Source organism: Hesperophylax consimilis, chromosome 19 (genome assembly GCF_061612785.1).
Source record: "Hesperophylax consimilis isolate HC1 chromosome 19, BYU_Hcon_1.0, whole genome shotgun sequence".
Classification (NCBI taxonomy): domain Eukaryota; kingdom Metazoa; phylum Arthropoda; class Insecta; order Trichoptera; family Limnephilidae; genus Hesperophylax; species Hesperophylax consimilis.
The window spans coordinates 29,790,703-29,862,791 of NC_142854.1; the positions used below are offsets into that span (position 1 = coordinate 29,790,703).

The 72,089-nt window shown below is 35.2% G+C and overlaps 1 protein-coding gene across 1 annotated transcript; it reads left to right on the forward strand.

Moving 5' to 3' along the window:
* The first annotated feature begins 11,252 nt into the window (after positions 1 to 11,252).
* Positions 11,253 to 34,498, forward strand: LOC149415105 (uncharacterized). The gene is made up of 4 exons (XM_089643001.1): positions 11,253 to 11,323; positions 12,397 to 12,557; positions 13,011 to 13,163; positions 34,362 to 34,498. Exons 1-4 carry the CDS (start codon positions 11,313 to 11,315, stop codon positions 34,496 to 34,498), a joined length of 462 nt encoding a protein of 153 aa, XP_089499127.1. The 5' UTR covers positions 11,253 to 11,312.
* Positions 34,499 to 72,089: the final 37,591 nt, after the last annotated feature.

Consider the following 72,089-nt stretch of genomic DNA (forward strand, 5'->3'; position numbering starts at 1 on the left):
GGTCTGAATCAGTTTTAATAATCTTATCGTTTCGTTATAGATACATTCTTACTGAGCTTTATCTGCCATCTTTTCTAGATATGATAATGGTCCTGAAGACACATCCCGGAGAAAAACCTTATTCATGTCTCCATTGTAACTACTCCAGCTCATACAAATCACATTTAACAGTGCACTTACGCACCCATACTGGCGAAAAACCTTATTCATGTCTACATTGTAACCAACCCTTCGTAAGCAAATCGCATTTAACGGTTCACTTACGCACCCATACTGGCGAAAAGCCTTATTCATGTCTCCATTGTAACTACTCTAGCTCAAGCAAATCAAATTTTACAGTGCATTTACGCACCCACACTGGAAAAAAACCTTATTCATGTTCCCATTGTAACTACTCCTGCTCACAAAAATCTTTTTTAAAGAGGCACTCATTCACCCATACTGGCGAAAAACCTTATTCATGTCTAAATTGTAACTACTCCTGCTCACGCAAGTCAGATTTAACGGTACACTTACGTACCCATACTGGCGAAACACCTTTTTCATGTTCCCATTGTAACTTTTCCTACTCACGCAAATATCGTTTGAAAATGCACTTACGCACCCATACTGGTAAAAAACCTTATTCATGTTCCTTCTGCAGCTATTCATGTACCGAAAGAGGAAATTTAAAACATCATATTCGTACCCATACTGGAATAAATCCTTATTCATGTCCCCATTGTAACCAATCCTGCTTTAGCAAATCACATTTAACAGTGCACTTACGAACCCACACTGGCGATAAACCTTATTCATGTCCTATTGTAAACACTCCTGCTCACAGAAGTCATATTTAAGTGTGCACTTACGCACACATACTAGCAAAAAACCTTTTTCGTGTCTCCATTGTAACTACTCCTGCTCACAAAAATCATTATTAATTAGGCACTTACGCACCCATACTGGAGAAAAACCATATTCATGTCTCCATTGTAACTATTCCTTCTCACAAAAACCACCTTTAAAAAGACATTTACTCACTCATACTGGAGAAAAACTTTATTCATGTTCGCATTGTAACCACGCCTGCTCACAGAAGTCTGATTTAACGGTTCACTTACGCACTTGCAAAAAACCATATTCATGTCTCCATTGTAATAACTCCTGCTCACAAAGGTCACTTTTAAACAGGCACCTTCGCATCCATACTTGAGAAAAACCTTATTCATGTTTCCATTGTAACTACTCCTGCTCACAAAAATCTCATTTAAAAAGACACTTACTTACTCATACTGCAGAAAACCTTATTCATGTCTCCATTGTAACTACTCCTGCTCATACAAATCTCTTTTAAAAAGGCACTTACTCACTCAAAGTGCAGAAAAACATCTTTAATGTTTATGTTCCCAAAGGGGATCTTTAAAACATCAGATTCTTACCCATACTTGAGAAAAACCTTATTCATTTCCCCATTGTAACCTCTTCTGCTAGCAGAAGTCAAATTTAACGGTACATTTACGCACTGGTCTATTTTTTTAATTCCGTATTTGGAATTTAAAAGAAACATCATAAATAATGTTTGTTTTATAATTAAGTACCTATGTAAGTTTTCAAGTTCCTGCTTACAAATGTTAGGGCGGCTTGCACCATAAGTTAAATATGGTTTAAATTTCATTTTAAACACATTATTTGATTTAAGTCGACTTGGCGTCTTGCACCACAAAATTAAAGTCGTTAAATGCGTGTAAAGAACTGTCAAAGTTAAATACCCAAAAGGGGCTGTTTAACCTAGTTAAACGTGTTTAGCCCTACTCATAAAGCAGTCATGTTCATTTTTTTAGGTTATCCCTTCGATTTCTGATTGTGGTTAAAATCTATCTCGTTTTAATTTATATATATATATGTTATGGTTAAGGTTTTCACGGGTGTAAGATGTAGAATAATGTTCTCGGTTTACCCGCGTAAAGTAGTCCTTAAAAGGACTTTTTAATTTCTGACGTTTCGGACAGATCTCACTATCCATCTTCAGAGGCCTTATGTCCTGAATTTCGTCTCAAACTGAACGCTTTCGTGTGTCTGTTCGGTCCGGAAGTCAAGATACAAGTGGGTGATCAATTCTTATGTCTAGGACGAAGTATGCGTGTCGATAGTGATTTGACGGTAGAGGGGGTGGGGGCGGGGTTGGCAATATCAAGCAGTATGTGTGTAGCGATCTGATTGGGTTGCTTTGAACTTGTTGGAAGTGTTTCTGAGAATTTTGGAAATGTCGGTTTTGGGTTATTTTGGTCAATTATAACTTTCCAGGTGTTGGGAATTCTAATTGAGTCATTTCTGGTATTCATATTATTTTTATGTTTATGAATTTCAATTGCTTCGCGGTAAATTCTTTTTGGCTCATTGTATATGCTAGCTATTGTTGTGGTATTATTAAAGTCCATTTTATGACCTTCATTAAGGACATGTTGTACTATGGATGAAGTTAAGCGTTTATTAGTGACATCTACCTTGTGTTCTGCAATTCTACATGTTCTATTCTACTTCTTCAATTCTACACTACGACTTTAATAATACCACAACAATAGCCATTTTATGACCTTCATTAAGGACATGTTGTACTATGGATGAAGTTAAGCGTTTATTAGTGACATCTACCTTGTGTTCTGCAATTCTACATGTTCTATTCTACTTCTTCAATTCTACACTACGACTTTAATAATACCACAACAATAGCTAGCATATACAATGAGCCAAAAAGAATTTACCGCGAAGCAATTGAAATTCATAAACATAAAAATAATATGAATACCAGAAATGACTCAATCAGAATTCCCAACACCTGGAAAGTTATAATTGACCAAAATAACCCAAAACCGACATTTCCAAAATTCTCAGAAACACTTCCAACAAGTTCAAAGCAACCCAATCAGGTCGCTACACACATACTGCTTGATATTGCCAACCCCGCCCCCACCCCCTCTACCGTCAAATCACTATCAACACGCATACTTCGTCCTAGACATAAGAATTGATAAGCACCCACTTGTATCTTGACTTCCGGACCAAACAGACACGCGAAAGCGTTCAGTTTGAGACGAAATTCAGGACATAAGGCCTCTGAAGATGGACAGTGAGATCTGTCCGAAACGTCAAAAATTAAAAAGTCCTTTTAAGGACTACTTTACGCGGGTAAACCGAGAACATTATTCTACATATATATATACATATACTTACCAATATCATAATCGTATTCTATTTTTCTTATAATTAGTGTAACTCGCTCACTAATCACAAGAAACAGTTTCTTCATTGGTGAGATTGCGAACATAAATATATTTTGTAACCATGTGTCCTTATATAACATCTTGTACCCACTTATATAAATTAAATAAAAAAATATATATCTATTTAGAAGAATAAAATCATAAAAATATACAAAATGAAGAGATTTTTGTTTTTATATAATAATATATGAAGTAATATAATGAGGTGTCATCGTGATTCTAATTAGCTGAATCATTTAATGTAGTAAAGTTTTTATTTACTTTCAAATGTATTATAGTCCGGTTTTAGCCTCATCTCTGTCGTTAGTTGATTAAACCACACCACTTCAGTAATGGGTGTGCATTAATGGAGTGCTCAAGCGACCCATTGTATTTTGCCTATTGCTCTCAACACGAACCATGGCATGGTGTGACTTCTTAAAGAGATCTTTGTGGATTTGAAGCAGCGTGTTTTTTGTATATTTTAGTGGTGGGACTTGAAAGTCTTGGAGAAGTTGTGAGGTTGGGAAGTTGAATGTTTTTTTTTATTCAAATTTTTATTATTAGTCTTTGAGTGATTTCCTTCGGTAAAAGTGAAGATTTGTAAGCTCCCCCCCATGCGACGATACCATATTGTTTTATTGAATGGGCAGTGTTCCGCAAACTTTTTGTGTTCAAGTTACACCTATCAAATCAATCAATTTTAGAGGTACACCAAAGAAAAAAGCAATGTTTATTTAATATTTATTTATTACTAAAATCACTATATATCTAACATGAAAAAATGTTTAGTGAGAAATGTGAGCCTGTTTAACTGAGCACAGGAGATCAAAATTTGGAGCAATCGTTTATAAGACTGCTCTCATCTCTTCATTGATCGTCCTCAGGCGTTCTCTTTTTTTCGATTTAATAGTAGTGAGAGTTAAAAATCCCAATTCGCATAAGTAGGTTTGGCAAACGGAAATATATTTTAACAGCATGCTTTGAAAGCAGTGGATACTCATTTTTTATATGCTAGCACATGCTCTACTTTGGAAAATTTTAGTTTTAATTTCCTATCAGTTTTTAACTCTATGAATTCTTCCTGCTCGTTTATCGGTAAGTGTCCAAGGGAAATGATATCCGAGAGTGAATTTCATACCCAGTCCATAGGTTGTAGGTCAAACTTAGGAAAATAACAGTTCTTTTTTTCTGCTAATAACTCCAAGTCTTTCACTATCAAAGCCTGCACATTGTTTCTGAATAGGCAGCCATGACATTTGGAAACAATCTATTACTACCATTGACAGCGTGGCTGATCCATAATACCAACTTAGCGCGAAAGCTTTCAGTTTTGTCCGAAGACGTTAAAATATATGAATTCCTGCCTTGCATTTTTCTGTTGAGTTCATTTATATGAGCGAATATGTCCGCAAGTTTTACTACCCATTCTTTTTTTCAAACACAGAAGCAAAATCTGAAACCTGGGCCTCTAAAAACTTCTGGGACTCATATTTTAGCTCGTAAATCCGAAATAGCACTTTTCCACGAGAAAGCCTACTTCTGTATGAAACAGAAGGGACTGATATTATCTTTCATTTGCTCCCATTTGCTTTCTTATTATCTTCACAATACCTTGATTTTTTTCCGCGGCACACCAACTGATGACCACGGTACACCAGTGTGCCGCGGAATACCTACGCTTTGCGGAACACTGGGCTAGAGCACAGTAAATATTTTTAAGAATTTTTAAGTTAAGTATATTTCTTAGACTAACGGGGTATTTCACCATTGTGCTCATAAGCTGTCATAAGCACTATGCATAGGATAAAGTATTATTTCGATTTCACCAACGCTCAAAAACGCTTACCTGTAAGATAAAGTCCCTCTTCACTATAGGGTACTTGAAGCAGCTAATAGTGGTTATATGTCGGATATGTAAGCCGAGTTTTCTACCTATTGCCTTTCAGTACTATTTGACTTGACACTTGATAGTTGCAGCTGTGAAGTTTACACTTTTATTTAGAGTTCAGTGTTTATTTTACGTTAATGTGGATTTTTTTTTTATATTATTGAATTTTTTTTTATACATACATGGTTACACAAAATATTAAAAATGTATAAAAAATATTGAAATAAATGTACATAATTTTAAAAAAAATCCCAGGAAGGCGAAGCATGAGTGTGGGTATTATAAGTATTTTTATCTTGTTTCTATGGTTTAAGTGGAGATACAATATCAAATATAAATTTAAATTATTTTAAAAGAGTTACTGTTGAGATGCAATACAAGAAACTAAATCATGAAATATGTAAAAGTTTTAAAATAACACAAAAAATAAGGTAAATCCTAGGTTTTGAAGACATCTTAAAAAGTGAATTATCAGACAAAGCATTACAAACAATAAAATATATCCGCTGTTTTGTATATATGTGAAATAATAAAAGAATAATGTAAACATGGATATAAATGTTACAGATAGCTTTGCTAAAACGTATAAGAAAAAAATATCTAGTTCAGTGTTTTTTAGCCAAGATTTGATGTACTTTTTAAAAGATTGAAGGTTTACACACGTGTCCCTTTTAAAGGTTGTACATAAAGAATTTAATTGAGGATTTTGGCAGAATTGAAGATTCAGAAGCATATGACGTGTCGCGGGCGTCAGTAATGCGAATACCAAGAGTAAACAATAAATGACAATAAGCCTGTGAAAAAATTTCTGAATGATGAAAAGTCTTGAACGATGTAGATTTCATTTCGCGTCTTCGACTGATGAAACATGCTGTTATGTAATCCACAACCGAATCATCGATAAAATGTCTCTGAGAACCACCACCAGGTATGTTATTTTAATACAAATACATAACGAAATAGCTGTACTCAAATAATAACAGTGTATGTACTCAGTGACGTTACTTACTGTGTGTAATGTTATTTTGTGTGCCCACATAATGTATTATTATACCATCATTATCCTGCTACAAGCATTGTACATAGACACCATGGTATAATTGTTTTCAGGAATAATGCTGCACCAAAAAGAAGTGTTAGGAGGCTATTGTACACCTCCGTCCAGTGTACGTTCACTTCCCTTAGGACCTGGCCCCCAAAAGAGGTTTATTTATAATTTGGCTCAGTTCCTAAAGGCTATCCTGCAAACATATTGCAAATCGCAATGTCACCAAGTAAGAATCTCTGCTACTTCAATAATAAACTACAGTGGTACATACAATATTGATAAATAGTCATTCGAATCAATGAAGGCTATTAAAATGATGAAAGCACAAGCCAACATCATTCACAAGACTCTTCGGACAAGTGACAAGTACAGTGTTGTCACCTAATGGCATTGCCATTGCACTGAAATAATTATGTTGATTACTGAAATTACTTTCTCTTATTTCAGGTGAAAAAATGCTGAAGTACGCCTCAACAGAAATGGTGTGTTCTGCATAAACACGCAAGTAAGTTTTCATAAGCTTCCTTTAAAAGGCAAGCTTTATTATCACTTGTATAGTTGATTTACACACTGTAAATATTAATATTTTAATTCTTATTATAAAAATTATTTTAAAAACGCTTTGAAATGAACAATTTTGTAATGTTTTTGAAATTAATAAACAAATTGAATTGAATTGAATTGAAGTAATCCGCGATGCCAATTTAATTATTAGATACAACTGTTTCCAGGAGAGGTAGCGTGAATCCAGCTGCGAGATCATTGAATAATGTTTATTGTTTTATAATCTTATATAAGTTAAGTTCCATATTTGTAAATAATTATGTATTAAAAAAATATATTTGTTAAAAGGGAATGGAATTAAAAAAATATTTATTTATTATTGCAATTTTTAATTGTGCTTTTCAGTTTCAATTGCCTCTTATCATCTTTCTCCTATTTCCTCAATTGTGTTCAAGTATCAGGACCCTCTGGAGTCTGGGGAATTCTGTTTAACGAGTCGGTGGCTTATTTGAGACAGTGGCCGCCTCACAGCAGACACCGGCTGCGGCTGCCTGCTCGCTAAGGCGTGCCAAGCAGGGGGATGGTCCAACTATCCCACGGCATAAGGTCTGGCTTCTGGAGCGGAGACTGCGTACCCAACAAGAGCCCTGGAAGTGGACGGCTATCGAGGAATGCTTCGTCTTCATCTCCTTCTATGAAGAACACCTCGAACATTCGGGTTATCTAGAAGTATAAGAGAGAATAGTGCGTTTTCAGTTTGCATTTGATAATATACTATAAACGCTTCCGAATATTCAATTAATTCTTTGAAACAACATTTAGCGTTTGAAAAAAATTTGTCAAGGTTTGCAAATTTTCATATTAAATGAAAAAAAGTTAAGGGACAATAACTTTTATAACATCTTTGTCTAGTTAAACACATTTTTGTTTCGTGTAAAGTAGTAATTACAGTTTGCACGATAAAAAACCATGTGAACCTAAGTGACTTTAAAAGCATTATCAATGTTTGAGTTCAAAAATGTTATATTTTTAAGTGCATAAGTCGTTTTGTACTGCAGAAAACTGAAAGAGTCTTTAATACGCTTTCAAGAACAGTATTTTATTTTGAAATACATTAAAAAATAGCGAATTTATATGGAATCTGAATTCTGACAGTTCGAGATGCACGTTGCAAGGCTTTAGGGTTAACAGGAAGAACAATAATTCAAAAGATAAATACTGTCATAAAACATTATGGGATAAATTGAAAGCTAGGAATATACCTACCTCATTTATAAACATACTATCCCGATGGCACTCCCAGCAAGAAAATGTTGTACGGTGGGCAAGTACATACTCCCAGCCGATATATTTGCGGTCAGGAGTAAGGCAAGGAGGGTGTATGTCCCCCATTCTATTTAATGTATACATGGACGAGTTGTCAAGTCGCCTGGACATCAGAACGGGCTGTCGTGTTAACAGTATATGTATGAATCATATAAGCTACGCGGACGACATGATCCTCCTAGCTCCGTCGATCAAGGGATTAAGATTACTCCTAAACATTTGTGAAGAATATGGAAAACAGCATAATATGATGTACAACCCGAAGAAGACGGAATTGATTGCGTTCCACCACGGAAAAAGTCAAGATACAAGTAATATGCTCCCCGTATACCTTAACGAGGCAAAAATAAATACATGTTCGAACGTGAAATACTTGGGGCACATTATTAATGAAAACCTATCGGAAGATGGCGATATCGAACGACAAAGGAGAAGCCTTAGCATAGTTTCTAACATGATTGCCCGCAGATTTTGCAAATGCAGCAATACCGTTAAAAAAATACTGTTCAACGCATTCTGTACTGGCCTGTATACGTGTGAGACATGGTGTTACTACCGAACTTGCTCGATGGAACGACTCCGAATTCAATATAATGACGCCTGTAGAATAATATTTGGATACCGAAGATACAGCAGCGCATCGACAGTGTTCACGGAACTAGGACTGAATGGATTTGCCGGCCTGATGAGACACCGGGTCACTGGAGCCAGGATGCGGCTAATGGCCTCCGCCAACACGTTGGTGACCGCAGCCTACCAGCACCAAGCGCCACTCCTGAGTGAGCGCTGGGCCCAAGCGCACTCAAGACCACACCCTGCATAGTTTTCCTTATTTGATAATTTATTATATCTATTGTACAAAAAAAATGTATATCTATATGGGACGTGTGGGATTGCACAAACCTCCCCACATCCTGGAATAAAATATTATTATTATTATTATTATTATAAAAGAATCAGTGCGTGACATTGAGTGACTTTGAACATTCTCATTTGTAATATTATAATACCTGATGCCGAAGAATTAACGTTATCTCCTAAGGTCATCAACGCGTCGCTTATTTTATATTCAAGTAGTTTGTTTACATTGTCAATCGTCTTTAAAATTAATGCTTCGGTCTCGTTTATTCATCCTGAAAAAAAGACAAATCTTTTAATTCGACTCAAATCTCTAGTAAGATCGCATAATAATTAACGAAACCAAAAACTAATGTACTTACCAAGAATTAATTAGGCAAAAATGTCGTCTGCATAAATAAATCACGTCTGTTTACCGTTTCGATATTTGCAATTCCATAGAAACAAACGCATTTTAAAGACAGGCGTTGCAATAGACATTATAAAAGCGCTGTTGCCAGAGAGATTCGTCTAATAGCTGTGTGGGACCATAAATAAACCAATCACTAGATTGATAACTTCGGCCTTTAGTAGGGTCCACGGATGACGTCATACAAGATTTGAGTAATAAACAAACCACTAAACAAAGTAGAGGAAACAATTAAAAAAAGTGCGGCCATAGACAATATGATCTTCCCTATACTATCATATTGTGCTATTCATCAGTCTAAAATATTATTTTAAAAATAAATGTTAGAAATGTTAACAGATTCTCTCAGGACGACAAGGCTCCAACTCATAAAGTGCGGTCCTGCGAAAATGAGCTATAAGGTGTCTTTCCTTACGGCACATTTTCTCAGGACGGCGCTTTGTAAGTTGAAAATCTGTCATCCCGAGGCCGTCGTAAAAATAGCTCAAAATTACTTGAAATTTGAATTCCTTTACTTTAAAAGAAAAAACATGTTCAAACAATGATTGTGCTTTTCTACGACAACATTGAATGTTAACATCTCTCTGTTTATCAGAAAAATGAAAAACTTTGTTACATTTTGTGAAGTAATTTTTATTTAATTTCAGTAAGATAACAGAAACAGAAACAAATACATTTTTTAGCACAAAACCCATTTTAAATGTTTACGAAATCTGCGACTGAAGATTTTTCTGGTTTAAATATTCATATGAGTCGCTAATATTGTTTTAAATGATTATATATTTCAATTTGAAGATTTAGTCATGAAGTTATTCAAAAAATAATATGAATACAGAATTCGTGAGCACAAAACACATCTTAAATTGGTACCAAGTATGCGACTAAATCTTTTTCTGGTTTTAATATTCATTTGAGTTGCTAGTATTGTTTTAAATGATTAAATATTTCAATTTGAGGGTTCAGTCATGAAGTTATTAAAAAAAAAATATAAATACAGAATTCATGAGCACATAACACATCCTTAAATGTTTACAAAAAAACTATAAATATTCTTACGCAGGGGAGCATCTTGTTTCCGTGTAAAGACTAAATTACTGCCGCTGGGTCCCACAGGAACAGGTACACTGATCTCTGTAAACAAAATGATCTTAGTGGTCGAAGGAAAGGAAGAAAAGATTTGCATATTGGATAACAAGTAACATAGAACAGATATTTACCTTTGTAATCTTTCGTGATCTTTTTGGCAGAAGGAACCACATGGCTGGTACCCGGTAAGATATTATCAAGCTCTGAAATAAACATATTTATCGGGTTAACCAAAGTTCGTGAACTAAACATATCATATTATTGCAAGTAATTATGGTCTTTTATGACATCACACCGTCCTGGTGGAACACGGATGGGGTCTAGAAATAAATTCAATTCTTGGGTGAAATTAAGTTACACATTACATGGAACACTGAAAACATATTCACACCTGTATTTTCGTCATAACGGGTCCGATACTGTCTTAAATCTGGATAACTACCAATGCCGGGTAGATATAAAGTCGGCAGTGCGCATCTTCGAAGGGATCCATTGGCATTTTTGTTTCTTTTGTACTTTTGTAACTTGCGTATTTTGGGTATTATTATGTCAGCACAGCTCTTCACGCAACACAGCTTCATAATTTTAGACATTTTCACACAACAACAACTCATGAATTCACGAAAGCAAACAACATAAATAAACCACTCACGCAAACAATCTGAATCTGTCAGAAGGACGCAACCATTATGCAAAAATGGCGTCACATCGTTTCAGGGGGAAATGGAGCGTAGTCTTTCTTTCTGTTACACGGGAGAGAGTGAGAGACCAAACCACGACGGCTTTTCATTGGATAGTCTTGTCAAGACGTCATCAAAAAACTAAAAAAAGTGTCGGAGTTATACCGCCCTGGTTTGAAGGTGCTGAGGGAAATGGCTATGACGGCGCAGGTCGGCATAAGGAAGGCCACCTTCACAATGCGCGGACCCAACACCGAGGAGCGGATGTATGGTTAAAGCGTAAGGATTAGACCCCTTAAAATAGCCTTTATAAAGGATTTCAAATTTCAATTCATCTTAGATTATTTTTACAAGATCAAGATTTCACCTGACATGCGTTGTCCTAAGAAAATGAGCTAAAAAAAGAACTCTTAAAGCTCATTTTCGCAGAACAACATTTTGTCAAATGGATCTCTCTTGTTGTGAGTGAATATTTCAACAGTTGAACATTTTTATTTTAAAAATAATATTTTAGGCTATCGAATAAGGTAGGTTCCGAATGAGAATTATATTGTGTATGGTCGCGCCTTTTATCGTTTCTTCTATCCTCGTCGATGGTGTGGGACGTAGGTACTTTTGTTGCACGCATTTTGTCTAGATATTGACATATCTATGGTTAAATAGAGGACGAATTTGCTACGTACAAAAGCTCGAAGATATCGATTTAGTGAGTGGTTTATTAATGATTGCTTCCCTTTCATCAGTAACAGTCTTTCTAATGTAATACCGTATGAACTACATAACAATTATGTAAAATATATACCGTTTGAGATTATTTCAACAACTAACACATTTTTAAAGCAATGATTTGAAGTGCTTCTAATTCCTTGTGACGTTTCTTCAACGCCTTGAAATTGATCACCGCGCTTTGCCGTGCATGTAAGTAGGTTCTAATTATGTCAACAAAGTAACACATAAACTCGTAAATTTGTATTTGTTTATTGTAAGAATATATCGCTAAGCACTTGATTGATTAGTTTTGACAGCGTTATAACATACTGAGCTACCCAACACACGTGACAGATGAGATTAAATGGGTTTTTTCAAGGTTGTTTTACGGCCGCTGTCACACATTAAAACCAAGCGACTAGTAAGTTCATCTAATTACCCCGAGTGAACATCATATACATTTTGAAAAACAGAAAATTTATTTTGTGGTAGGTACTATTATTTTTTAGTAATCTCTGAAGAAATGCGAATTGCTTACGAATCATATTGGCTTTTTCAAAAACAAAAGCTATTAAAACTATGTGATGAATATTTTTTATGATATAGATAAGTTTTTCTAAAGACCTTACTTATTTTCACATTAGAGCCATGGATCTTCCCATCCCAGAGAATTTTACCATCAAGACTGAACCATGGTCGCAGGAAGAAAGCTCAGGCGAAAAACAGGCATTTACGGATATAGAAATCCACCTGCCTGGTGTGAAAAGGGAATGTTTGCCGTATGCCGAGAGTGTTCAGCAAACCAGTAAGTGGCATTATCGATTGCATATCACAGAGGTGTTTCAGATGGGTGCAGTCGGAACTTCTATTTATGTTTTACTCTGACAACAAGCTAATATATTTACTAACAAATTTTTAATCTTTGTGCAACAAACTACATCAGCATTATAACATTACTTTACCAAGCTAGTTTAATATAATCAATTATATTTGTTATAATTACTGGCGATTTACAAGGATTTCCCAGGCATCGTTATTAACTGCTCATGCAGCAACGGCAATTATAGATGATTATTTTTCATCTTGAACTGCATGTTTGACGTCTATTTCTGTACAGAAAAAAAACTCCTTTATTGTATTTCAGATCTATTTCGATATGATAAACCTCATCGGATTACGGATTTTTATACAATGGGATTTTGTACCCGCTTAGCAACCGCAAGTAGCTTATCAATTTGTTATTGTTTTATTATTCCAGGTAGCATTAATGTTGAGACTGTACCCATCAAAGCAAAATCAGAATCCCGAGAAGAAGATGGAGGGGCAATCACTTATGCGGAAATAAACATAGACCTGCCAGATATAAAAAAGGAATGTTTAAAGCAGTCTGAAAGTATTCTCGAGACTGCAGGTAAAATTTATTTTCGGTTTTCTGAATTAATTTTAATAATTATCTAGTTATTATAGACACGTACTTATTATTATCTGCCATCTTTTTCAGAGATGATAACGGACCTGAAGACGCATCCGGGAGAAAAAACTCATTCATGTACACACTGTAACTACTCATGCTCACGCAAATTACATTTAACAGTTCACTTACGCACCCATACTGGAGAAAAACCGTATCCATGTGTCCGTTGTAACTACTCCTTCTCACGCAAATCAAATTTAACGATGCACATTCGCAGCCATACTGGAGAAAAACCTTATTCATGTTCCCATTGTAGCTACTCGTACTCACGAAAGTCACATTTGACAGAGCACTTATACACCCATACTGGAGAAAAACCTTATTCGTGTTCCCATTGTAACTACTTATGCTCACGCAAGTCAGAGTTAACAGTGCACTTACGAACCCATACTGGAGAAAAACCATATTCATGTTCGCATTGTGACTACACCTGCTCACATAAGTCAGCGTTAACAGTTCACTTACGCACCCATACTGGAATTAAACCTTATACATGTTCCTACTGCAGCTACTCATGTTTTTATCAGGGGAATTTGAAACGACACGCTCTTACCCATACTGTAGTAAAACGACATAAATGCTCCCATTGTAACTTCTCCTGCAGAGGAAAATCACATTTTAAAGTCCACTTACTCACCCATACTCAAGTTAAACTTTAATGTTCTCACTGCAGCTATTCATGTTCTGTAATAGGAAATTTGAATAAAAATTAGGCATAAACTTTAAAAAGTCTCATTTGTAACCATACTGGAGAAAAACAATGTATTTGTTCCCTTTGTACGTACTCCTGCTCACCCAAATCAGTGTCAAATGGGCACTTACATACCCATACAGAAGAAAAACACTTTACAAGTAACCGTTTAAACCTTCTTTCTAACTTAAGTCAGCGTTATCATTGTGTGTGTACCCACAAAGCCTGCACTTATAACCCATACTGGAAATAAACCTTATCCATGTTCCGACTGCAGTTTTTCATGTTCACAAGTAGGAAATTTTAAAAGTAGGATTTCGACCCGGTCATGAGGAAAACTATTTATGTTCCGACTGCAATATCCACGTTTTCAGAAATAATAATTAATGCATCATACACTTACCCACACGGCATGAAAACTTTATCCATTTTTCTAAGATAAGTTTTCCAAACTGACATTTCTGGCATCATTTATTTTAACATTCTTGGTTTGCCATTGTAACTATAAATTTTGGTTATATGGTTGAGTTTTATAGAGATAATTTTGAAAATATTCTGAATAATCCTTATAATAAGTTTCAAGAGTTGGTGAAAGACGAGGTGAAACATTTGTTACGTAGCGGTTTAAATCTAAGTAAATAATAATAATAGAAGAATAATTGATGGACACAAGTAGCTGCTGCTATCCTGACAGTCACTTAATTCTCGCCATCAGCGTTTCGCGTGGCCAGAAACGGCAAACGGCAAACTACAGAAAAGCAATCCGAATACAAGGGAATATCCAGACTATTGTCCGGATAATCACACTAAAATCCTTTTAACTAGGCGACACAGCATAAACTCCTGGCTAAACTTCTCAATGAAACTAACTCGAATGCACATGTTTTAACGTGTACGTTGCACGTGGACAATGGCCGCCTACACTTCGCTCACCGATTGAAGAACTATGTTAGCTTCACCATCCTATCCACTCTCCATGTGTTTTCATAAAATCAGTTCCGATTTCGTAATTTAAATTCAGAGTGAAAGATTGAACTTAGTTAGGATTATATTTTGTACCCGTAATGCTTTGCATGCCCCATGAGTATAAGATGTGTTCTACGTGATAATCCTTTCTTCTTTTTTAATGTTGCCCTTCGCTATAATATAACGTTGAAATCTTCTTGACTTTTCGTTGAGTCCCTTGTCTTTACTGAACCCTTTGTCCTGTTCTGAATGATGGTTGCAGAAACTGATAGCTGACTCCACGCCTCGAGAGAGAATCGTCACGCCTTAATAAGAGCTAGCCGGAGGTAATGCTCAGGGATAGAACACCTTATCCCATCTATGTCGATCGACTTATATTCAATGTTGGGATTTAACTTGGTCACCGTTCTTTCATTCTAAAGTCTAAGTATATTACACATTGCAAAGTTGATATATTAAATTTGTAAACATGAAAAATAACAACAACAAAAAAATTCAGTTCTAAACCCACAGATACGAAGACTTCAGTCTATTATGAATACATAAACCTAATATGTCAGTAGTCCCTAGTTGTAGACATATCAAATAAAGCTTTTCAAATGTTGGACTTTATTTTAAGTTTATTTATTGACTTTCATAATATAAACTTTCATAATATTAAAACTTTGTACGTCACTAGTAAGTAGTCATATCTAGTATTATTCCACAGTTTGATTATCAAATTATGAAATTATTTACATTAACACACACTTGAAAGAATGCTAAATAATTTATTTTGATGTTTTAGAGTTGGAATTTTAAGAAAACATCTCTAGTACTTCTACCTAGCTTACTTATTTAATCAATTAAAATTATCTGATCGAATAATTACTTCAGTTGTAAAATTGCATATTAATTCGTAGTTAAATACAAAAATGGTTGATAATACAACAATACTCTTTTGACAGTGTTAATATGTTTTGATCTACTCCCGTCAAAATTAAACATTTAACCTATTTAAAATGAATCATTACAAATAAGTATCACCGAGTATTAACAAGAAACACATATTTTTAACGTTATAGTGTTTTCCATTGAAAGTGTTCGTGTTCTGTGTCAACAAAGGCAAAAACAAATCGACAACTCCGAACATTGTAATAATAAATACTTACCTCTATACCCATCGGTGCAATCCAGAGGTGACCAACCTTTCTCAATATGCTTTGCTACAAACGCCAACTGACTATTAGCGATGGCGTCACATGTCACTCCTGCAGTAAGCAGTTCCACTACGAATGCGGAGGGACAACTGAAACCACATTTCGCAAAACAAATAATGAGAAAAGACGAACCTGGCGCTGCCCAAACTGCAAAACTTCACCCCAATCAACTGCTACTCCAAACAACTCCATAGAAGACGTAATGATTGGAATTAAAAAAATATCCTCTGAACTTACCTCTCTCAAAACTCTCAACAGCCAAGTGAAGGAAGATATGTCAGATTTAAAAAAATCTGTCGACTATAACAATACAAAATTAAACGAATTTACAAAAAGATTCGAATTATTGGAACAGGCGATGAGCAAAATCGATCGACTGGAAGAAGATGTATCCTCCCTGCAATCAACAATCAAATCAATTCAAGATGATTCCAAATTCAAACTAAATGAAGAATTAGAAAAAAGAATAACAGAAATAGAAAAAGACCAAGAAAGAAGAAATAAAGAATCCAATAAAACATGTTTAGAATTCCGAGGAATTCCGGAATTTAAAGAGGAAACAACACAATCCTTGAAGGACATCATCTTCAACATCAGCAAATTAGTGAAATGCGACCTCAAAACCAACAACATAGAGAATATATTTATACAGAGTCACTCCGCGAAATAAAAATATACCTCCAACAGTGAAACCCAGAACAGTGATAATTCGTTGTAACTCAACGGCTTTAAAAGAACAACTACATAACGATATCAAAACATATAACAGATCTTGTAAACAAAACAGCGATAAACTAAATAATGTTATAATTGGATTATCGGGTCCCCGCTCGCCAATCTATGTTTCTGAACTCCTTACCTTACGCGCTAAACGATTATGGTACCTAGCGCGACAGTTCACAGCAGAATGTAAGTTCAAATACATTTGGTCTAAAGCCGGTCAAATATTCATTAAGAAGGATGACAATTCACGACCGTTCCTAATAGATTCCGAATTGGCTCTATCAAAAATATGACTATCTGTAAATTTTATTACTCTTTCGTACGATATTACCACTTTCAACCGAACTAAACAGCTGTCACATCTTGAACATCAACTAAACGAAATACGAACAGATAAAATATCTTATAAACAACAATTTTATTTCTTAGGTTCTTCTTATATTATAATTATTTATATTGTTATACTTTTATTATGTGTAATAACTATAATTCAACAACAGATTAATATCGGATATTTGAGAATAATTATTGAATATTGGAAATGTAAATCCCTGAACCGTACGTTCCCCCCTGAATGTACAAACCACTCGAATTCTAACCAAAAAAAAAAAACTAAAAAATCTTCAAACCATTTATCTATCAAATACTACATCGAACAAATTTAAAGATTTGAACTTTGATGAATTAATCATTATTATTATTATTAAAATCAATAACTTAATATTTCAACCAGACCGCATAATATCAACAGAGACATTCACAAATGATGAGTCAAAAGCTTATCAGCTTCCTAACTATACATACATTCCGACAAAAATAAATATAAATAAAAATATTGGAATTTCAGTATTCGTCCACAGGAAATTCAGTATTGTAACGATTTTAGAACACTAAGGACGGGTTGTTTCGGAGAATTTGAACAATTCATCAAATTTCAACGCTCATTTTCGGGTTCTGTGAAAGTCCTATTCAAGTTCTGTTATTATATCATTGTAGGCTAGTTACTTGAAAAAACTGAAATAAAAACAGAACTTGAAAAAATCTTTCACAGCACTTGAAAATGAACGTTGAAATTTGATGAATTGTTCAAATTCTCCGAAACAACCCGTCCCTAATATTACACACTAACTGTATCCAAACCGAAATAAAACTCGATAAATATATTTATCACATTATTGCCATTTACAGAACACACGAATCAATTATTGCACTATTTAACATTGGGCAATATGAACCAAACACAAGCATTATCTCCATCTACTTCCACCAAACAACATAAATTACCATTAATTATTGTTTAATCTTCCTCTTTGCAACTGTAACTATATGCCTAGTACTCAATGATCTTAAGATACATAATAAATATCAAATAAAATGGTTTTAAACGCAAATACTAAAACGCATAAACTAAACGCATAACGCATATACTAAATGGTTGATTGGCTTAGGTAGGGAGGAGTCTGAAAAACTATTATATAATGTCACTTAAAACTATACATGTTTACCTATTAATGTCACATTTAGTAAAAACTTAATATAAGACTGAAAAACTATTATATAATGTCACTTAAAACTATACATGTTTAACTATTAATGTCACTTTTAGTAAAAACTTAATATAAGACTTTAAAACTATTATATAATGTCATTTAAAACTATACATGTTTACCTATTAATATCACATTTAGTAAAAACTTAATATAAGACTGATAAACTATTATATAAAGTCACTTAAAACTATACATGTTTACCTATTAATGTCACATTTAGTAAAAACTTAATATAAGACTGAAAAAATATTATATAATGTCACTTAAAACTATACATGTTTACCTATTAATGTTAAATTTACTAAAAACTTAATATAACTATACTTAATTTTTAAAAAAGAGTAAAAATTAAATTACATTTGGCATTTCACAAACATTTGGTTCCTTAGAACAGGCAATCTGCCTAGCTAGGAACTAAATTCGACCTAACACTTGTACCTACTCATTTTAAATATATGATCTTATAATGCTATGTTATTACTGTTATGTCTGCTTTAAATGTATCTAATGTAAAAATAAATAAAAATAAACTTGAACGAGATGTTACTAAAGTTATTTTAGTTTTATCAAAATACTACTAATGCCATATATGTGTGTACGTTACTTATTAAATAAACGCCAGTTCACTCTGTCTCCTTGTATAAAAAGACCGTGTTTTTTAAATAGGTTATGGACCCCGCTAATTCTAGGCGTTTTAATAATCAGTCACGAAAATAGACAAATTGTGTATGTGTTAAAAACTATTTTTTTATTGTCTCGGATATATTTTTCGTGTTGGGAATAGGGTTAAGGAGTTGTTGCGGACTCATTAAGTGTTGGATATTTTTAACAGAAATGGTGTCTAATTCATAGCTCGCAAGTATAGCCAGGCTGAAAGGATCAGAAAACTACGATGAGTGGACGTTCGCTGTGGAAAATTTACTTATATTAGAAGATATTATGTAACAGTGCATAAAGTCCGAGAAAACTGTGGATATATCAGTAGCAGACGGTGCGAAAACAAAATCCATGTTAAACCTCACAATAGATCCATGTCTGTACGTTCATATCAAGCAAGATAAATCAACTACAGATTTATAGAATAGGCTGAAACTGAAAAAAGGCTTTCTAGACGCATTTCCTTATTAGGGAGTTTAGTATTAATTCGCCTTGAAACTTGTAACACAATGCAGGGCTACGTCACGCAAATTGTTGAAACCGGACAGAAGTTGTATGAATCGGATTAATGTAAAAGACAAATGGATTGGCTGTTTATTACTTGCAGGTTCACCAGAATTATTATATTCAATGATATTGGCTATCGAGCATAGTGGGTAAGAATCAGTGCAGATGTAATAAAAATGAAATTAATCGACATGGCAGAAAATGACGCCGAATCGGTTGGTGCATTCTCCGCCATGTTATCGTTGTAAACAAGCACATTTTAAAAATCAGTGTCTTGTTAGTGAATCAGAGGAAAACAAGAAGAAGTCTAATGCAAGTCTAATGTTCAGCGGAAAGTTTAATAAAATTGACTGGTATATATAATGGGGTGCTTGTGTTCACATGACACCGAATAAAAACATAGTTTGTAATGCGTCGAATAAAACGAGTATTAAAGAGATAATAGCAGCTAATAAGATGGCTATGCCAGTTTTATGCTCAGGAGAAGTTAATTTGTGACGTTAACCCAGAAATGTAAGTACGAAGTAATATTAAAATATGTTTTGTGCGTACCTAACCTTAACACAAACTTAATCTCTGTCAGTCAGTTTATTTAAAATGGCAATAAAGTGGACTTCAAAGGAAAATGCTGCTTTATTTATAATAAACAGAAATAATTAGTTGCTATAGCAGATGTGAAAGGTAGTGTTTATAAACTAAGGATGGAATACAAGTTAAAAGTTCCTGAAAGTATAATGTCGAATTTAGCGCTATCAGGCAATACTTGGCACCGCAGATTGGGTCATGTTAATAGTAATTACTTGAATAAAATGACCAGTGCTGTAAAAGGAATGAATCTTCGAGAAAAACTTGATATTGGCAAGAAATCATGTAGGTACAGTTTGCTGTGAGGGAGTATCGTCTTCCATTCACAAATGCTGGTACAAGAAGCATAGAATTACTTAATTTAGTCCACACTGACATTTGTGGACCTATGGAGCATGGATCGCTTGCATGATTGTAATGTAGCAAATACACTTAGAGGCTAAATTAAATATTAACAAAGAAAATAAAAATTGTGAAAGTCAAATACCATATCAGCAGCTCATTGGTGGACTTATGTATTTGGCGGTGTTAACAAAACCTGATATGGCGTTTGCAATAAGTTTTCTGAGTCAATTTAACAATTTCTATAACCAGGAAACTTAGTTATATGCTAAACGAATTTAAAGATGTCTTAAGAAAACTAAACATTTTGGATTGAATATATATACTAGATGTGGTAATTCAAAATAAGGAGGATTTGTGGATGCAGGTTGGGGTAGCCATATCAATGATCGTAGGTCTTATAAAGGTCTATGTTTTAGTTTAGCTGGATGTGTTGTTTCTTGGGAAGCAAAGAAGCAAAAAAACAGTTGCTCTTTCGAGCACCGAAGCTGAGTACATCGGTGTAGCTGAAGCTTGTAGAGAAGTTATATATTATTTAAGTAATTTGTTTAAAAAAATAACTAATGAGTCAAACACCATATCTTTATTTAATGATAATCAGGGTGCACTTAAGCTGTCTTCAAATAAAAGCTTTAACCCATTGGCCTCCGAATTGTTTAGCTAAAAAATTGTCCTTCACATCCGAATTAATTTTGTACCAAAGTTTTAAATCTGCAGTGGTGTACTAAATCTTACATAACTTTCAAACTAAACATGCAAACGAAACAATTTTTTTACTTTTGTATTGAATTAAGGCATGTAAAAAATATATCCAGTTTTTTAAATAATAATATGATTAAACGAGGATATAAAAATATATATTTTTATAAAAACCAATTTTTTTTCTTTCTTTTATAATTGGATTAAGAAAAGTTTTACATTAATCATATTTATTACAATAAAATATTTTTTTCAATTTGGGCTGATGTTAGCCGACCACCACGCTTTTTACGAACAAGCTTGTCAATTCCCGAATCACACGCCATTTTGAAAAAATTCAATGACGCTGAAATATAACAAAATTTCAATCGTAAATATCAGGAAAAAACTGTACCAACGGAGTCCTGCCAATTACTACGAAATGAATGCTTAATTATCTACAGAGCGATTGGCATTTACAATTTTAAACACAGGTGTCAATAATGCATCCCTTTTTCGTTTTTAAGCCGACAGACATCAGACCCTCCGGGACGGCGTAGTTTGATTTTAAGACACATCGCCGTACACACGCCGGGACGGCGTCGTTTGAGCCCAATGGGTTAATAAAAGAACTAAACACATTGACATAAGATACCACTTTTGTAAAGAATGTGTGAATGATAAAATTGTAGAACTGAAGTACTCGTATTTGGAAATAGCTGAAATGCAATAGTCATTTCTTAATCCTAGAAGCCTAATCTATTTTATAGGTACATAAAGCCTAAACATACGTCTCAGAGGCGTACACATTTAAATGACAGCCTGTAGGTCAAAATATACCTACTTGTGCCCTTTTCATTGATTGAAATTCAAGGTTGGTATATAAACTAATTAAAAAACACAGTTTTATCACTGAAAATTACTATCACAGGTATTTAACACAACGAATCAAATCATTATGCTTATATTCAAACAAAAAAATCATCTTCTTAAAAATCAACTTGAACATATGTTTTTTTTAAATAAACTTATATTTTTTTAAAATTAATTTCTTATTCATAGGGCAAACATTAAAAGTAATCATGTTTTTAATTACTTGCTTTAATTTTAGAGCAATCTACACAGACATCAACTTTGTGCTCAGAAAATACTGACTTTTTGCACTTAGGACATCACACTAATTTCGACATTCTATTTTTTTAGCAGCAAAAAGCTCAGTATTTATGTTTGTTTTGGCTCTGGTTCTCGTGTCTGAAGTTTATTACCTGAATCAGTAGGTTTTGCGAGAATTTGGCTTATATTTTTAAGTCGGAGCTTCAAATCTGAATCCAAGGCTTGACCGAATGTGTGCTGAGTTGTTTAGTGAATTCTCTTTTGTTTAAGGGTTTATTTGATCATGTTGTGGCCATAAATTACAGCATAATTGACAAAAGCCATGTTAAAGATGCCATAGAATACAGCCATTGACCATCTATTAGTTTTGCAACTGCACCACATTGAGGAGCAAATTTGATCAAATGTATCTACTCCTCCTTTTGTTTGGTTCTAGAAATGAATCATGTCTGGTTTGCCACTTGAATTATTAATTATTGCATTTTCATCACAAGATAAAAGGTAAACCATATTTGCAGGTTTTGGTTTGTACGATAGAAGTGTCAGAGGGCCATCAAAACAAAACGTAGAATTGCCAACAGGTCGAGATCTCGAGTTCTTCAATTTTTCGTGAATTTCCCGCTTATTTGATCGAATAGTGCCCACTAGATTTAATTTGAAATTTGAGCTGGTCCTCGAAAGGTGCGGACTTTATTCATAGCTGAAATTCTGTGAGATGATTGACCCCTATTTTTTGACCAAATATCCCCCGTCCATTCTTACATTTCCAGGAATACGATAATTTCGCCCTGAGTTGGCAGATTGCAAAGCATGAGCAGTATCAAATGCTAGGTCAGCTTTTGAAATTTTGAGTCGGCTTCTTCAGTGGGAGCATATTCTTGTAAATGGAAAGCCTCTTCAGTTACATAGTTATTCTCATCTTCGCTTTGAATGTCGTCCAAACTGGCTGTCCTCGTCTTCAGGAGCTGATTCTCCCAGAGAAAGACTATCTTCTTAGTCTAAGATTTTCAAAATATCGTAACTGTTTAATATATTAGACCATGACATATTGGTATCTGAAACAATTCCAAAATAAACATAAAATGGATGAAAAATTAACGAAAGTAAAAACATATAATCTTAGTTAAAAGTTACACAAAGCCTAAACATACGTCTCGCAGGCGTACTATACCTCAAAAACTCAAAAATGGCTGAACTTACCTTAGTGATGCAGGTACCATCGGTAAGCTCCCGTCGGCCACTAGGTTGGTTAAAGAGCACGAGGCGCTAACTTAAGCCTTTAGAAAGAGAAATAGAATTTAAGATTGTGTGTACGCCTCGCAGGCGTAGATAAGGCTTCTAGGGTTAATTTTTCGATAAATAGTGTAAAGGCCCGTTTATAATAGGAATAAGCGGTAAGAATAAGCCGTAAAGCTCTAGGCCGTAGAAGTTGGAAGATAGGAAACCTGTGTATCCGTTTATAATAGATGGCAATAATCTCTTATTTTTTTCCATAACCGAAAAGATGGTCCAACTTTATCTTTTGCGGTTACGGATTACAGAAAGCTGAGATATATACCGAGATTTATGAATTTTCAATCGATACTCTATGGAATCCATTATTTGACAAGAGTGGTTTATTTATGTATTTGACAATCGAACAATAATATTTGTGTTGTAGAAGTCCTAACAATTCATAGAAATTGGTCTGCGACATTCTTGCATATTTCTTAAGTTGATCGTTGTCTACTGTTGCCATGTCTTAAAACAAATTATGGAAATGTCCTGTTTTCTTCCTTTTATGATTAATGAGACGCACACTCCAACGTCGTTTTTTCCTTATTTTTTTCGTCAACTGTGTGTCTTCTATTGCAGCGTATGCTAGCCCCAGAATTGACAAAAACATTCCACATGCAACAATATCTGATGAATCCATCGTTTCAATATTAATTATTCATAAATCTGGGGATACGCATAAATTAGACAATTACAGACCAATATCCCTTGTTTCAAACCTATCAAAAATATTCAAAAAATGCATCAAATTTAGAGTCATTGAACACTTAGAAAAATATAAAATTCTATCGAAAAACCAATACGGCTTTCGTAAAGATCTAAGCACTGAGGATGCCATATATGAATTGACAAAAAATATTTATACATCTATCGATAAAAAAAAGAAATGTCTTGCCATATTCCTAGATTTAAGAAAAGCTTTCGACACCGTTAATCATAATTTACTCATTAAAAAAATAACTCAACTGGGCTTCAAAAAACACACACTAAAATTACTATCAAACTATCTTAAAGACAGAGCACAAAAAACAAAAATTGGGAATAATTATAGTTCAGAAACACAGATAAAAAACGGAGTTCCGCAGGGAACTGTTCTTGGCCCGATTTTATTCTTAATTTATATTAATGATTTATGTAATTTTGTAATCCCTGGTAAAATTGTTTCTTACGCCGATGACACGGCAATAATAGTGGATGGTAATAATTGGACAGAAACTTTTTCGAATGCAACTGTATGTATTTCACTTGTTTCAAAATGGTTAAAATACAACAAACTTGTCTTAAACTACAGCAAAACATTTTTCTTACCTTTTTATAAAAACATCAAAAACAAACCAAAAGACAACCTTAAAATTAGAATCCATAATACATCTTGCAATAAAGAAATGTGCTTCCTGTGCAACGAACTCGCTAATGTCAAAAATATAAAATATTTAGGAGTATCAATAGATATTAATCTTAATTGGAAATCTCATATTAATCAAACCACTTCTAAACTAAGATATCTAACCTACATATTTTATAGACTCAAGGAAATTTTAAACGCTGAAAAATTGAAAATGATCTACTTCTCCCTGGTGCAATCTGCAATCACTTATGGCATAATAGGATGGGGTGGTGCACCTGATACATTTATTAAGCCTCTACAAATAATTCAAAAGCACATAATTAAAGTCATATATAACAAAAATAAAACATTTTCGACCGACCTATTATACAAGGAATCTAAATTATTTAACATTCGTAAATTATTTATATTACAAACTATGAAATATCTATTTAAAAACAAAAACAATTTCAAAATAAATGAAAACAGAACGAGTAAAAGAACAAATAATATATTTTACACCCCCCAAACCAATACTAAATTAATGCAGACGCATAGCAGTTTCATTGGTCCTCGTACATTTAACCTTTTACCACTACAAACTCAAATGATAAATAAAAAGATAGAATATATTAAAGAGGTAAAATTATAGCTGATTGACGCAGATATTGAAACGCTTTTAGTATAAATTTATTTATCCTTTCTACAACTCACTTGCTGAAACTTTATAAACTATTGTACATAATGTATTCTTTTTACTTTTTATAATAACTATAAACAAAAAAAAACTTTTTCTACTAATGTATATTATACTTTAGGTACTTGAAATATAGTAATCGTTTTATATTACTCACACTCAGGCAGTCAGTGCCTTAGTGGGTTTTCATTTCTTTTGTAAACTATTTGGTATTATATATTATGTTATTTTATACTATCTATTAATATGTATAATATGTGTAAAGAAATGAAAATAAATAAAGTAAAAAAAGTTTTTACTTTTATAAGATGGAAGAAGAATATACTCTCGATTGACAGTTGACATAGACAAGTGACAGCGGCATAGTCACTTATATGGACGTATTCTATTCTATTCCTATTTCAATTATAAACGACGATCTAAAATATTACGGATTACGGATTACGGCACCGGCCTATTCTTACCGCTTATTCCTATTATAAACGGACCTTTTGAATGAACCAATTCCACAGAAATAATATCAACGGTTCCAGTGACATAAATGTAGCCGGGAGCTGGGCAAGCAATATCGACCATCTCTACAAACTGAAACGTCAGCATAAATGAACCACTCACAACGTCAGTGTCAGACCAGTCAGACTAATGTGTGACACAGTCTCCTTTGCTTCCTTCTCGTATGTAATTATTGTTTCGTCTCTCTAAAGTAATATTATACGAACTACACAAAAATTGAAATTTAACTGCTTCTGCTTTTTTATGACGTTTTTTCAACGTCTTGGAATTGACCATCGTCCTTCGCCTTGTATGTAAGTAGGTTTTATTATATTAACTAAGTAACACTTAAACTCGTAAATTTCTGCTTGTTTTATTTTTATTTTATTTTATTTTATTTGTTAATTGTAAGATTATATCGCTCAACACCTTATTGACCAGTTTAAACAGTATTCGCGATATAACACGAGAGACAGACGAGAGTACATGAGTTTGTTCATTGTTCATTTACGGACGCTGTCAAACATTAAAACCAAGCGATAATTAAGTTTATCTTACCTTTACCCTGTCACATCAAATAATTTTTTTCCTTACCTCAAAAACGGCAAACCTTTTTTGTGGGACCATTAGTTATTAGTAAACCCTGAATTGATGAGCATTGCTTACGAAACGTGTTGGTTTTGTTAATAATAAAAGTGTTGATTATTTTTAATAATATTAACGGTTCAAAGAGAAAGGTTTTGTTACAGATTTTACTTGTTTTTAGCTGAGAATAATTACCATCACACGACAGTACGCTATCAATTTCAGTGCCATGAATCCCAACCCAAAGAGTGTATCCATTAAAACTGAACCATGGTCACGGGAAGAAGGCTCAGGTCAATTGGCCTATAAGGATATTGAAATCCACCTCCCGGATGTGAAGAAGGAATGTTTGCAGTATGCTGAGAGTGTTCAGCCAACTAGTAAGTTGCATTGCATATCAATGAAGTCCTTAATTCACATAATTAGAACAGCTGCTTGTTATTTACTTTCCCTCTTGGCGTCCATTATTTTAATAATAATAACACAACATTTATATAGCGCAGGTTTGTGTTATTTCAAGTGAGCTGCCCCTTTGATTTAACCTTCAAAACATTGCTTTACTCGCAACTGATAAAATTTAAAAAAAAAAATACTTAAATAATTCACCCAAACGGGTTCGTAAGAACCTACTTATATAATTACAATAATTTTCCATGAAGTTATTTTAATTTCCATTTTCAAAATTTGAATGATAATGTCCCGTGATTTTTCACAATATTTCACGTCTAAGCTTGTTTAATGTGACCATTCATATAAGTTTGAGAAATATTAACATTTCAACAACGTTACGACGTATCCATATTTCAGATGCATATCCATATGTCGATTTCGACATAATAAACCTATCCGATTATTGATTTTCATATGATTGGAATTTGTAGAATCTTTCAGCAGGATCTTGATTAAACTATACGAAACAATCTAAGAATAAATACAAATAATCATACACATAGCTCTCATATCTTTATATAATATTAACATTAGTTGTTGTTATATTTCAGGTAGCATTGATGTGGAGACTGTACCTATTAAGGAAAAACCAGGATCAGGAGAAGAAGATGGAGGAAGAATCCCTTATACGGAAATAGACATAGACCTGCCAGATGTTAAAAAGGAATGCTTAGAGCACTCTGAAAGTATTACCGAGACTGCAGGTAAAATGGATTTTTGTTTGTCTGAATCAGTTTTAATAATCAAAATATTACCGGCTTATTGAGCTTTATCCGCCATCTTTTCCAGATGTGATAATGGTCCTGAAGACACATCCCGGAGAAAAACCTCATTCATGTCTCCATTGTAACTACTCTAGCTCACACAAATCACATTTAACAGTGCACTTACTCACCCATACTGGCGAAAAACCTCATTTATGTCTCCATTGTAACTACTCCTGCTCACGCACGTCAGATTTAACGGTACACTTACGCACCCATACTGGAGAAAAACCGTATTCGTGTTCCCATTGTAACTGCTCGTGCTCACGCACGTCAGATTTAACGGTACACTTACGCACACATACTGGCGAAAAACCTTATTCATGTCTCCATTGTAACTACTCCTGCTCAAGCAATACAAATTTAACAGTGCACTTACGCACCCATACTGGCGAAAAACCTTATTCATGTCTCCATTGTAACTACTCCTGCTCAAGCAAATCACATTTAACTTTGCACTTACGCACCCATACTGGAGAAAAACCTTATTCATGTTCTCATTGTAACTACTCCTGCACACACAAATCACATTTAACAGTGCACTTACGCACCCATACTGGAGAAAAACCGTATTCATGTCCATATTGTAACTACACCTGTTCACACAAGACAAGTTTAACGGTACACTTACGCACCCATACTGGAGAAAAACCTTATTCATGTTCCAATTGTAACTATTCCTGCTCAAAAAAGTCACGATTAACGTTACACTTACGCAACCATACTGGAATATAACCTTGTTTTTGTTCCCACTTTAATTTCTCCTGCTCACTCAAGTCATATTTACCGAAACACTTACGCACCCATACTGCAGAAAAACCTGATTCATGTTCCCATTGTAACTACTCTTGCTCACGCAAGTCAGATTAAACGTTACACTTATGCAGTCATACTGGAATAAAACGGTATTCGTCTTCTACTTACGCTTTTTACGTTCTCGAAAAGGAAACACGAAAAAAGTCACATTCTTACCCATACTTGACATAAATACCTTATCCATGTTCCAACTGTTACTATTCCTACTAACTAAAGTAAGCCTTAATATTGTGTGTGTACCTAGAAACGGTGCATTCTTAAAACTAGTACATGGAATAAATCTTGTTCATGTACTGGCTGCAGTTATTCAAGTTTTCGAAAGGAAAATCAAAACACGTTTTTACCCATACTAGAAGAAAACCTTATCCATTTTTTGAAAAATTGTCTTTCCAACTCTCTCTCTCTCAATCTGCCTTTGTAACACATTTTACATACTTCACAATTTTTAATTTTTTTTAAATATTTTTATGTTTGCATTACAAATTTTTAGTTTATTTAAAAGTGTTATTACCATGGATAAATGTGACGACATAACTAAGACCGTGAATCTTTTACAACTAGATTATTTTGAACTTATTCACAATAACCCTATTCATAGGCAAGTGTCAAAAGCTGGTGAAAGAAGCAGTGAAAATTTGTTTTAGTGACTTATTTGAAAATTAACAAAAAAATGATTTTAAGTAACCCACAGGTAGGTACCCCAATATTATAGTTTATTAAAGTGAATAAACAGAATAAATTTACTAGGCCACTAGTTTTACCGAGACTGCAGATTAAATGGATTTTTGTTTGTCTGAATCGGTGTCAATAAACTAATCATTTCATTACAGATACCGACTTATTGAGCTTTATTCGCCATTTTTCCAGATGTAATAACTGTGCTGAAGTCACACCCCGGGAAAAAAGCAATTTTAGACAAGTATGGCGAATTTTCAAAAATTATAATCATAGAGTATTTCTTAATTTCTTAATGAATTTTAATTAAAATGTTTTTTTTTAAACCTTAGAGATTATCACAACATTGTAAATGTACATTTTTGATATTTAAGATCTATTTGTATTACTTTTGTGTTATCTTTATTCTACTTTACTATTTAAAAAATACCCTCTGACGTCCAATGTTAAGCCAAATTTAAAAAAAAAAAAACCAAAGACCAACAAAATTTCAAATAATTTTCTAAGTAATATTTCTAACTATATTTTTAATATGTGGAATCAATAATCCTGGTTTGAAAGGGTTAAGAATGCGTTAGAATTAATCAATAACTTAAGGAATTCGGAAATCCCTAACCACGCTAAGTTTGTGTCCAAAGATGTAAATAATTTATTTCCTTGTATCCCAATAGAATAAAGTAAATCAATTTCTAATTATTTGTTAATTTCTTCATTTTCGCCGAAAGTGCTGATGTCTAATCTGAACTTATTTTTCGATGTAATTTTTAAACAGAACCAAATGCAATTGAGAAAAACTGGAATTTAAATGCATCCTTACAATTTCCCCGAAAATAAATAGTCCTTTTTTGAGGAAAATCATGCAGCGGAATTCGACACCTTAATGCACGTCAAAAACTTTATTACTTTATGTATGACGAAAGCTTTCCAGATATTTACAAAAGCACAGGTCTGATGGAAGCCTTCGAGGTATTTACAAAAGCCCAAGACTTAATGTCTGATGGAAGCCTGCGAGGTATTTACAAATGCACTAGTTAAACAAACATTAATTTAAAAAACTAAATTCTAAATACCATTTAGATATCTGACACTGGAAGTTTCATTTTTAAGTCTCCACTCTTTATTAATTTTATTAACTGCTGCCAACCGTCTGGAGCCAGTGAGACTATGGCATCCCATGATGAAGGTGTAGAAGTACCTACCTGACTATTCAGATCCAGTCGCCAAACACAGCCAAAGCAATTTCAAGCAACTTTCAATACTGAATGGTTGTCTTACACCACAGGAAAATCGATCCATATCTAGTGGATATGTCAAAAAATCAATTTCAATGTTCGGTAATACTTTTTTTCTTCATTTTAAATATATTTATTAAATAATTAATCAATTTACAGAGTATAATCAATAATGTTACCAAAAAGATAATTCAAACAATTAGTTTTCGCTGCTTTTACTGCAATATATATTATGAACTACACAATAACAGTGAATTTCGCTTTACACCAGTGTTTCCCGACATAGCGCCTCAGTTGTGGGGAACCACTCTTCAGAGATGAGACACGTAGGCATTCCACACATAAAGGGGAATACTCATCGATCATACAAAAAATGCCTGAGATGTACAAAATTGAAATATACGCCAAATTGTGCTTAAAATAAAATGAAACCCGCTACAATTTTAATAATTATCTAAAATTACAGAAACTATGCAGGATATAGCTGTAGTTGTAGTTGTTGTATTGCTTAGTTATTTTATACCTATAAAATATATAAGTATAGTGAGGAGATCTATAATTGGTTTCTCAGTTAAGTAGGTTGCACATGTATAAACCAACCAAGTAACTGTTAATTTTCCTAAAATAAAATATATTATTACGATTAGAACATGATACAGGATTTTTCCTAAGCATGAGTGCGAATTTGTAACATTAAGCTGGAAATTAGTGAACACAAATGATCACAGTAAGAACATGAGAATGGATTTTGCTTAGTATGAGTGCGAATGTGTCTTTTTAACTTGACTTTTGTGAATATGAATAGTTACACTAATAAAATGAGAATGGTTTATCCTAAATGTGAGTGATAATGTGGATCATCAAATTTGACTTCCATAAACATGAATAATTACAGTAAGAATTGTTTTTTTTATAATGAGTGCTATTGTTAATAATTAAACGTGACTTCTGTGATCATGAATTATCGCAGTAAGAAAATGAAAACGGTTTATCCTTTGTGTGAATGCAAATGTGAGTCACTAAGCTGGACTTTTGCGAACATGGATAGTAACAGAAATAACTCGAGAAAAGATACGGATTTTCCTTAGTATGAGTGTGAATGTGACTTATTATGCTTGACCATGAATAATCACAGTAAGAAAATAAGAAAAAAGTTTCCTTTGAATGAGTGAGAACGTGTTGCAATAACTGTGACTTCTGTGAAAATAAATAATAACAGAAGAAAATTAGAATACTTTATTTTGAATCCTCTTATGAGTGACCACGTATGCCATTTTATTTGGCTTGTGTGAACATGAAGAAATACAGTAATAACATGATAACGGTTTTTTGCTTAGTTTTAGTGTGAATGTGAAATTAAGGCTTAAAGAAGAAACTTACACTAAGAATTTGCAAAGAAACTAACATAAAATATCCTAACTTTACTTTGCATGCGAGAAAATTATTATTAACCTTTCCCTCAACTTATTTGGTGGAATGTGGTTTTAGCGCAATAAGCGATATACTCATTAAAAAACTAAATCGTTTGGAAAAAAACTAATAGAGGGGACCTAAGACCGAAATTAACTAAGTTAGATCCGAACATAAAATTTCTTTGTAGCAAGCGTAACTGAATTTAATTTCAGTTGTAATAAATGTATTAGAAAAGGTTTTATTCAATTTCATAAGGGGTTCATATATTTACAAAAATATTAGATTATGATTTTAAAATTTACCTGTTGTTTCGTAAAAAAAATGCCGGTGGGGCATCTGACTTTTGAAAAGACTACGGTGGGGCATGGCATAAAGAAGGCTGGGAAACACTGGTATAGAGCTTTCGTGGAAGTCCGCAATATAGAGATGGATAAGATCCGCAACATACAACCCATATGTATAATAAATGTCCAACAGCCACCACGGAGAAAAATACGATGAACTCCCTTACGGATGAAGTGGGGGAAAATCCGCATCAATAAAATAATCTGTGCGGCTGCGAGAAGAAAATAAATAAAGGATTTACGGTCCCAGAGTTCTAACGGGGGACCTCTTGTACAGGGAACCGGTAAGGTGAAGCCGGGAACCTCTGGAGTCAGTTGGCGATTATTTTAACGACAGATTGATTGTTTATATTGGAACAAGATTTCACCTGACATGCGTTGTCCTAAGAAAATGAGCTGTAAAAAAGGACACTTTAAGCTTATTTTCGCAGAACAAAATTTTTTCAGATGGATTGTTAAGCGGGTTTGACCCAGGGTACAAATAATAAACAAAGGAATATATTTACCAACCTACCTTTCTATTCGACGTACAGATACTATTTTTATAAACTTTGTTCGATAGAACGCGCCAATCTAGGTTATAATCAATCATCAAGAATGTTTATAAACAATAATCTCAGGTGTGAAGGTTCGCAACCAAAGTCGCGTGTCAGAATCTTGTTTGTTCATAGGGATGGTCTCTCATAGTACATAAAATAAAAAGCGGTGCGTGGTTTGTTATTGTATGTATTGAGAAACATTATATTTAACTATTGAACCCTACCGCTCGAACTTATTTCGCTAGTCGCGTGGTTTGCCCGTACACAACTTCTTCCAAAGAAATCTCCATTACCCACATCGGGAATAGTTGTTTTACTGGTTGCGGAAACAAATCCCGTCGTGCCCGAAGCAAACTCGCACTCGACGGTACAAAAAGGGAATGGAATCCATCCATACAAATAATCACTCCAAAATGGAAATCACCGCGACTATCAGATGTTCAGTCCTTAATCCCACACGTTGCTGCTAGGCTATAAGTGGTTCCTTTTTTTCGGCCAGGCCCAGATGTCGCTCTCGGCCCGCCGATGTCTCGGCCTGTCGATGATGCAGAACAAATTAATTAATAAAATAAAAATAAAACAAAAGAATCTAGCCCTGCATCATAACAGGATCTTTCTTGTTGTGAGGGAATATTTCGAAATTTAGACATTTTTATTTTTAAAATAATATTTTAGGTTAACGAATAAGTTAGGTTCCGAATGAGAATTATAATGTCTATGGTCGCGCATTTTATTGTTTCTTATATCCTCATCGATGGTGTGCAACGTACATTTGTTGCATGCATAAAATTTGTCTAAATATTGTCATATCTATGGTTACATAGAGGACCAATTTGGATCGATTTAGTGAGTACCTAGTTTATTTATGATTGCTTCCCTCTCATCAGTAACAGTTGCACCGTCTTTCTTAAGTAATACCATATAAACTACATAACAGTTATGTAAAATTTATACCACTTGAGATTATTTCAACCACCAATATAATTTTAAAGCAAAGATTTAAAAATTGAAGTGCTTCTAAGTCTTTGTGACGTTTCTTCAACCCCTTGAAATTGACTACTGCGCTTTGCCTTGCATGTAAGTAGGTTCTAATTATATTAACAAAGTAACACTCAAACTCGTAAATTGGTGCTCGTTTATTGTAAGAATATATCGCCAATCACTTGATTGATTAGTTTTGACAGCGTTATACCATACTTAGCTAACCAACACTTACCGTGTAAACACGTGACAGATGAAATTAAATGAGTTTGTTCATTGTTGATTTACGGCCGCTGTCACACATTAAAACCAAGTGACTAGTAAGTTCATCTAATTACCCCGAGTGAACATAATTTACATTTTCAAAAACACCAAACTTATTTTGTAAAACGATTAGCTTTTAGTAAACTCTGATGAAATCCGAATTGCTTAAGAATCATATTAGGTTTTTCAACAACAAAAGCGATTCAAACGCTCTGATGAATGTTTTTTATGATGTAGATTAGTTTTGATATAGACGTTACTTATTTTCAGCTGAGAATAATTACTATCACATAAAAGGACCTATCACAGTAGAACCATGGATCTTCCCATCCCAGATAATGTTACCGTCACAACTGAACCATGGTCGCAGGAAGAAGGCTCTGAAAAACATGCGTTTACGGATATAGAAATCTACCTCCCTTATGTGAAAAAGGAATCTTTGCCGTATGCCGAAAGTGTTCAACAAACCAGTAAGTGGCATTATCCATCTGTTTGTGTTTCAGATGGGCGCAGTCACAACCCCTACTTGTGTTTGACTCTCCTTTTTACCGCCTATAATACAGCGCGGTACTTTTTTATTTTATATTTAAATTTTTCCAAGTGGCAATCTAAGAAAACGTTTAACGTATTATACCCACAAACAATTTCTAATTCCTGAAGCTATAAGCTGTAACACACGTTCTCTACTCCTTAAATTCTTTTGGATTATAAGTGAATGCATGTTATAAGTAAATAACCATTTTCTCAATTCAATACCCAAAATTTGGCTACCCGGGAAGAGATAGAAATCTCTTATCTACAACCGCTGTTAAGTCACACAATTCAAAATACTCACAAACAGTTTTTACAAAAAAAATTTTAATCTTTGTGCAACAAACTACATCAACATTATAAAATAACTTTACTAAGCTAGTTTAATACAATCAATTATATTTGTTATATTTACTGACTACGTATATCAGGGATATTTGAAATTTTGTAGGTTACTTTGTTTTTACGGACATTCCCGCGTATCTCCATGCATAACCTTACTAGGATTCTTCAGGCATCGTCAAGCTGCGTTTACGTCTGGAAAACTCATTTTCAAAATACATTGCCCATGGTATTTTAATGGAAATATCTCACTGTTGATAACAAGAAAATTGTAGGCCATTAGAAAATAACAATTATTATCTCTAATTGCAACGGCAATTATAGTTGTATTTTATCTTGTAGCTGCATGTTTGACATCTATTTCTTTATAGAAAAAATATATATATACATACTGGAGAAAAATCTTATTCATGTTCCCATTGTAGCTACTCGTACTCACGCAAGTTACATTTAACGGTGCACTTTCGCACTCATACTGGAGAAAAACCCCATTCATGTTCTCATTGTGACTACTGCCGCTAACGCATGTCAGCATTAACAGTTCACTTACGCACCGATTCTGAAATTAAACCTTATTCATGTTTCTACTGCAGCTTTTCATGTTTTTATCAGTGGAATTTGAAACTTCTTATTCTTACCCTTACTGCAGTAAAACGACATAAATGCTCCCATTGTTGCTTCTCCTGAAAAGGAAAGTCACATTTAAAAGTGCACTTACTCACACATACTGGACTTAAATCTTAATGTTCCTACTGCAGCTATTCAGGTTCTGTAATGGGAAATTTGTAAATTCCATTTGGAAAAAACCTTATTTATGAGTTCCCATTATAATTTAACCTGCTCATACAAGTCAGCGTTAACAGTGCACTTACGGGATAAAAACCTTATTAATAATCCTACTGCAAATATTAATGTTCTCAAAAGGATTAAAAAGTAGGCGTAAAGGCACGTTTTTAACCATACTGGAGAAAAACTATATCCATGATCCCATTGTAAATTTATATAGTCAAGTTCTTACCCATACTTGACATAAAAATCTTATTCATGTTCCAACTGTATCCTCTCCTGCTCTCTAAAGTCACACATATCATTGTGTGTGTGTACGTATATAGCGTGCACCCATACTGGAAAATAATCTTATCCATGTTCTGACTGCAGTTATTCAGGTTCACGAGGAGTCAGATTTTGACCCGCTCGAGAAAAATCATTCATGTTCCGACTTTAATATATTTTTTTTCAGAAAGATTAATTAAAGCACCATATACCCACCCAAAAAGCATGAAAACCTTATTCATTTTTCGAAGAAAAGTTCTCTTAACTGTTTATCGCTTTGTGATGTAATTTTTATATGTTTCTTTGATTTACCTTTGTAACAATTTAGTTTGGTTGTATGTTTGAGTTTTATTTGACAGTGTTATTATAATGGATAAAAGTGACTACATAAATAAGACTATGGGATTTTTAGAAGGGGATAATTTTGAAAATAATCAGAAACACCCTATCAATAAGTTTCAAGAGCTGGTAAAAGAAGCGGTTAAACATTTGTAACACAGCGGTTTATATCGTATTAAATAATAATAATAGTTGAATATGCTACATGCTAGCTCTTCGCTCTTCGATCGCCGCAAGTAGCAGCACCTGCCGGTCACTAAATTCTCGCCATCAGTGTTCCGCGCGGTAAGAAACGGTACTAATCGCCCTCGCCGTCAGCCCTCGCTCGCCGGCCTCGTCCTCTTTCGGAATCCTGACCTCAGCATGTCAACACGCTGCTTCGGGTTGTGGTCCCGCGCCCCAGAAGTAATCTGGATTCAAGGGAATATCCAGACTTACGTCTTGAATATTACACTAAAATCCTTGCCTTTTAACAAAACGACTCCTGGCCGAACTTCTCAGTGAAACTAACTCGCACGCACATGTTTCAACGTTTACGTTGCACATGGACAAAGACAGCCTAAACTTTGCTTAAGAACTGACTTAAGAACCATGTAAGCTTGACCATCTTATCACCTTTCCATGTGCTTTAATAAATTCAGTTCCGATTTTGTAACTTAAATTTAGATTGAGAGATTGAACTTAGTTAGGATTATATTTTGTACCCGTAATATTTTCCGTGCCGTTGTAACGTTACCCTTTGCTATAATATAACGCGGAAACATGACTCCCATGTATTTACTGAACCCCTTGTATGGTTTGGAATGATAGTAGCAAAAAATGATAGCTGACTCCACCCCTCGAGAGATAATCGATATGCCTTTATAAGAGTTAGCCTTAGGTTATGCTCAGGGATAGAACCCCTGAGCCATCTATGTCGATTGACTTATATTCAAAGTTCGTATTTAACTTGGTCACCGGTCTTACATTCTTAATTTTAAGTATATTACACATTGTAAAGATGATATATTAAATTTGTTAAAATAATTAAAAATAACAAAAAACCAAAACTTTTTGACTTTTATGAATAAGTAAATCAAATCTAATATGTTAGTAGTTTCTAGTTGTAGACATATGACATAGTATTTTAATGACTTTCATAATATCAAAACTATCAGTATAACTCCATAGTTTACTCATTGAATTACGAAGTTCTTTCGCACGATTGAAATAATGCTAAATAAATTCTCAAGATATTTTAGAGTTGGTATTTATAGATAATGTCTAAATAACGGCTTCCTACTTTGCTCATTAAATTGATTAAAATTATCGAAACCACGACTTTTTTCCGATTTAATATATTTGTTTAAAATTATTAATTTAAATTATTATTAATAATAATTAATTTATTATTGTATGCTACTTAGTAAGGAGTCATATCAATAATTGCACAGTTTAAAAAGCTTAGAAAATTTTCACTTCGTCTACCTACTGTTCTAATTTTATTAATCAAAAAAGATTGGATCGTATAATTATTTCCGATTTAAAATTACAAATTAATTCGAAGTTGAATACATAAGCAAGTTTCAAGAGACTAGTGACTTATTAATTTTCGATAAATAGTGCAAGAATGAACCAGTTCCATAAAAAAATATCAACGGTTCCAGTGACATAAATGTAGCCGGGAGCTGATACAGGAATATCGATCATCTCTACGAACGGAAACGTCAGGATGTCAAGACAAGTCAGACGTCAGTGGTTCATTTATAGCAGGGGGGGTCGACTCCGACCTAAATTTTGGTCCTAGAATGGTGGCGGTTTGGTGACGTCATAGCAATATTTAAAATGCCAATATCCAATAGGAACACTTTGAACGCCATAGAAGAACTGAGTTGTATAAAATGGGATATCTGTGGTAACAAAAGTCAAAAGTCAAAACACCACATGTTTATGGTTATATTCATGGTTCTTCGCCGACGTAAATATTTGTGAAAAGTGAAAGTAGATTTGTTAAAATGCCTCGCTAATTTCGCTGTAGTGTCGAAAGCTGTGAGGATGTTGTTTCAGTGCGACACGACAATAACGAGAGTCTGTTTCGGGAATGTGCGTGGAGAATTGGCAGAATAGATTATATTTATTACCCGATTTTGGCAAATTATGCACATGTTTGTAGTTCGCATTTTGCAAAAGAATTAAAAACGACGTGGCTCGTTGAAAAAAGATGCTTTGCCGACCCTTAATCTTCCAGATATCGGAATATATCGGGATTTACCTGGTGCACAAGGGACCCGGGATGTTAACCAAAATGCAGGTGCGAATCTCCCTCTGTTTGTTTAATGTTTCTAATGTAACTTATCATTAACTTTATTTATTATTAGAGAGATAGAATGAAAGAATAGACGTTGATTTGGGTCGTTATTATGATAAAGATATTCATTCAATAGAATTATTATTTCTTCAAAGCCAGCAACTGAATTACAGATATAATATTCTATGTTTTGTTTGAGTAATGTGATGTTTATTTATTTCAGATTTCTTCCCTGAACCCAGCAGCGGGCTCATTGCTGCCAAAATGGACGTAGAAGCGTATACCTTCATACGCTTCTATATACAACTGTTTTATTTTTCTCTAAATGAAATAATATTCTAATATTCTGTTTTGGTGTGTTAACATTTTAATCTCATTTAAAATGTGTTTTGTGTTTACACAAGCTTGTATGTCCCTTTTTTGTGTTATCTGTGTTTGAGTAATAAAATAATTCATGCAATTACGAGTTTTTCATTTTTAAATAATATTTTAGGCTAATAAATTGGGACCGTATTTATATTGTCTATGGTAGTACCGTTTTTTTTTTTTTACTTTCCTCTATCTTTGGTCGATGGTTTGTGACGTCGTGACAACTATTCCCTTCTCATGCCCTTCTCGCCCTTCTCTTTCTTTTTCTCTTAGTTCCAAAAAAATCCGTCGGACGAAATATGTTCAGTACTAAAAGCACGAAGATGACGATCTAGGTGTAGGTTCATTTATGATTTATAGTCAGACTAATGTGTCACAGAGTCTCCTTTGCTTCCTTCGCGTTTGTAATTATTTTTCCGTCTCTCTAAAGTAATATTGTACGAACTACAAAATAATTGAAATTGAATTGCTTTACGTTTGTTCAACGTCTTGACAGTCATGCTTTACCCTGTATGTAAAGAGGTTCTATTTAAACTAACCAAGTAACACTTAAACTCTGAAATTGGTGCAGGTTAATTGTAAGAATATATCGCTTGACACCTGTTAGATCAGTTTAAACAGCATTCTCGATATAACACGAGAGTATTTGAGAGAGGTTCTGTTACATTCCTTTCTTATTTTTAGCTGAGAATAATTATTATCATACGACAGGACGCTATCACAGCAGTGCCATGGATTTCAACCCAAAGAGTGTTTCCATCAAAACTGAACCATTGTCACAGGAAGAAGGGTCAGGTGAAATGGCCTACAAGGATATTGAAATCCACCTCCCGGATGTGAAGAAGGAATGTTTGCAGTATGCCGAGAGTGTTCAGCCAACTAGTAAGTTGCATTGCATATCACAGAAGTGTTTCCGATGCAAATAATCAGAACAGCTGCTTGTTCTTTACTTCCCCTCTTGTCGTCCATAATTTTAATATTTGTAAAAATATTTAAATTTACAACATGAAATATTATGTTGTTTATATTCAAATATTGTATAAACTTACTTAATAAATAATAAAAAAATCTTTAAGCACACGGTAAAGAATCAACCTATATAAATAAAATAAATTAACGTGAATTTATTCTATTTTCCATTTTTGAATATTTGAATTATAATGTCCCTTCTTTTTCACGGTATTTCATGTTAAAGCTAGTTCAATATACCGTTGATATAAGACATAGATAAATCAAAATTTCAACAACTTTACGGCGTATATATGTATGCGTGCATGAATACTAACTCAATTTTGACTGTCCTAAAACGGGAATTCCTCCTAGTTGGGCAGTCAAAGTATTTTTTATGTATATGTACATGTGTCATTGTATCATCACCTGTACTAAATAATTAAAAAAAAAATTAAAAAATTAAAAAATAAAATAAAAATAAAATAAACATCTACATTATGAACCCATCCGATTATTAATTTTTGAATGATGGGAATTCCGATGAGCAAACTACAAGTAGCTTATCAGCAAGATCTTGATTAAACTATATAAAACAATCTAACAATAATTACAAATAATCATACACATAGCGCTCATGTCTCTACATACATTGAAATAGAATTATTTGCTGATGATGCTATGCTATACAAGCCAATAAAAGTCTAAACGATTGTGTCAATTTACATTATGATTTAAACAATATATCCACATAATGCCAACAAAATCAACTGTATCTAAATGTTTCAAAATGTCATAACATTGTCTTTTCGAGAAATGAAAATAAAATATTATTTAATTATTCCTTAAACAACAACAACATTGCAACAGTCTCAAATATTCGTGATCTCGGAATAACCCTTGATAGTAAACTACAATGTAACCTTCATAAACATCGAATCACAAATTAAGCTGCTAAATTGTTAGGCTTCACCATAAGAAACACAAAACTTTTTAATAGCATCGATATTATTAATCAACTCTACTTTGCCTAAGTACGAAGTCATTTGGAGTTTGCATCAGTTGATTGGTCTCCATTTTACAAAATCCACATAAACAAAATCGAAGCAATTCAAAACAAATTCCTAAAATAACTTTGTTACAAGTCATTTGTAAGATTTAATAATAATGCTGAGGCAGCTTCATACTTTAAAATTGATTCACTGATTGTACGGAGGCATCATAAGGATGCAATATTCCTGTGTTAAGTAGGTAACATTAATAATTAATGCCCAGAGTTGCTAAACGAGATTCCATTCAATGTACCTGCGCGTTCAAAATGCTCTTGTGTCTTGTTCAAGGTTGATCGAAGCAAAACGAACTCTTAGCAGAATTCTTGCCTGAACAGACTATGCAATAATTACAATAGCGTATTATCCAAGGTTGATATTTTCAGTTGCGAACTTACCAAATACAAGAGGAACATAAAAGAATATTTCTCTGATGGTTTGTGAATAATGTTTTTGTAGCTATTGTTTATATCTCTATTATAATTTGATTTATATATACACCCTTTCTCCATGGCTATCAATTTATGTAAATTTTTCGTTTTATATAATCTTTTGTTTTTTACAAATTTTTTTAATCATTTTCCTTTGTCACAAATTTAATTTACTTATTCAATGTGATATTGTCTCAGTAGAGGTAAATTCACAAGGAGGAAATCCATAATTGGTTTTATTTTACTATATAATACTTATGTACAAACTGATTAAATGTAAACTGTCGATTTCCCGAAAATGAATAAATATTAACATTTTGTTGATGTTCTGTTTCAGGTAGCATTAATGTGGAGACTGTACCCAAGGAAAAACCAGGACCCCGTGAAGAAGATGGTGGGGGAATCCCTTATACGGAAATAGACATAGACCTGCCAGATATTAAAAAGGAATGCTCAGAGCAATTTGAAAGTATTACCGAGAGTGCAGGTACAGTGGATTTTTTTTTCGTCTGAATCGTCTGTTTTAATAATCTTATCCTTTCATTAGAGATACCTACTTATTGAGCTTTATCTGTCATCTTTTCCAGATGTGATAGTGGTCCCGAAGACACACGCCGATGTAAAACCTCTTTCATGTCTCCATTGTAACTACTCCAGTTCAAGCAAATCACATTTAACAGTGCACTTACGCACCCACACTGGCGAAAAACCTTATCCATGTCCCCATTGTAACCACTCGTGCTCAAAGAAGTCGGATTTAACGTTGCACTTACGCACACATACTGGCGAAAAACCATATTCATGTCACCAGTGTAACTACTCTTGCTCACGCAAGTTTGATTTAACGGTACACTTACGAACCCATACTGGAGAAAAACTTTATTCATGTCCCCATTGTTACCAATCCTGCGTAAGCAAATCACATTTAACGGTTCACTTACGCACTCATACTGGCGAAAAACCTTATTCATGTCCCCATTGTGACTACTCCTGCGTAAGCAATGCAAGGTTAACAGTTCACTTACGCACCCATACTGGTGAAAAACCTTATTCATGTGCCCATTGTAACTACTCATGCTCACAAAAATCTCATTTAACGAAGCACTCATTCACTCATACTGGAGTAAAACCATATTCATGTGCCCATTGTAACACCTCCTGCTCACTGAAGTCAGATTTAACGGTGCACTTACGCACACATACTGGCGAAAAACCTTATTCATGTCTCCATTGTAACCACTCTTACTCACGGAAGTCAAATTTAGCGGTACACTTACGCACACATACTAGAATAAATTAAATTTTTTTATTTTTTTTTTAAATTTCTTAATTAATAATGTATGTTTTATAATTAAGCACCTCTGTAAGCATTAAAGTTCTTACTTACAAAATCTGAATTTTTTTTTTGATTAATCAAATTAGCGAAAATTAGAAACGTGCTTTTTTATATACTCGGCTCTTTTATGGCTCGTATTAAGTCTACCGTTGAGAATATTCTTGCTTTTGTCAATTTATGCGAAAAATCGTGGAGATGTGCAAAAGGGTATTTGTCTGGGATCGTAGTCGCGTTCCAACGCCTGTAATACCCAAAGGGCGTCATTCTTTGTTGTGTTTCTTAACCATGTGCAATGGGCTCACCCAACTACTCTTTGACGACCGAAACATTCCATGCTCCATAAGGTATTTAAATTATTTTTTAGCCGCTTCCAAAAGATCCGGTGCCAGCTTGCGGGCTTGATCTGTTACAGGCGATCCCCTTGTTTCAATAACATGTGTAAAAATATCTTTACGAACATCTGGAGTCTTCATGTCGGGTCGTGTCAATGCAGGGTATTTATTTTTAAATGTCTCGGTATTTCTGATTAGCAGATAAAGTCGAGATGCCGGATGAGGGTTCTTGTGAATTCATTCCTCCAATCTGTAGTGGAATGGTCCGTTAATGTTGAGTTCTTAAGGTTGACGCTTAGGTTAAAGTGATGTCGAAAGTCTGCTCCTAAGATTGGTCTTGATACGTCGGCGACGATAAATTTCCACTTCATTTCATGCCGAAGTCCAAATTGAAGTACGGTACCGTATGTTTTGATAGTATTACCATTACACTGTATAGCGGGTGACTTTGACTTTGGGAGTACGGATACGTCAGCACCGGTTTCGATCAAAAATTTTTGTTGCTTCATGAGTTCATGGATGAAGAGAGGACATGTATGTTGAGGTCAATCGCATGTCCCTACTGCGTTTTCCGTTATCTTTTCCCGACTTTTTGCTATTAAAAATACATGGTTTAATGCAATAGTACGATTTGTCAGCGAATTTTACATGATATTTGCAGTAGCCGTTTGAGGTATTGTTGTTGTATATTGGCCTACCGCCTGACCTGGAACGAGGTCGTCGCGCGGAATTCCGGTACGATGTCGATGGATGACGCCATTCTCTTCGAGTCGTTTTGAGTTGTTTGACTTCGAGAGTGAGTGACGAAATTTGCTCTTGCAAACTTTGGAGTACAGCACATACGTTTAAATCTACGTTCCGAATGTTTTAATTACGCTGTTTCTCGTCTATTGCTCCACATTGTGTTTTTGGTATCCTTCCAAAATTTTATCTGCTGCAGACGCAAGTTGTAACAGGTTGTCATCGGGTAGTGCGGCCAATATGGCCTGGACCTGTTGAGGTTGCCTTTGCAGCCGAAGTGTGAGCAGCGAGTTCATGCATGAGTCGGAGTAGTCCATACGGTTTCGTGTCATCGAGATGTAGTCCGGTTAGAAGAGGAGTGAGTAGGTTTTCTCCAGAATCTTGTAATCTCTCGATGAGTGCTGATTTGAGAACCGTAAATGGTGTTCAGGAGATATGGGAGATTGATACGAGTGACTGCAAGGTTGATGTTTTGATTTATTCGTGAGGACGATTTTTACAATTACGTAGAGCTCGGAAACGGTGGCAGTAAGATAGTAAGACTGGCAGTTTCGAACGCTAAAACTGGTATGAAGATTCGCCTTGTCATGTTCGCTTGCGTTGAGTAGCGGATTTCTTCGCGCCAGTATTGCCATATGTGGGGAGAAATAAAGTAGTCCCACACCATGTTAACCCAACATAATGACAGATCAAAGTTAGTGTAAGTCAGTGTAAGTCATGTGAGTCCTGCTGCTGGTAAAACATCAACCTTACAACAAAATCGTATTTTGTGTTTACTATTTTTACTTTTTCGACATATGTAACTGTCACACTAAACCTTGTTAAATATACCTATATGTTATAAAATTTTATTTTTATGTTTTTCTATACGTACATAACAGTGACCAACAAATTATTTATATTTGAACACAATTTATATATATACATATATTTAAAACTGTTGTTAACATGGTGTTTGTTTTATTTTTTTTTTTTATATATTTACTCCACACAGGAGGCCCTGAAGAAAATAATTTCCCTCAGGGCCTATGTCATCTTTGGGGATGCTGTGTGGAGGGTCTTTTTGTGGAGAGGAAGGAGTGAACATGGGTCTTGAAGAGTCCCATGTTGTAGGAGGGAGGAAACACAGAGGCCGGCAGTTCGTTCCACAGCCGAGCTGTTGAACTTAATAACGAATCGTAGAAGCGACCCGTTCTCATGTGACAAGTGTCAACCGTGAACAAATGTTGGGCGCGCGTTTGGCGTGTATCCCGACTACGCACCGGTGCCGAAGGGATCAATGAAGCTAGTTCCTCAGAGCATCTTCCATTGTAATACCGATAGAACAAGGACAGCATACCTACCTGACGCCTGTGCTCTAAAGATTGCAGTCCGTTTGTTAAGATTGGGGAATCTATCAAACGGACCGCCCGTTTCTGCACAGAGTCAAGGGTTTTTTTCAGGTATTTTGGGGCTCCAGACCAGAGATGGCTGCCAAATTCGACAGTAGGGCGCACTTGCGATTTATACAGGGTGAGCAGTTGTGTACTATTAAAGTATCTGCGGGCCCTGTACAGTACGCCCAGCTTCTGAGAGGCCAACTTTACTCTGGCTTCGATGGAGCCCCCGTACCTGAGCTGGTCACTTATAGTTACACCAAGCATATCAATGGAAGGCCTGTTCGGAAGATTGCTTCCGTTGAAGGAGACTAGATTATCATTTGGATCCCTTTTAGACGTAATCAGACAGGATTGGGTCTTTGAAACATTAAATTCGACGAGATTATTTTTACCCCAGGAGGAAATACTCTCGAGATAACCGTCCATTCTCTGCTTCAAAGCCCTCCGAGCCGTTGGAGTTTGTGTGCCCTTTGGGGGCTTGTCAAACAAAAAGCTATCATGAACTGTACTGTCATCCGCGTAACAATGAATCGGTGCACATGTCAAAAGGTCATTGATGTGCAACAAAAACAAAGTCGGAGACAGAACCGATCCCTGTGGGACGCCAGCATTTATGGAGTGCGAGGAAGAGGTGAAACCGTCAGCAACCGCCTGAATCGACCTATCCCTTAAAAAGTCAGCAATCCACGTACACAGTGATGCGGGAAGTCCGTAAGAATGCAATTTGTTGACAAGTCCTCGGTGCCAGACCCGGTCAAAGGCCTTGGATATGTCTAGTGCGACCGTTTGGGTCTCACCGTGACGTTCCAGGCACCGCCCCCAAGCATGCGTCACATACGCGAGAAGATCACCGCACGAGCGGTTCCGCCGGAATCCGTATTGACGGTCGTTGATAATTTTGTTCTTCTCGAGGTATGTGAGCAGTTTGTCGTTGATCACACGTTCCATCACTTTGGACAGAACTGATGTGATCGCTATGGGGCGGTAGTTGGCCGGGTTGGAGCGGTCACCTTTCTTGGGAATAGGGTGAATTACCGCTTTTTTCCAACCAGAGGGCACAGTGCCACACTTCAGGGACATTTTGAAGAGCTTTGTCAAAACTGGAACTATTTCCGCAGCACACCTCTGCAATACCAGGGCAGGTATTCCATCAGGACCACTAGCTTTGTTAACATCGAGCCCCCGTATGACGTGGAGTACATCCCGATGCCGGATCCTCAGCTTTTTCATATAGAAGCCGCGGTGAGGAACCGACGGCGGAACAGCACCTCCGTCGTCGAGGGTCGAGTTTTCCGCAAACATTTTCCCTTAAAGGTTTGCCTTTTCGGTGGCGGTGTTTGCTAGTGAGCCGTCAGGTCTGGTAAGAGGTGGCAAACTGGGTTTGCAAAAATTTCGACCTATTGAGCCCGCAAGCGACCAGAATGCTCTGCTGCCATGCGGGCAGGCAGCCAGCTTTTTGCTGATCTGCAGGTCGTGTTCGAATTTTGACCTATTGATGATTCTCTTGCATTCCTTTGCCGATTTGTTGTATGCTGATCTGCTTTCGGGCGTTCGAGATGTGTTGTAGGCTCGGTAAGCCGCGTTTTTTCGTTGAACTGCTTCGGAGCATTGTCGACTGAACCACGGCTTTGAGCCCACACCAGTTTCTTTAGTAGTCGATTGTATGAAGCCATCCATCGCCGAATTGATGACTTCACCAATCTCCTGGGCACATCTTGAAGGGTCCGAAGTCCGAAAACATACAGCTGACCACGGAAAAGCATTGAAATGGGCCCGCATACCGAACCAATCTGCCGACCTATAGTGCCACACTTTTCTCCTTAGCCTCTCATTGGTTGGTCTGAGGCTAACGGGGATTGATGTCGTCACTAGGCAGTGGTCAGATGATCCCAGAGGCGCTGTGACGTCAATCTTATAACCGTGTGGCACAGTTGTTAAGAATAGGTCTAACAGATTGGAGCGGTGAGTCTGGACATCAGGAACCCTTGTAGGCTCCTGAACCAATTGCTCTAATCCGTAGCAAATGGCAAAGGATTCCGCCTGTCGGCCAGCCGAGTCCGTTGGGCCTGAGAACCTCAACCATGGTTCGTTATGAACGTTGAAGTCCCCCAGAACAACAAACTCGGCCGAAGGGTAGCGGGGCAAGAGATCATCAATAGTATCGCTCAAATATTTGAAGAGCTCGGAAGTGTCTGATTCGCTATGGTTCGGTGAGCGGTATAGACATGCGTAGAATCTTGCCGTACTGGCAAGATTGACGCGCACCCACATTACGTCGAATCTGGAGTTTTCCAGACTCAATAGTCGCACACAGTTGACGTCAGCTCGACTATAGAGGCAGACTCCTCCTTTCAGTCGGAATTTGCTTGCGAGGGTAAAGCCCGGGCAGTCCAGATAGGAGGAGTCTGGCGGCTCGGCTATCTGAGTTTCGGATAGGAAAAGGAATGGTTATGCTGGGTGTAAGGTAGGTTTAAGTAGGTGGCTAATGTTATATGTTTCGTGAACACCTCACTGGGAGAACCTGTGCTGAGGTGTTAACGTGGTTATGATTAAGTGGTACAAGTTTTTTATGTGTATTGGTTTAATTTAACTTTTTTTTCCTTTTTTTATAGTTTTTGTACATTGATGTTTAAAAACAAGGAATGTATGTGTATATGTATATAAATAAACACATGGATATATACACTTACACATTTATCCATAAACACATACAGATACGCTCATATTCACCTACGCACACACATTATATATATATATATTTTATTTGTTCGCTGTTATATATATATATATATATATATATATATTTATATCGCCACTGGTTGGGCAGGGTTGCGGGGCGGATTAAGGAAGAGGTTGAACGAAGTTTTTTATTAATGCGGGTCTTGAAGAGATAAATATACTTAAAATTTGAAGAGTTTGTGTAATAAAATTATGCAACAATAATTAAACAATTTTTTATTAAGTAAATATTTAGGTTGGTCCAAATATATAAGGTAGGTTATCTATACATACCAACATATTAGGAATAACATTCCAATAACATCACAGTAATGTTTTACAATACAGAATTAGAATCATTCGCTCTGGGTGTAGGAGAATGCAAACATTTTGTTAACAGTTAAATAATGGACGGAATGTAGCGAAGCCGTGTTTAAACTAAATAAACTAAAAATCTCCACTCTTGGAAATTTGTTGGATGAAATACTTACTCAAATTTAATTTAAAATTAACCAAATGCTACGCAAAGACAAATTATAAACATAAAAATGAAATCAAAGCAGAGGTGAAGTAAATCGCAAAAATAAAATTTTATTTGGAAAGGAATCAACTATGGTATCAATGTATCGATCAAAAGTTTGTCTTATTGGAGATTTACATAATTATTCTGGATAATTGTGATCCCTAAAAAAATATCTAAGGACTCTCATGGTCTTTTTTTAAGCCTTATAAATGAACTAACTCGAAAAATGAACAATTCCAAAACCTGCATTGATCATTTGGAATAAAACACAAGCAATCTGTAATGCGTGAACTGACAATAACTGACCACTTTATAACAATCCTAGTAATAAACATATAAAAAACAAGCAATCTGTAATGCGTGAATTGACCACTTTATAACAATCTTAGTAATAAACTTTACCCTTGGAACCTTTTTAGAACAAATACGTCCCAAATTTCGTTAAATTTTACGTGCGTCGTTTCGGTACGCAAAACATTTGAAGCTGTTTAAAAAAAAAACACGTACAAAACCTGATAATATAGGTACATATAAACACGCGCGTATTCGAATGCAACTTTGCGTCAAAATTTCAAAGCAATCAGCGGCGCTTCAGTCAGTCTTTACAGCTTGAGCTTGACATGGTATATTTTACACCAAGTTTGTTCATTTCATTTTTAATATTTTTCAACTGAATGTGAACGATTTGAATATGTTTAATTTGACAGAAGTAGAAGAGGATATAATAATGGACACCGCTTACCATCGCAATGGAACCGTTTGGATGAGCACCAGCAACGGCATATACAAGTATATTCAAGGCGATGAATACATCACCTTTTATTCTATTAACGACAACGTTTCGGTAAGACTAAATCATTTATTTATTTGTTAACTTAAAAACTATGTACCTATGTACGAGTATGAAGAATGAGTTAATGGTAAATGTAAGTAAGTCTAAAGTTATGGTGTTTACGAAAATAGTGTGCAATATAGTTGTGAATGAGGAATACTTGAAGCAGGTGGATGAGTTTGTGTATTTGGGAAATATGTTTACGAGAGATGGGAAGGCTGACAGAGATATTGACAGAAGAGTAAATGCAGGTAACTCCTGGAGGATAGAATGTGGATGGCGGAAACAACAATTTGTCCGAATAAGCGAATCTAAGCTGTCCACAATGGAGTGCTGATACCTACCCTAATGTAGGAAACTGAATGCTGTGGAAATGGAATCCCTGAGAAGTATGTGTGGTAAAACCATGCATGATCGTCTGAGAAATGCGAAGATTCGCAAAGAACGCTAGGCTGATGTGAGTGTAATGAGAATGATTAAGAAAGGGAAACCTTCTCTCAGGATTTTCAGATCTCTTGTGGTCTTGCCGGCTGAAGTGAGTTACCTAAGAACTTATCCCGAAGCTTCTTCAGGAATATCTTCTCCAAGGATATTATCCCACCATGTCACTTCCCGTCGAGTCGTTCATAATGCCTGGAACCCGTTTATAACCGTTGTTTCTTATAATTTGATAAGTTAGCAAGGCATCTTTCTCCGTGTGGTCAGTTGATCTGGTGTGTTTTCTTCTTCCAGTCGAGAGTCATCAAACAGCTGACCGTTTTGAATGATACCCTCCACATAGTCATGGAGAATGACAAAGTCAAACCTGTCATCGACGGGATGTTTTTGATAGACTGTCCTCTGAAGTTTCTAACTGGTTACCACATTGCTGTGGACGCCAACTGCCGCGTGTACTATGTGAAGACCTACTATCATTTGAAGAACATCCATTCGTACAGTACTAACGGGGAATTGGTAAGTTACAATAATTATTAACGGGAAAAATGTAGAAAAAATCTATCAGAATATTTAAATGCATCAAAACTTGTCAAAAAAAAGTTTTTTCTTAATTAAATTTAAAAAAAATACATATTTTTACTATATTTTTTAATGTTTCAAAGATTTTCATGTAAGGAAAAATAATGTCTGTGTTATGAAATTCCAAGTTTTTTCGAAATAAGTAAAAGGTGAGAGTCGATCAAAAACTTTAGGAGATTATTTATGTTTTTGAAGAACCCGAAAATAACATTTTTATTTAAATAGATTTTCAAGGTTTTCCAAGATATAAATAAGCAAAAACGAAATTAAATACCTATGCATTAAAAGTAGACCAATGCCTGAAATGGTTTACACACATAAACATACTCAAAGACAGTGTGAGGAAACTAATACAAATCTTTAGATGTCTAAGACATATGTATACTATATAAATATTTACTCAGAATGACATACTTTGTTTTCTGCCCATCAATACTATTGTATAGTTTGCATTTATATTTTTTATTGAGTAACTTATTTTTTTATTCGTATTCTACTCAAGCGATACGATAGGAAAACCTTCAATTTATCTAAAACATATTTTTTTGTATTCATAATGTACACCAATTCGTTATAAAGTTTAATCAAAATAGTGATTTAGCATTAAGCTTCGCCTTAAATAGTACAAACGATAATATTAAAACAATTCTAATTAGACCACAAACATATTCATCAGAAGTTCTGTTTAAAGAATTTAATGTCAAAAAACTAAATGCAATATACTTCTTGCATGCAACATTACAAACTTACAACGATAATATTTTACATAAACTGTACCATAAAAAAATAACAGAAAACTCGGACAAACATCAATTCACCCAATTCCAAAATGTAAAAAAAAATCATTGGGGCAATTGAACTATAAATATCTGGGAGTAATGTTTTCAATACATTCCCAAAAAGTATAAGAAATATTAATAATAGTAAAGATTTTAAATTATATCTCAACATAATAACACAACCCCCTCTACACACAAGCCTAGCTTTATTATGGTAGTACATCTTATATATAATATCATGTGAAATTATTTATTTATTTATATAGAGGGGAGACGGTTTACATGTAGTTCCCGTGAGCACTTGGGCCATAGGTCCATTATGCTATCTCCCATTTTACCTCATTCCTTACAGTAATCCAGTCCCTTTAATAAAGGGTTGTCATTGGATATGTGGCTATGTCTTCTGGTTCCACAATGTGTCATTCCAGGTATCGGAGCCTTGTTCCCAATAGAGCGAGCTAGTGCCAGGATTTGATCTTCCTTTCAATATGTATTTCTTTCCGGAGAAAAGATGAAAGTAGACTAAATGTTGTAGAAATGAGATCCCCGAGGAGTATGTGTGGTAAAACCATGTATGATCGTGCGAGAATGTGGAGATCCGCAAATAGTGCAAGGCTGATAAAAGCGTAATGAGTAAGATTGAGAAAGTGACGCATAGATGGTTTGGGCATGTAGAGCGAATGGACGAAGAAAGGAATGTAAGGAGAATATATGATACGAATGCGAATGGTAGCAGTAGTCAGGGACGCCCGAGGAAGACGTGACACGATCAAGTGAATCAGATACTCGAGTCGGCCATGTCGAAATAATAGAAAGTATGTATGATACGATTTATGAATGTGAATGAGGCAAGAGGTGTATGCCAAGACAGAGTTGTTTGGCAGTGGCGTTTTTAGCATAAGCGTTTTCTTGTTTGCATTAATCATGTAGACAATGCATGTTTTCCGAAAGAAATACAAATTCATATTTTATTTTCTACAGTCTCTAGTTATTTTTATTTTTTATTTATGTATTACACGCCCTAGTGGGCTTTTCTTTAAAAAAATACAACATTTTGTATCAGAGTAAACACTTAAAAATTAATACAATAAAGAAGAATGTAAACATAATGGCAAAAATGAATCCTCACTCATATAATTGAATTTAAAAGATTCAACAAAACAGTACAAAATAGTAGAAGCGGAGAAGTTATATGGGTACATAGGTCTATTTGTGTCTAGAAGAATAAAAGTGATAGAATAGAATTTATACTGATTAGTTTTCAAATGAAATATATCACCCAGAACAGATTATTTGTTTCCGAGATTGTGAAGTCTCGGAATCGGAGAATTTTGGTAAGCTAGTGTCCTGGTGTTATTGAAGTAAAAAGGTAAGAAATGTCGGCATGATTTTTTGGAAACATGGATATTGATACATTGAAGTATTCGGGACAGTCAATTTTAAATGTAGTATTCTTTGTAACAGTATTAAATCTGTGCTTATTCATCTTTCTGAAAGTTTCAATAGAGACATTTTATCCAAGAGGTAATTGTAATTTATGTTTCGTATAGAAATATGCAATTTATAATTTATAAACCTTAGAAACTTCCGTTGAATCTTTTCAATATTTTCTGAATGAATATTGAAAAATGGAGACCATAACGTAGACTTATACTCAAGTTGGCATCTGACAAGGGTTTTATAAAACATAATAAATGTTCCTAAATTATTGAAATCTTTTGCAGCTCTCAAAACAAAGCCAAGAGTCTTTAGGGCCTTGTTGATAATATTATTAATATGACATACAAAGGTGAGTTTATTGTCGAACATAATGCCTAGATCAATAATTGTACTAACAAAAATTAAATTTTCATCATTTAATGAATATTGAAAAAAAAATTATAATAGTGTTTACACGCGAACGTTTTTATCCGTACTAGATATAAAGTCAGCGTATTCAACCGCCCTCAGATTCCTACAAGGAGCTTATCAAACGAATACATCTTATCGAACTATGTTTTATTATGACGTATTTCTAGTTTAGGAAACCTGGCTGAATCAAGATGTTTTATTTATTTATTTATTATAAGAACTTTTTGAACATTTATACATATTTTTGATAATTCATCCGCCATGCTAGGGATGTCCCTGTGTTATGGCGGGTGATATTTACAGATTGGATTTATAAAATAAGTTAATTATAAGTTATAAAGTTATGCAATTTAGATTAAAATATAAGTTAATTAGATTATACAATTAGATTATACAATTAAATAATAAGTAAGTAATAAAACTATACAAATTAAATTAAATTAAAAGTTATTAAATTATACAAATTTAATTGCATTACAAATATTAAAATCATGGTTTCTAAATGTATTTATAGTAATAAAAATAGTATTAAATATTAATAATAATTGATAATTAGTTGATAAAATTATAATATAATTTAATTTATGTACCAATTTCTATATATTGTGGTCTCCAAGTGAACTTATCCATTTTGATATTAGTTTTTTCAATTTATGGGGTTGTGTTTCGGTTTTTAAGTTTTCAGGGAGAAGGTTAAATATTTTGGGAGCTAGGTACATGAAATGTCTTTGAGCTGACGTGGTATGTAGTGTAGGTACGTTGTAGTGTCGGTTGGTTATTGTTCTGGTGGTGTAATTGTGGTGTACGAGGGTTTTTTTCTTATATTTGTACAAAAAATGCATTAGAGTAAATTTTATGTGGAGTTGCCGTATGTTTAAGACATTGTATTCAGTGAAGAGTCGAGTGGAGGAGTATCTTGTCGGTCGCTTGTTGATAGTACGTATTATCGTTTTTTGGGCTTTTTGTAATGGATCAATAAGATAATGTGCACAACCGCCCCAAATTATGATGCCATATGCTAATTGGGATTGGCAGAGAGCATAGTAGACTGTTTTCATTATTGTAGGAGTAAGGATATTTCTTAATGTTCGAAAAACATAGCAGAGCTTGCGAATTCGGGGAGTTAGGCTGGCTAAGTGCTGATCCCAACGAAGATGATGATCAATTAGGACCCCTAGGTATTTTATATGGGATACTTTTTCTAAGTTTGGGCAAGTACAGGAAGAATAAGGTCTTGGACAAGAGTGAATTGTTATTTTCTGATTGTTAGTAGGTTGGGTTGCAACAGATAGACTGAAGGTTAGGAATTTTGTTTTACCAGCGTTGAGTGTCAGGAGATTGTCATCTAACCAATTCTTTACAAGGCCTATGTCGTGTTGAGCTATGTCAAATGCTCCTTTCCAGTTTTTATGACGAGCTATGAGCACAGTGTCATCTGCAAAGGATATTAGTTTTCCGGTTATGGGTAGGTTACAGAGTTTGTTGATGTAAATGAGGAACAAAATAGGGCCTAGGACACTCCCTTGTGGGACTCCGAATTGAATTGGTAGAGGGTTACTTTCAGCTGTGTTGTTAATTTTTACAGTTTGTGATCTACCAGTTAGGTATGAGGAGAACCAGTTAAGAGTTGAGTCCCGGATGCCTATTTGAGATAGCCTTTCTAGGAGTATGGGATGGGAAACCGTGTCGAATGCTTTGGCTAAGTCTAAGAATATGGCTAGACAGGAATCGCCTTCATCCAGGCTATTAGAGATGTTCTCAGTCAAATCTAAGATTGCAGATTCTGTTCTAATTTTTTTTTGGAAGCCAAACTGATTGGGCGAGAGAATCTTCTGTGTTTCCAAATGGGAGATAAGTCTACTTTTGACAATTTTTTCGATGATTTTTGATAGGACACTTAGCAAAGAAATGGGTCTGTAGTTTTCGATATTTGTTTTGTCGCCACTCTTATAGATTGGGATAATCTTAGCATGTTTTAGTTGGTTGGGGAAGGTGCCACTTTTGAAACTTAGATTAACAATGTGTTTTAACGGTGTGGTAATGAAGTGAGCTATGTGTTTTAGTATGTAAGGTGAAATTTTGTCATTACCTGCAGCACTATTTGTTTTTATAGAGAGTATAGTGTCAACAATTTCTTTGGAGGATGTGGGGGCTAGGATAAGTGTGGGATGTAGAAAGTTCTGTTGTCTTACCCTTGAAGCTAGAAAATTTTGTGTTTTATTTGTGGCTTTCAGAATTTTGTTGGCTAAGTTTGTGCCGATATTACTAAAATAATGGTTGGCGTGATCAGCTAAGGTTTCTGGGTCTTCGTGAACTTGGATATTTTTCCCATTTATAACTAGTGATTGAATGTTGAGTGAGGTTTTTATTATTTTCTGATATGTCGTTGACTACGTTCCAAATTACTTTGCTGTCATATCCTGATTCTTCAATTTTTTTCTTATAATATTTTTGTTTGGTTATTATTATCAGGTTATTGCAAATGTTACGATACTTTTTATAGAATCGTGAGAATTGGGGGTCAGGGTTATTTAGTGCTTGTTTATGGAGTCTGTCTCTTTTACGTATGCTGAAGATAAGGCCGTTCGTAATCCAAGGTTTCAACTTCTTGTTTTTGTTGGAGGCTGTTTTGGTGGGGAAAGACGCGTAGTTAATGTGGGCAGTTAGTGATGCAGAAAACGTTTCAAGAGCTGTGTTGACATTTTCAGAAAGCAGGGTAGACTCCCATTTTTCTAGTTCTACTGCCTTTATCAGATGATCCATATTTACAATTTTATGAGTAGGATTACTGGGCTTAGGGGGAGGAGATTTTGAATTATGTAATTCTAGGATGGTTGAGTAGTGGTCTGTTACAGTAGATTCGAACACAATTGATTTAGCAGATCGCTTTGTTCTAACGTTTCTTTGTTTATGTAGGATCCACACTTACACAGTTACAACAGTATCAAACCAAAGGAGGCGGTATAATTATAGTCATTTCAAAACAGTTTTCTTCATCTAAATCACTAGTTCAACACAATGCTGTGGAAAGATTATTTATCATGTTCAAAGTGCATTAAGCAAAATTAATAATTGGTTGTGTTTACATACCAACTACCTATATCAGAACTGTGGATTTATACCATAAAACCATATCGATGATAATCTTCCAAATGTTACAAATGAAGATAACACTGTAGTAGAAGTTATAATGGGATATGAAATCTACGTGAAATCTCGTAAAATCTTGGATATGTAAGCATTCCTTGGATTGCCTTATTCAACAAAATTCACAACAAAAATCTAAGGACATATGTAAGATAAACCTAGTATTCTCAACTAGCACTACGGCCAAACATCGCCTACCAATTGATATAAGTAAGCTGGAATGCTAGTGGTTTGTTGATAGTTTTTGGCACCAAACTAAATTTATAAATGTGCTGGAACAAATCCTCAGGTTCGTGCGGGCGCATGGAACTTATCCGAGGTTCCCACCGTGAATTTTTCCTTTGGGGGGTCTTAACGGAACCAAATGGGAATGGAAAGGAGAGATGAGACCTGGTAAGAGATATTTTGGAACTAGAAAACATACATATCCAACCCTGGTGAACTTTATTAAAGGGACAGGATTACTGTTAAAGGAATTAGATAAAATGGGAGATAGCACAATGGGCCTATGGCCTAAGTGCGCACGGGAACTATATGCCGCTCTATAAATAAATAAATATCCTAGGTTCAAGCACCAAATAGAATTACTAACTAACCATCACGCCGTTTCGGTAGACAGAGAGGACGAACCGCTAAACAACTCGGTCACACCACAAACTTCTTGCCTCATTCACATTCATGCATCGTCTCATACATACTCTTCTATTATTTTGGCTCTTGACATGACCCAACCCGAGTATCTGATTCACTCGATCGTGCCATGTCTTCCTCGGGCGTCCCCGACTTCTGCTACCATTCGCATTTGCATCACATATTCTCCTTACACTCCTATCTTCGCTCATTCGCTCTACTTGCCCAAACCATCTAGCGTCCCTTTCTTGATCTTACACATTACGCTTACATCAGCCTTGCACTCTTTGCGGATCTCCACATTCCTCACACGATCAAACATGGTTTTACCACAAATACGCCTCAGGGATCTCATTTCAACAGCATTCAATCTACTTTCATCCTTTCTTTTCCAGTTCCATGCCTCACTTCCATACATCAAGGTAGGTACCAGCACTCCGTTGTAAACTGCTAAATTCGCTTCTTTGGAAAATTTTTTGTTAGCGCCAACTGCGTTCAGTCCTCCATTAACGGAATTATCTGCATTTACCCTTCTTTCAGTATCAATATCTAAAACTTACTTGAGGTAACAAATAGAATTAGCCTGGAAACCAGACGCTGTGCAAATCTTGCAAAACTTAGTTTTAATGTAATTCATAACTCTATTTAGAGCCCATTTCTCTTGAAATGCTATGGCTTATACGTTAGGGTGGAACACTTTTATATGAATTTTTTTTTTCGAAATTCGAATTGGAATACCAGGTAAAAGTTGCTTTATGAAATTGTAAATAAAAAATCTCAATTTGGAAGTTCTAGCTCTACAGCTTTGAGGTCCCGCCATATACTTGAAATTTTATTTTTTAAGATTTTATACCTATACGTTTTGTATTAAACACCCTATGAACAAAATAATAAGTAAATATAATATATTATGCATTAAATGATAAAATAAAAGTAGATTTTAATGAATAAAAACATTTTTTTCAAAACTAAACACAGGTTCAGAAAGTTATGTTGGTATGAATAAAATCATTTTTTATAGCAAAAATCCTTTTTCGGCTCAAACTTTGGCATCAGTTTTCGAGATGCTAATTTAGATTTTATGAATCCCTCTCATCTTGTTTTGTCAAATATACTTAGAGCTGCTTCTGTCACAACTTTTACAGATCTTTCCACAGCCTGGGTGTGGCAAGGCAGTCTCATAAACTCCAACACTCTATCTTCTCCATTTTCAATTAGATCTTGTAACTGCTCATCGGAAATATTCATCGGAAATCTATTATCATACTCAACAAGTTTTCTAGATGAGCAAAGTAACTGTTTCAAATTATAACAGGGTCCACTATCACTAACAACTCGTTGGACAAATATCTAGCGCTGTTAATGAGCTTCCATAAATGATTTGAACCATCTTTGCAGGATGAATGTGTTTTGATAGTAAACCAGACAGGAGCGTATGATTATACGACAAACGTTGCTAAAGTCACAACATTTTGTTTTGGATTTTCTGTAGAAATATACAAATGTAGTATGCGATTAGCTCTTGTCAACCAGCGGGCATGGGGTAGTTTACCTGGGCTTCTCTTTAATAAATCAGGAGACCAGGATCCATTTATGACAGCAGTAGTAATTTCCTGTAAATATTTCTGGTCTGTACTGAGATCTGTGGATATTTATGGAGGTAGTTCACCGTCTATCTTCTCAAAGTTGGCCAACGGCAGTGTCTCGCATATCTCTAATGCTTTACCAATTCGACCTGCAAATGATTTAGGTCCTGCAGTAGAGCCATCCAAATAGGTAAACAAATCCCTCAATGGTAACTCATTGGCATGTAAGAGAAAAATTATCCATTGCAATGGTCGAGATAGTCTGTTTTCCAAAAGACGAATCATGCCTCACACATTCCCTGTATTTGTGTTTGTTCCATCACAGCCAACAGCCATTAAACCATCTAGTGATATCTTTTCAGTCGTTAAAAAGATGTGGATAGCTCTTTCAATCTTTCTTGCATCTCTTTGCCGTTCTCATTCTGTCTTTTTCTTCTTAGTTTCATCCTATCTATTATGCCTCATTTTTTTTTTGAGAGTACGTAATCTTCTATTCAGCAATTTTTTACTCTGGATAAGATCCGTTCTTCCTAAAGCCATTAGTGAGTTAGTGCGTTGTTCTTCTAAAAACATTTGTTCCTCTTTTTGCACTTTTTTTTCTCTCAAACAAGTACAGCTTACAAATTCTTGATATTTACTTGCAGCTATGTCAAAAATGTTTCTAATTTGTACTCTGAACTCTTCTAACATTTCTTCCTTGAGTTGCTTCAAATACTTTTTCAAATTATAACACTTCGAGTGATAACTTTTTAATAACTGTAAGATTCTTTTGTGTGTGAGAATTGGAATAGAAAATTGTATCTACAATTCTTCAATTTTCGTTCAAACTATTTCGGCAATTTCCAAAAACGTAGGTTCTGTTTTTGTGTTCTTCCTTAATTTAAGTTTTGTTGAAACCATTCGTAGAATTTCATCACTTTTTCATACGTAGGTAGGATATTCTCTTTCAACTCTGCACTTACACCAAATATCGGTCATTTTAAATTTTGTCTTCTAGAAGTCATGTTAATTCACTTAAAAAACGTTTATCAATAAGAACTCGTGAATATAATTGACGCGCGATCTTTCACCTTGAGACAATTATCGACACTAGTTTAAACAAAACATTGCTTTTCGTAGATTGTCTGGTGCCGCCCCCCGCTTCGTCCCGCACTTTGCTCCTCTGTCACAGCGCCAAAGTATTTTAAAATAAAGACATATTTGATTGCAACAGCTAGTTAACTATATTTGAATATGTTATTAAATAAAATAAACCTATTTTAATTAATTCTGTACTATTTTGTAGGCCGCGCAAATAGCCCCTAAACTGTCGTTTTTGTAAATATTTATTTCAGAGCGTAACATCTCAACCAGCAGCGTACGCGTTGCTGCACAAGGGATGCTAGTAGAAAATGAAGGCACATATCTGTTTTATATTACTTAAAAGGGAATAGTTTTGTTCCTCTAATATGTCAATCTTTTCTTCAATTTCTTAAAGAACTATGATATATTTTTTTCCAGAAATAAGTGCAGGACCCAGTCATGTCTTCTCTGCAACCAGCAGCGTTGCTCTTGCTGCACAAGGGATGGCAGAACATAGATGTAAAATATCTTGTATAGGTGACCCATATGATCCTATAAATTCATGAATCTTAGCAAGCGAGTACCGTCCCACAGAGAGTTTTTGCTTAAATTATCCCACTAAGAAATTTGCTATCAACGCTCTTGAAATTCATTATGTCGCCGAGTATGTACTAAATCATCATTGCGAAAATTTATATCTTGTGCCCGTTATTAAAGAAACCATTGCCAAATTTATATGTTTTGATTGGCTTAATTGTAACAAACATAAAAAAAATTGATTCAATTCATTATAAAAATTACTGTACCATTTATAATCAATGCATGGTGTACCGATTTCAAAAGAAAATTAATTGGCAAGGATACACGACCATACAATGGACCTGACTCCATAAAGAAAATGATAGTACTGCGACATTTAAAATATGCTTAATATAGGAAGAAGTGGTTGTCATAACTAATTTATTTTAATAAGTTAAAACCAATTAGGACCACAATTTTTCCCAATAAGCATCTTTTAAATATCGTAGTACTGCCATGTTCCTCATCAAATCAGGTCCATTGTATGGTTGTGGTGTATCTTTGCGGAATTCATTTTCTATTGACATCTCTATACGAGTAGTAGAATAATAACGAAAAAATATATATTTAAGTCAAATATTGTTATCGTTTGTAATGTTAAGCCAAATATTCTCTGATGCGGCGTTTACATTATTCAGTTTGGCCGTATTAGTCTGCAGCCCATTTTCAGTCACCGACTAGTGTTAATAAAAAATAGTCAAATTAGTTTATTTTAAATGTCTAGTTTATATATAGTTCTACTTTTTTATTACAAACTTGACATTATAATGAATATTCTCAACAAATTCTTTAAATTTATTTTGTGCGTATATACTCTTGTATTTTGTGTTTTTATTTGTTATTATTATACCCTATTTATTTATCAGGTGCCAATATGTATTGTTAAAACAATTACCTATTGTTAAATTTATTTTACTGTTTACACTGTTACATTCTTTATGTTGTGTACTGTTCCTAAGTAAAAAATATCTAAAAGGCATAGTTTTTAAAACTAAAAAGTATCACAAAAGTATATACTTACTATTAATATTAGCGATTATTAAATTATTATTACTTAATATTAGCGATTTTTTAAACGAAAATCTGAAACAGAAAAATCAGAAAAGGATACGGTCACATCTAGGACTTAGATGTGACCGTATCCTTTTCTAAAGTATACGGAGTAAAAAATATCTAAAAGGCATAGTTTTTAAAACTAAAAAGTATCACAAAAGTATATACTTACAGCAATAAGACAATATTAGCGATTTTTTAAAAGAAAATCTGAAACAGAAAAATCAGAAAAGGATACGGTCACATCTAGGACTTAGATGTTACCGTATCCTTTTCTGATTTTTCTGTTTCAGATTTTCGTTTAAAAAATCGCTAATATTGTCTTCAATAATTAAATATTACAATTTGAGATATTACTCAGTAAATTTATTCCAAAAATTAACTTACTTTTTATATATGAAAGGTATAAATATTTAAGTAATAAGATAAGTAGGGGGAAACAAAAATAATACCGGTCGGTGGCCGAGTTGACATCGCGTTTGGGTCCCACCCAGGCGTAGTGTGTTCAATTCCTCGGCTGGCTAAGTCCTCCATCACAACACAAGCAACATTTTCAGCTTACTGTGGTGGCAGTAGGAGATTTTCAAATATTGTTAGGTCATTCGTAACCCGGGAATGTTTGTCTTTTTTTTTTTTTAAATAAAATTAAAATTTAATAATAGTGTAGTGAGACGCTAAAGCAGTAGGTTGATATGATGACTGCCTTATTGACAATATTTTTTTCAGTAGCGTTGGATGCTGAAAGAAAATAACTATCATTTCCAACAGCTAGTTATATATTGATACAGTAATTTCTTCTAAATTCACCTATTTCTTTCTTAGGACAGGGTTTTGTCAGATGGGACCTTGTGGTCTTAGGTGACATTTTACTTATATTTTAGGCTAATGAATTGGTTTTTCGGTAGGTTCCGAATCAGAAAGATATTGTCTATGGTTGCACCTTTTTTTTAAGTTTCCTCTATCCTTTGTCGATGGTGTGGTGTGACGTCACCGATGCGTGGTGTCTACAAATTTTCCAGATCTAAGGTTAAAACTTGACCAAACCAAACGTATGGAAAGAGGGCGGAATTATCAATCTATAGATTTATGAGTCAGACTAATGTGTGCCACAGTCGCCTTTGTTTCCTTCTCGCATGTGATTGTTGTTTCGTCTTTCTAAAGAAATATTATACGAACTACACAAAAATTGAAATTTAGTTGCTTCTGCTTTTTTACGACGTTTTTTCAACGTCTTGGAATTGACCTTCGTCCTTCGCCTTTTATGTAAGTAGGTTTTATCATATTAACTAATTGTGGTGATATGCAGGTACTGCAAAAGCAGTGGCAGTGAACGCAACCGTTCTGCGATGTAAAAGACAATTGACATTCAATTAGAACGCCAGTTAGAATACAAGCTATTTCGGCAAGATGTCAAATATTAAACTCGGAGATTTATTAAAGTGTTTTAATGGCGAGAGCGACGTTATTCAGTGGATAACAAAAGTCGAGTTGGTTTTAAAAATAAAAGAAGTAAAGGATGTGTGCGCGATCATCCCGATGTTTCTGGAGGGACCTGCATTTGCTGTCTACAATGAGCTGAGTGCAGAGGATAAGGGCAATGGTGACGCCATCAAAAATGCGTTGATTTGTGCGTTCGCAACAAACCCGTTTCTGGCCTATGAGGAGTTCGTGAGGCGCACATGGCGTGATGAGCCGGTCGACGTCTATATGACGGACCTGAGGAGGTTGGCAAGGCTAGCGGGTGTGACGTCAGATGCTCTCCTCATGAAAGCGTTCATAGTGGGTCTGCCTTCAGTGGTATCACGTGAATTGCGCGCGCAGCCAAAAGTAGAGACAATGCCGCTGTCAACAATCATGGAGCGTGCTAGAGCTCTTATGGCAGAGCTCGTGAATCAGCCTGTCGTGGCGGTGGCTCAGGGCCAACAGAAATTTGTCGCAATATCTCCAAATGCAAGACGGCGTTGTTTTAAATGTGGTGGGCCACACATGGTCAAATTCTGTTGTGAGCAGCTGAAAAGTGTCTGTTGGAACTGCGGAAAAGATGGTCACTTGGCCAGGCACTGTGGGAAGGGAAACGGAAGCAGGAGAACTGGTGCGCCGGCAGCTCTTCTGAATCAAGAATAAAGGCGCTACCAATAATCCAAGTTGCAGTCAATGGAAAGCAGGTGCGTGCACTCGTTGACTCAGGGTGTTCTCGTACAGTAGTGATGAGTGGGCTGTGTAGTGTACAAGGTCCTGGTTGTGATGTGATTGCTGTTGATGGCAGTCGTGTATTTTGTGAGGGGCGAGGTGTCGCCAAGATAGTAGTGCATGGTGTGTCGCTACTGGTAGACTGTGTGGTGGTGAAAAAACTATTAAGTGCAGTCGATGTTATACTGGGCATGGACGTTATCGAAGAACTGGGTGGTGTTACGATAATGCGCGATAGGGTAGAGTTCGTAAGAAGCAGACTAGACGAGTACAGTGCGAATTGTGTCGAGTCTGGTGAAACCTCGGCAGACAGAATATCTGTTGAGAACAAGGATTTTAAAGCTACATTCAACGGAAGAAACTGGTGCGTGAGTTGGGTGTGGAGAGGTTCTCCTGCTGAATTAGAAAACACTGTAGAGTGCTATAGAAGCACTAAGTTACCAGAAGCGGAGGCAGCTTTTGAAGAAGAGATTCAAAGGTGGATCTCCGAGGGCTGGCTCAGGCCATGGAAGGGAAGCTCCGGTGGTATCCTTCCTTTAATGGCTGTGATCCAAAAGAACAAAGGAAAAGTACGTCCTGTCTTGGATTATCGTGAACTCAACGAGAGTGTTCAGTGCCATACTGGTGAGGATGTAGCAGTGTGTGATGAGACACTTCGGAAGTGGAGGAAGCTACGTGAACCTCTAAAGTTGCTTGATCTCCAATCAGCATATTTACAAGTGCACATTGACGAAAAACTTTGGAAGTACCAACTCATTAAGTATAAAGGCAAAACATACTGTTTGACAAGATTAGGTTTTGGGTTAAAGTGTGGTCCCAAAATCATGACACGGATTGTAAACGAGGTGCTCTCGCTTGACGAAAGGGTGCGACGGGGCACAGATAGCTACATCGATGACATTATAGTGAATGAAAACATAATATCAGCTGAAGAGGTTGCGGCACACTTGCATACTTACGGTCTCGTAACTAAGCCTCCCGAGAAGCTGGAGGGCGCAAGAGTACTCGGATTGCGTATTGAACGTGATAAGGTCGGACGTCTTATATTTAGAAGAGGCAATGACATTCCCATAATGCAAGAAGGATCGCACCTGAGTAGAAGGGAATTATTTTCTATCTGTGGCAAGCTGACTGGGCACTATCCTGTGTGTGGATGGTTAAGGACAGCCTGCAGCTTCATGAAGAGAGAGTGTCAAGGCCAGGCATGGGATGATTACGTTGGCGACAGGGCCCAACAAATGGCTGAAGAGCTTCTTGTGAGAGTGAGAATTGACGATCCTGTAAAAGGGGAGTGGCTAGTGCCTGAATCATTAGGTGATGCCAGAGTTTATTGTGATGCAAGTAATCTGGCCCTTGGAGTTACCTTGGAAATTGAGGGAAGAACTGTTGAAGACGCCGCATGGCTGCGTAAGACAACCGATGTAGCGCATATTAACATAGCGGAGCTAGATGCTGTCCTGAAGGGATTAAACCTAGCTCTCAAGTGGAATCTTCAAGTTGTGGAAATAATTACAGATTCGGCAACGGTTTTGTGCTGGGTGAAATCTACACTTACCGGGAGTAGTCGTGTAAAAGTTTCTGGCATGTCAGAGATGCTCGTCAAGCGGCGTCTGGGATTGGTGAAGGAGATTGTAGAAGAATTTGATCTCACATTGTCGATCACCCTTGTAGAGTCTTGTAAAAATAAAGCCGATGTACTTACTAGGGTCTGCAAGGCCTGGGTAAAGAGTAGCCATGACAGGAAACGTCATGAAAGAGACTTACAATCTTCAGAGTATGAAGAGAGGTTGGAGATACTTGAAAAAGAAACTGGAGAGCAAATATGTGCTTTAAGCGTAGAAGCTTTACATGCTCAGCATCATTTTGGAGTAGAGCGAACGCTTCATCTTGCCCGGCTGGTTGATCCCGAGGTGAGAAGAGAGGACGTCGATAGATGCGTACGTAACTGCATACAATGCAGGACAATTGACCCACCGCCGTCAACCCATGAAGCGGGTAACCTCAATGTTGCAACAAATTGGAGTCGCTTGGCAGTTGATGTCACTCATTTCGGTAGGAAATGTTTCTTCACACTCATCGATTGCGGGCCAAGTAGATTTGCCGTGTGGCGGGAAATCGAATCAGAGAACGCAGTTTCGATTGTCAAAAATCTGGAAGAAGTGTTTCGGGAAAGAGGCCCGCCCAGTGAAGTTCTCATGGACAATAGTACTGCGTTTCGTTCCTATAGTGTTGCAGATATGTGTAAGAGATGGAATGTACGTCAAAGATTTCGCGCGGCATACCGTCCAGCAGGAAATGGTATAGTTGAACGACATCATCGAACAATAAAGAGAACTGCAGCCAGAAGTGGAAGCGATCCTCTGCAGGCAGTATTTTGGTATAATTTGGCTGCGAAGAGTCAGAAGGATGAGGGTGTTGCGCCTTCTAGCTCGGTTCACACTTATTCATGGAGGCACCCTTCTGCGCAAGTGAATATAGAAGAGGAAGTATCGACTGAGTTTGAAGTGGGCGATGTCGTTGCGGTCAAACCAGTAGACAAAAGATGCACATCACGCTGGAGGCAAGGAAGGGTGACAGGACTTAATTCAGTCAACAATATCATAGTTGATGGTGTACCAAGACATGTGCTTGACCTGCGGAAGATGCCTGACAGAGAACGAACTGAGTCTGAAGAGAGATGCGAGGAATTGGCCGCAAGTCCCACCGTAAATCTTCTCGATGTGTTTGAAGAGGACAGTGAAGAAGAAGGAGAGACCAGTACAGAAGGACGACCCACTAGGGTGCGAAGGCCTCCGGGCTGGTTAAGTCAATTTGTACAGTGATGACGACATCAGGAGGGCGTGTGGTGATATGCAGGTACTGCAAAAGCAGTGGCAGTGAACGCAACCGTTCTGCGATGTAAAAGACAATTGACATTCAATTAGAACGCCAGTTAGAATACACTTAAACTCGTAAATTTCTGCTTGTTAATTGTAAGATTATATCGCTCAACACCTTATTTACCAGTTTAAACAGTATTCGCGATATAACACGAGAGACAGACGAGAGTACATAGGTTTGTTCATTGTTCATTTACTGACGCTGTCAAACATTAAAACCAAGCGATAATTAAGTTCATCTTACCTTTACCCTGTCACACCAAGTCATTTTTTTCCTTACCTCAAAAACGGCCAGCCTTTTTTGTGGGACCATTTTAGTTATTAGTAAACCCTGAATTTAAGAGCATTACTTACGAAACATGTTGGTTTTGTTAATAATAAAAGTGTTGATTATTTTTAATAATATGAACGGTTCAAAGAGAAAGGTTTTGTTACAGATTTTACTTGTTTTTAGCTGAGAATAATTACCATCACACGACAGTACGCTATCAAAGCAGTGCCATGAATCCCAACCCAAATAGTGTATTCATTAAAACTGAACCATGGTCACGGGAAGAAGGCTCAGGTCAATTGGCCTGCAAGGATATTGAAATCCACCTCCCGGATGTGAAGAAGGAATGTTTGCAGTATGCCAAGAGTGTTCAGCCAACTAGTAAGTTGCATTGCATATCAATGAAGTCTTTAATTCACATAGTTAGAACAGCTGCTTGTTCTTTAATTTCCCTCTTGGCGTCCATTAGGTATTTTAATAATAATAACACAACATTTATATAGCGCAGGTTTGTGTTATTTCACCTCAGCTCCTATTTTGATTTAACCTTCAAAATATTGCTTTACTCGCAACTCATGAAATGAAAAAACAATTGCTTAAATAATTCACCCAAACGGGTTCTTAAGAACCTACTTATATATTTAAAATAATTTTTCATTTTATAGATAAGTTATTAAGTTATTTTATTTTCCATTTTCAAAATTTGAATTATAATGTCGCGTGATTTTTCACAATATTTCTCGTCTAAGCTTGTTTAATGTGACCATTGATATAAGTTTGAGAAATATTAACATTTCAACAACGTTTCGCCATATCCATATTTCAGATGCATATCCATCTATCGATTCCGACATAATAAACCTATCCGATTATTGATTTTCAAATGATTGGAATTTATATTGTATTTGGTAAGGTAAATATCTTTCAGCAGGATCTTGATAAAACTATATGAAACAATCTAAAAATAAATACAATTATCATACACAAAGCTCTCATCTCTTTATATATATTAACATTAGTTGTTGTTATATTTCAGGTAGCATTAATGTGGAGACTGTACCCATTAAGGAAAAACCAGGATCCCGAGAAGAAGATGGAGGAAGAATCCCTTATACGGAAATAGACATAGACCTGCCAGATGTTGAAAAGGAATGCTTAGAGCACTCTGAAAGTATTACCGAGACTGCAGGTAAATTTTTTTTTTATCTGAATCAGATTTAATAATCTTATCGTTTCATTATAGATACCTACTTATTGAGCTTTATCTGCCATCTTTTTCAGACATGATAATGGACCTGAATCCGGGAGAAAAACCTCATTCATGTTCCTATTGTAACTACTCCTGCTCACACAAATCAAATTTAACAGTGCACTTACGCACCCATACTGGAGAAAAACCGTATTCGTGTTCCCATTGTAACTACTCGTGCTCACACAAGTCAGATTTAACGGTACACCTACGCACACATACTGGCGAAAAACCTTATTCATGTCTCCATTGTAACTACTCCTGCTCACGCAAGTCAAATTTAACAGTGCACTTACGCACCCATACTGGCGTAAAACCTTATTCATGTCTCCATTGTAACTACTCCTACTCTAGCAAATCACATTTAACTTTGCACTTACGCACCCATTCTGGCGAAAAACCTTATTCATGTCTCCATTGTAACTACTCCTGCTCACGAAAATCACTTTTGAAAGTGCACTTATTCACTCATTCTGGAGAAAAACGTTATTCCTGTCCCTATTGTAACTACTCCTGCTCAAACAGATCACATTTAACGATGCACTTACGCACCCATACTGGCGAGACACCTCATTCATGTCTCTATTGCAACTACTCCAGCTCACACAAATCAAATTTAACAGTGCACTTACGCACCCATACTGGAGAAAAACCGTATTCGTGTTTCCATTGTAACTACTCGTGCTCACGCAAGTCACGTTTAACACTGCACTTACGCACCCATACTGGAGAAAAACCTTATTCATGTCCTTATTGTAACTACTCCTGCTTAGAAAAATCGAATTTAACAGTTCACTTACGCACCCATTCTGGAGAAAAACCTTATGCATGTTCCCATTGTAACTACACCTGTTCCCACAAGACAAGTTTAACGGTACACTTACGCACCCATACTGGAGAAAAACCTTATTCATGTTCCCATTGTAATTTCTCCTGCCTACGCAATGCAGATTTAACGGTACACTTACGCACACATACTGGAGAAAAACCTTATTCATGTTCCAATTGTAACTACTCCTGTTCAAAAAAGTCACGATTAACGTTACACTTACGCTCCCATACTGGAGAATAACCTTGTTTTTGTTCCCACTTTAATTTCTCCTGCTCACTCAAGTCATATTTACCGAAACACTTACGCACCCATACTGCAGAAAAACCTGATTCATGTTCCCATTGTATCTACTCTTGCTCACGCAAGTCAGATTTAACGTTACGCTTATGCAGTTATACTGAAATAAAACGGTATTCGTCTTCCTACTTACGCTTTTTACGTTCTCGAAAAGGAAACACGAAAAACGTCACATTCTTATCCATACTTGATATAAATACCTTATCCATGTTCCAACTGTTACTATTCCTGCCTACTAAAATTAGCCTTAATATTGTATAAACGGTGCATTCTTAAAACTAGTACAAGGAATAAATCTTGTTCATGTACTGGCTGCAGTTATTCAAGTTTTCGAAAGGAAAATCAAAACACGTTTTTACCCATACTAGAAGAAAACCTTATCCATTTTTTGAAAAATTGTCTTTCCAACTCTCTCTCTCTCAATTTGCCTTTGTAACACATTTTACATACTTCACAATTTTTAATTTTTTTTAAATATTTTTAAGTTTGCATTACAATTTTTCAGTTTATTTAAAAGTGTTATTACTATGGATAAATTTGATAACATAACCTAGACCGTGAATTGTTTACAAGTAGATCATTTTGAACTTCTTCAGAATAACCCTATTCATAAGTGTCAAAAGCTGGTGAAAGAAGCATTGAAAATTTGTTTTAGTGACTTATTTGAAAATTAGCAAAAAAATGATTTTAAGTAACCCACAGGTACCTAAATATTATATTTTATCAAAGTGAATAAACAGAATAAACTTATTAGGCCACTAGTTTTACCGAGACCTATAGAATGAGAACGAGACAGATAAAATGGATTTTTGTTTTACTGAATCTGTTTTAATAAACTAATCATTTCATTACAGATACCGACTTATTGAGCTTTATTCGCCATTTTTTCCAGATGTAATAACGGTCCTGAAGACACATCCCGGGAAAAAAACAATTTTAAACAAGTATGGCGAATATTTAAAAATTATAATCATAGAGTATTTCTTAATTTCTGAATGAATTTTAATTAAAATGTTATTTTTTTTAAACCTTAGAGATTATCACAACATTATAAATGTGCATTTTTGATACTTAAGAGTTTTTTTTATTTCTTTTGTGTTATGTTTATTTTACCTTACTATTTAAAAAATACCCTCTGACGTCCAATGTTACGCTAAATTAAAAACAAAAACCAAAAACCAACAGAATTTCAAAATAATTTTCTAAGCAATACATATTTTAAATATGTGGAATAAATAATGCGGGTGTGAAAGGGTTAAGAATGCGTTAGATTTATTCAATTACTCCCTAACTACGCTTAGTTTGTTTCTTAAGATGTAATTAATTTATTTCCTAGTATTCCAATAGAATAAAGTAAATCAATTTCTAATAATTTGGTAATTTCCTTATTTTCGCCGAAAGTGCTGATGTCTAATCTGACCTTTTTTTTCGATGTAATTTTTAAACAGAACCAAATGCAATTGAGAAAAACTGGAATTTAAATGCATCTTTACCATTTACCCGAGAATAAATAGTCATTTTTTGAGGAAAATAAGTATGTTTTAACCAAGTGTTATTAAGCATGCAGCGGAATTCGACACCTTTATATTCGTCAAAAACTTTATTACTTTATGTATGACGAAAGCTTTCCAGATATTTACAAAAGCACAGCACTATGGTCCCCTTTTAGGAAACTAGCTAGACAAAAAGATTTCAACGATGTTTTTATTTATAAGCAAAAATATTCTCACAACATTGAAACATGTCCATAATATTATGTTCATATCGATAAAAAAATTAAAACAATACGCGCGATACGTGGCAACGTTGTAAACACGACACTTTGGATGTGCCAATCGTTCGCCAAGCGGTCGGCCGCTTTCGGGTGTGCACCCTGTTCGATCGTTAGTGTTGTTATTTGAAATCGGAGAGAAATTACGCAAATACAGAAATTGAAGTCTATGGTATGTTCTTTCAAATTAATTTAATTATTTTATAATTTGCCTATTCAACATTACTTTAATTATTTATTAAAAATCGTGAAAAAAGTGTCAATATTTACAATTATTTGCCAAAGTTTAATTAAACTTTCAAAATCGTGTACCGATTTGTACCACCAAACGAATTTATGTATAATATCTTATAAAATTTGTTTGCTCAAACTTCCTCTTTTGTCATTTACAGAGCCTGTACCTACAATCTATCGTTTGGATATTTTGGAGATTCTAGAAGTAAAGGGCACCCCAAAGTTGAATTGTGCTGCAATAAGGCAGTGTGTTTATGAACATATAAAATATTTATTGAAGAAAAACAGTTTTAAAAGTCTCGAGGACAGTTTACTTAAGAAAAAAATCGCTTCGTTTCTATTAATATTTCATAGAAAATGGTTTGAAGTTGGAAGAAGTACTTTAAAATTGATGTTTAAACACCCAAAATGGCTTAACACAGTTTTTATTCTTCATGTAGCGACGCATGACGAAGGACTACGTGGTATACCAGAAAAAGAATTTGGTTTTTGATCGTCAAAAAGCAAAACAAGAAAAAATAAATGTCTTCTGAACTTTCGAAGTCCGTAAGAACTATCTCATGCTACTCAAATCAGCTTGAGGTGACATGGAAAACGGGATGCTGACAAAATATTCCGAATCGATAATAAACTTCGGTTCCAGCGAAGAAAATACAGAAGTCTGTTAACAAAGCCACTTTTGGAACATTAGCATTCAATAAGAGTGATGATAGCGACTCGGCCAGTAGTTCATTAACAAAAAATGTCATTTGGTTTTGTTCTTATATTATGTTAAAAAAATATTTTTAACTAATAACTTTAAATAAGTACTTCGTTATAACGTAACCAAACCATTATACCATACGCATTTTATTAGTAATCAATTTTGTTTTAAAAATTCCGTAGCAATGTCTAAAATAAATGTATATTTTTTTAAGTATTTTTTTTATTACATTGTGACCCTTTTGCGTCAAATGACATGAAAAAAAAATTTGTCTAGCTAGATCGGGATTTGGGACCACTGTGCACAGGTCTGATGGAAGCCTTCGAGGTATTTACAAAAGCCCAAGACTTAATGTCTGATGGAAGCCTGCGAGGTATTTACAAATGCACTAGTTAAACAAACATTAATTTAAAAAACTAAATTCTAAATGCCATTCAGATATCTGACACTGGAAGTTTCATTTTTAAGTCTCCACTCTTTATTAATTTCATCAGTTTTTTTTAATCTAAAACCGCCTAAGAGCCCCAACTGCTGCCAACCGTCTAAAGCCAGTGAGACTATGGCATCCCACGAGGAAGGTGGAGAAGTACCTGACTATTCAGATCTAGTCGCCAAACACGGCCAAAGCCATTTCAATCAACGTTTCAATACTGAATGG

Excerpts from the sequence above, each read along its gene's own strand:
- LOC149415105 (XM_089643001.1), top strand. Across the intron at positions 12,558-13,010 it reads CGAGAGTGTTCAGCAAACCA|GTAGCATTAATGTTGAGACT; the intron begins GTAAGTGGCATT and ends TTATTATTCCAG. Across the intron at positions 13,164-34,361 it reads AAGTATTCTCGAGACTGCAG|CTGAGAATAATTACTATCAC; the intron begins GTAAAATTTATT and ends ACTTATTTTCAG.